Source organism: Apus apus, chromosome 2 (assembly GCF_020740795.1).
Source record: "Apus apus isolate bApuApu2 chromosome 2, bApuApu2.pri.cur, whole genome shotgun sequence".
Lineage (NCBI taxonomy): Eukaryota > Metazoa > Chordata > Aves > Apodiformes > Apodidae > Apus > Apus apus.
Window position 1 is genome coordinate 8,817,055 of NC_067283.1, and position 71,912 is coordinate 8,888,966.

Below are 71,912 nucleotides of genomic sequence, written 5' to 3' on the forward strand. Positions count from 1 at the left end.
AACTTTATTAACCATAACAGTTCTTGTCTTGTCACTCACCACAGCAGATTTCTGACAGGTGTAGTAGAATAGATCAGTGAGATGATCGATGCTTGAGGAAAACAGTTTGTTTCCTCCTTCCGTTTTCAGTGAGCCCTTCACAGTTCCTCTGTTGCCCAACCTGCAGCTCACACAGTTGTTTCCATCTTCTTGGTAGCATATACTCATGTAACATCAGTGGAAGTTCTTCTTAGATCAATTGTTCTGTCTAAAAATAAAGTCACAGACTGTATCAAAGAACCATTCTGTATTAACCTGACCCAATCAATTCGGTGCTATATATCCCATTTTCTCCTTGGCCCTTTGTCTTTGATCCTTCTTTCATCTAAAACTTGTTCTGTTTTCTTGTGCAATGCTGATGTCAAGATACTTGTCCTGCAATTGCTCAGGCTCCTTTCTCCTTACCACAGATTAGAGTTTCTAACTTCACAGTTGTCCAGTCACCTGCCAACGCAGACAATTTGATGGATGCATTTCACATCATCCTTCTCAAAGGCATCGACTCCTGTGTCGATTTCCTCCTGCTCTTGGATGGAGATCAGCATGTTCTTAAGTGTATTAAACAATGGGCTTCATTTCCATGGTGGATGCAGTCATTTTCCATAAGTACCATTGTTAGCATTCCCCATTTTCCTATTTCTCCCATTTTCAACATCAGCATCCTCCTGCAAACCATGGCAAGGTACTTTGTAGGCCATACCTCTGGTACTTTGACTCCCTCCTCTCTGCAGGGTGAAAAGTCATCCTTGCATGGCTTCATCTTTACCTTTGTCATTCAAGAACCTTTAGGTTTTTCCTATGCAATCCCAAGCTACAAAACCTGGCTTCTGGCAGTTTTCCTTGCAAACCTTCAAAAAGATCAGTTTCTTTGCTGCTGGGTGGCTTGCCAGCTTCTCTCCAGGAGTGTGATCTGCCTGCAGTTATGTTAGTGCCTGGTTCTGCTTTGTGCAAGAGGGCCCAAAAAGGGCTAGAAATTATTTCCTGGTATCACTAAACTGGCTAAGACACAGCCCTGGAAGATATGGAGCAAATGGCCAGTAGCTTCAGTACCTCCAAAGAGCTTCATGAGGTGGTTGGGCAACACATCAGGGCATTGTTGTTTCACTTAATAGGAGGTTTTGTTGGCAACATTTCATTTTTTTCCCTTTTGGCCCTAAAATGTGCTTGGCAGCTTGTGCAGCCCCACCAGAGCCAGGGAGCCTTGTGTTGTTCTTATCTGGTGACTTGCTCTCCTCTGGTAGGAGGGAAGTCAGGGGGATTGGCTCCGTTTGGAGACCTATGCCAGGACGTGCTGGGGAGGTGGGAGCAGAGGGACCCCCCAGCCCTGATGTTATCCCCTCCTCTCACTCACTCCCTCCTCCTAAATCCACTCTAGGGTGCCAGGGCAGGAAAAACTAAACTCCAAGACCATTGTGAAGGATCTTCAAGAGCATATTATGCCCTGCTGTTTTCCCCAGGCTGTTTGAGTAGTCTCCATTTTTGTGCTCCACCCCTGCCTTCATTCCCAACAAATCTGATGAGACTTTTTGTAAGGAGCTGGTTTTCAAAAATTCTTTCCTCAGGAAAACTTTCCTTCAGACAGTGGTGAGCCTTTTATAAATATGCCACACCACCATGTTTCTTCTTCAAATGTGTGTCCATGGAGGACCAGGGTGACCTCCTCCCCTGCAGACAGGCAGAGCTGGGTGGGCTGCTGTCCAGCTGGCTGCTTTAGTCTTTTCTATAGCTTCCAGCATCAAAGAATTTAATGTTCCATTGTGCTACTTTTGACTCATCTCCTGATGTCAACTTCAACTGTGCACACTTTACCATGACATAAATACAAGATCATTTTAAACTCAAATTTTGTTTTAATTTATTTTTTATTTTGATTTTTTTTCATCCCGTCTGGGTCTTCAGGATTTCAGGTTCATTTTCTTAATATCTTTGCTGCAGACAATGAAGGCTGGAAGCTAACTTGCAAAAAATCAACATAATCTGAAATTCACATGCAATCACATGGCTCTCAGAGTCAGAAATTTTAAAATGCCTCCAAGTACGAGGATATTCAAAACAAACAATAAAGAGATTTACTAAAAATACTCTAAAAAGTCCAGCTATTATGCACTGTTGTTATCTGAGAAGTTCTGTCATCAAGATGATATTACATCAGCTTTAGACAGATGAGATTTCTAAAGGGGATTTCTAATTTGTGTTTGTTTTTAATTTGGGGTTTGGATCACAGCAGCAGCAACAATTTGTTTTGCTGTGTATTTATGGCTGCACATGTTTAAAATGGTAAATCTGCACTGACCTATTAGACCACAAAAGTGAAACCAGCTTCTGTATTCTCATTCCTTAGCTAGAAAAATAAACCCACAGCATGCATGTATAAAATAAATTATATTTTTACAGCTTTCAGGTTTAAGACTCAAAGACTGTGTGAGTATTTTGTATTATTGCAGCCCTGGCTTTAAAAATAAGGAAATGGTCCTTTACCAGAAAGTGACTCAAGACAAAATGTGTTCTTCTAGTCATTGCCTTTCATTATAATCGTATCATTTATTCCAAAATTAAAATAGATTGGATAAGGATCTTAATAGAAAGTGCAAGTCACTTTCTTTGGGAAATAAATGAACCAAAATACCACTGGTTTAGTTTAACATCAATAAAGATATGTAGGTCTAAAAGATAATTCAGATGCAGCACCAGATGATCTTGCATTAAGCACCCTGCTTCTTCTTACCTACTTGTTTTTATTGAAATAATTTCTTGTGACAAATAAAAATGTTCTCCTTCAGTCTCTAAGCCTTAAAAGCAAACACAGGTCTAGTCATATTTCACTGAACTGAGAAAGGTGCATAGGACCTGTTCCTTGGCCTGCAGCTGTGACTCTGAAGAGACCTTATCCAGGCAGAGCAGAGAGCTGGGCTGGGTGTTTCTGGTAGCTGGATTCGTTATCCGACGACAAATCCACCTTCTCTGGCTAATTTCTGAGCCCTGGACTAACACGTGCATCATTTCACCCATTCAAGTTGCTTCATGCTCCAGGATGAGGGTGGGTTCGGAAGATGCTCCTTGAGCAGTGGCCAGTGAGACCATAGTTGACAATAACAGCCCAGCATTCAGGGCAACCTGGGCATTTTGGGGGCAGAGAGCAGGGGTTATAAAGAATATGGCCCAGATTTACACTGTGGACCCCCACAGAGAGGTAGCAGGGTCCCCTGACACCCCTCTCAGGGCTGGCAGTGCAGGCAGGGGATCAGGATGAGCCAGCATGTCGAGTGACACCAGTTGCAAAACATCTCATTTCTATGAGAATTCCTTTTGAAACATTTCTTAGGAATGTCCTAAAATAATACTTGGTGGGAGTGGAAGGTGCTGACAAATCCAGGCAAAAAAAAATATTTAAAAAAATGGATCTTTATTGCAAATGGGTGATGAAAGTAGCACTGACCACAACAAGGGAACACATTTCATTACAGTGGCTGTGGCAGAGCCTCCTTGAAAATTACAGGGAATGCTAAAGCAGCCCTGGAAAGGGTTCAAACAGCAATTTGCTCTCAGCATGACCATCAGGAAGAGCTGGCAACAGAGAAAGGGAGTAAGAGGGAAGCAATGGTCTTGTCCTTCTTCCTGCAGATGCCAAACCTCATCTTTAGTGAAGATGCAGAGGGAAAGAATCAAAGAGGTGATTGGAGGTGAACTTCTTTGAAACACGTATGAAACTAAAGGAGTTGGGTGACTTTTTTCTGGCAGGAGTGGTGTTCTGCTTTTCACCCAGTTCTGTTTCAGAGACTGACACATCTAACTTACAGAGGAGGTATATTTTTAAAGTATCTACGTTCTGAGTCACAACAGAGCTCAGCATCTCTTTAGAGCCCATCCCTATCTCCTGTACCAAAGGAACCGATGATTTTTGCTCCCTTCTCCAACCCTGAAATAACCCTGGAGAATATTAGACCGGGGCATGCACAGCCTCTCTGCTGACTGAGCTTCCCCCACATTGCTTCTGAATGATGACATCCCATTTCTAACCCCCTTTCTATTGATTTTCATAATAACCAGCATAATTTGGCAGATTATTTTTAGTTTCTCCCACAGCTGATGAATTGCATCATCCTCTCTCTGTGTTCTTTTTTTCTTTTTTTTTTTTTTTTTTTTCATAAAATAAAATTGATAGTTTGGGAAGAAAAACATGACCTTGTAGGGGTGAAACTCTCTCTCCTGTGGTCCAGTCAGGTTGGACCCAGCAATGGGTATGGCTCAGCCCTGCAGGAGCACTCCACGTTTGCTGCACAACTGGTAATAATTTTGCGACCAGCCTACGACTGTTCCAAAAAGTAGGAACAAACGAGTTAAATCACAATTCTAGCACACTTCCTATCCTGCCTATTCCCAAAGAACGGCACGTCAGCAGTGCCAGAAGACACATGGATGATAAGTTACTAATAAATTCATTGTGTTGCTTATTTTTAATGGGCTAATAACAACAATCCTCTTCTTTTAACAGTGCAAGACTCGCATGAAAAGAACTGGTAGAGCTTGGGGAAATGTTTTATACTTGAATTGTAGGAATGGTGGTTGTAGCAGTCATTAATTGTTATAATTTAGCTGTAATCAGGGATCGATTGCATTTATAGCAGATAAGAGAGAGCACCATACCTTTGCACCAGTTGTGCTGGGCGCTGCGGCTGCCGAGCTGCAGGGCTGACGGGGAATCACTAGAGGTCACTTTAATTCCACCTAAAGGAACAAGTCCTGGAAGGTCTGGCGTTTTGTTTCTGCTTGCTTCTTTTTCTTTTCAGTGAGATCTTTAAAATGCAAACTCTTTCTGCACATGTGCTTAGTGCTTGTTTATATAAGCTCCTTGGGCTGGATTTTATCCTGGTGTAAAGAGTGAAACTTTAAAGAAGTTTATAAAGCTGTGCCTATATTCATCAAGAGGAAATTTGGCCCTGAGTTTCATTTTTAATATGAAACAGCTTCCACTGGATTTTTTATTCTTGATAACAGATGTCATTATTCAACTCTCCACAAATACTTCTGCCTTGTTAGGATCCCTACAAACAGGACAAGAACAGCCCTGATGTATCAAACTGCAAGAAGATTTTCTAATTTTGCTCTTTATTCTGTTATACTTAAAGGTGAAATAATATTTAGTTTTGTTTTCTTCTCAGCTTTAGTTGATAACTGAAGGGCAGACATTTCCCCAGTGAGAGAAAAAAAAAAAGTCCTAAAACTGAACACCTCTTGATCAGGTGAAATGTTTTCCTGCAGCAAAGAGCAACTCCACTGGCAGCCCAAATGTGACCTCTTTTATATTTGTAAAATGACAATTTGCCTACTTGGGCACCTATAGCATGAAATGCAACTTTTCTTTCATTTTGGACACCGGGGCTCCCTTGGGTCCTACCCTGCTGGCTCCTGATGTTGTGGGGTCAAATCACCTGAGCCCCAGCTGAGGAACCTATGCCACAGCTCTCTCCAAAATGGCATTGCTGCCATCCAGCCACCTGGACCAGTCACTGCTTGGTCCCTGACAGGCAGGGGCTGCACAGAGATGTCCCCCCTGCCTCAATGAGTTGCAGCATCCTGCCCATTGCTATGAGCAGTTGGGTTATTCCTGTTTTGGGGAAAGAAGATCTCCTTTGCACCTTCAGGGCCTTATCCAGATAGGTGGAAATCCCTTGGTGGTGCCTAAGTCCTTCTTGCTGTGCATGCATCAGTTTCTGCTGCAAACTGCTGCAGCATTGGCCAGACCCCACTGTTGAGGTCCCTTTTCCTCTGCTTCTGAAATTCTTCAACACCTGCTGGAAAGCACAAGGGACCTGATAAAACAGCATGGTCCCTGTGATGGTGGGTACTGGCTGCCTCCCTCCCACAGCAGCACCACCAGCTCAGTGCCAGACTGCTTGGTGCTGACAAAAACAAGACACCAGAGCTGATTTAAAATGAAAATGCTTCATAAGGGCTTGTCCCATGTCCTGTGCTCAGTGCAGAGGATTCTTGCCCTCATGCTTGGGAACAAAACCTCACCCAGAAGTGGAAAACAGCCCTACGTGTCACAGTGTTTGTTGCATGGATTGGAGCCCTCGCCTTCCCTGAACGAGCCCTTTCACATCCACACACCACAAAGTAGAGGCCCAAGCAACTCCCTGGTGTCTCCATGAGTAAGTCAGTAAGCAGCAGGTGGGAGAGCTGTAGGCTGTTCTTATGCTGTGTCTGAGGCCTGAGACAGCTCCCATAGCGTCAGCACTGAGTCACCGAGGCCCAGTGTGCAGACCCAACTGTGTCATGCCCACACCCAGCTGCTTGGGACTTCTGTTCTTTCCATGAGTTGCCCAAAAACTGGGCTTTGGGAGACAGGAGGTTTGCATGACCCCAGAGGTCCTGAGCAGGAAGTCAAAGGTGGATGGGTGTCAGGAAAAGCCTTCATCCATGCCTCCTCCTCACCTTGAAGAGTATTGGTCTCCTGTTTTCTCTCCTGGAAGCACACCACCTCTTCCCTTTGACAGTACATGGATTAAGGGAAATCTCTTTCCAGGGACAGCTCTCCCTGTACTCCATGGGGCTCCTTCAGGCTTCCATGGCTTTTTATCCCCACAGTGCTGCATGTCCCCCTCTAGATCACATTAAGCAATGTGATGAGCACCTCTCCCATGAGCATCTATCTCTTCTTTCCTTCCCCCAGGGGAAAATTGAGTGGGAATAGTTTTAATTAACTACACTGTACGTGCACGGTGTTTATACCAAGGCAGGCAAGGCTGAACAAGCGTGTCTCGCTCCTGGAAAGAGGTGCTGAGGTTTGTGGCTGCTCTGAAGTCCTGAGCTCGTCCCACAGCAGAGGACCAGCCCCTGAGAAAGCTCTGGCTTTGGACTACACTGGGCTCACCCCAGCTGTAGACACAGAGAGGGAGTGAATTTGTCCACATCCAAAGCTACGTCACTCTGCAGAGCTATGGAAAGTCTATGGGTGCCCCACACCAGGACCACTGGATGCGTCAAGGAGAAGCTGAATGTAACTCAGCACCCCATGGGGAGCCCCTGCAGAAAATGGAGGCCTGAAGTGACATTTTGGGCATGGTTCAGCTCCAAGTTAGGACACCTACATTCAGACACATCATTGCAGGTGTCTGTGTGAGTTCTTGCTGTCTCATCTCCCTTATTAGCCCACAGAGATCTTATCCACTCAGACCCTCCAGCCAGCCAGTGGGTACCTACCTCAGGGAGAACCAAACTGCCCTCGGGGCCCCACTGACTTCACTAAGAGACACACAGAAACAAAGTCAAAATCATGTCTTAGCCTTGAGATGACTACTGCCTTGTGGGTCCTCCCTGTGACTTTTGTGTGTGGTGCAAAGCTTAACATCATATAAAAGGCCAACTGACCTCTTTTTAGAAGGGACCTAAAATCCTGCATGAGACATGCCTGTTTTACATACAAAGGTGCCTAATACTGGCAGTTGTGAGAGATTTAAAGATTGAGCACAATTTGTTGACCAATATATAAACAGATGGCTTTCAAAGAGGCTGCCACATAAAGGTTCTGCATCATCCTAGAGTTTCACCCGTTTCACACAGGAGATCCCTCAGAGTGTCACACAGGCAGTAGATGATATCTGAATCACCATGTTTATCATTATGTAGACCATGAAAAGTGATACTCAGAGGTGTTTTCTGCCCATGTCTGATGAAGGCAGAGAGACAAGCTACTTGCTCAAAATCAGAAGCAACCCCATCAAAGAGGTAAGTTCACTCAAAGCGCAGCATCATTCTGGCAACTCGTTTGTACTGAAGGTTTTTACTGCTTTCTCCTTCAGCTGGCATTCCTACAGCTATTTATAGTTTCACTTCATAACCAGTGATTAATATTTTCAAAGTAGTCTAGCATGTGGTCATCCACCCAGAAGATATGGCTGACTCTCCTGCACTGCCTAAAAAGCTTTGCACACAATATTCAGGATCTTTCTGCAAGTGACTGTGGGCAGCTGTTGGCAGAGGGTAGGGAAGATGCCCTGCTGCCTTGGGATGAAGGTCTTGCTGAGGCCACCACGCTCTGCATGAGCTGGCAAAGCTCTTCCCTTCTCCTGAAGATTTCCCTCATTGGGATCTCATGGATTATTTATTATTTTTTTCCTACTGAAAGTAGGCCCTCTTTTCAAAGTGCAGGAGCATGCTCTTAAAAACACGAGTTAAACCTTTTTGCTCTCTAGATCAAAGACAAGTATTTCATGCCTTCTCCTGCACTGTTGTGTAGTGACAAAGTTCCTGGTGACTTAAGTGGGAGGGAGGCTGTGTCCTGGGAGACAAAACTTAATTGAGTGTAATACCACAGGGCACGTAAAGTAGGACAACACAGCCTGACCTCATTTTGCCCATACATAACCCTACTGACATCAGTGGGAGCTGCACATATGCAGTCAGGAGATGACATTTGCCCGCTCTTGGCTGCTCTAGGAAATTCCTGCTTGCCTGATAAATTCTATTATTTCATCGTGCAATATGAAAACAAGGGATACACCGAGTAAAGCTGAGCAAACACAGCTCAGCTCCCTGCCTGTTTGAAGTTGTGGAAAGACTCCTTTTGACGCTGGTGGTTGTTGGATTGAGTCCACAGTACACAGTGATTCATAATCATTTTCCTCAATGAAAGCAAGCAGGTTGGTTTGTTGTTATTTGTGGGATCACATAATTCATTATTTGCGAATATTTGAATGGCAGTTGGACTTTCTGATGCCTGTGAACCCCACAGCTTCCACTGGTGTTAGCACAAAATGGTTATTCATACAAATACTGTGCCAGAACAGACTTGTTTGATACTGTACATTTATTACGCTCCTGTTTCTAGAAAAACTTTGCAGACTAGCAAGGGCATCATTTGGCAGCACCAACAAAGCTTGCACCAAACCCATGACTATTCCAAGAGAATTGTCCATGAGCAATCCTGAGACTAATACTTATTTGCATTCATCACAGTCTAATAATTAAGAACAGTGCTTACTGCTGTAGAAAGCAGGGCAGGACTGACACACAGAGCAGAGGCTATCTGGGAAAGTCATGTTTCGGCTGCCTCTGCTGGGTGCAGGATGCAGGAGCAGAGCTCAGAGGATCTCTGAATGTCCCAGTTTTTTAACCTGGGATTTCTTAAAACTAATCTTGATTTAACTCTTGGGTTTCTTTCCTCCCAGAAGAAACACAGAGAGAATATAAAGAGAGATTTTTGGTAGATGAAACCTGATGCTGCACAATATTTAGGCACAACGTTAGCTTAGTTAACAATACCAGTTACTCAGAGGGGTGGTGGCTCTCCATCCCACATGGGACCTGACAGAAGATCCTCTCAAGTATCCTGTTCTAAGCTGGACCCATATGGGCCACAGTTGAACCAAGGACCACCAGAGGCCCCTTCCAGCCTTAACTGAAAAAAGCTCATGCTCCAGCCAAAGCCTGAGCTATACCCTGCTTGTAAATTTAGCTTCCTCCATGCAGTGAAACCCTGTGACAGGTCTGTGACATAGTGCCTGCGTGTCATGATACCAAAAGCATGTTGCTGTAATTGCATACAGATTTATCATCTCTTCCCTTGCAGCAAATACCATCAAAAGACTCAAGGCTTGGAACGATGCAAAGTTCCTGAGTATATTTTTCCTGTGAGCACATCGGCTTTTCATGGCAGACAACGTGGTGCCCCAGAGAGCTGGTTCAGACAAACATTGCCCAGCAATGGGGTGAGGAAGGGGTCTCGGTGCTGTTCCCAGGGTCAAGTGAAATGGGCAGAGCTGCACAAAGCACACAGTGCTCCCACAGAATTCCTGCTCTCCTGCCCATATCCGAGCCCTCCTGCCCTTGGGCAGCAACCAGAAGCAAGTTTGGTGGCCAAGGGACCCTCCATGGTCACACCACACAGAGCATCCCTTGTCACTTCTCCCCTTTGGTAATAGGAATTGACATTTTTTTACACCAAACGGAGCAAATCTAATATTTATTTCACATTTAGGTCACAGGACATCAAAACAGATATTTTTGCCCCAAACAGATCTCCTGACCTTGTGGTTTCACTCCTTATTTGCAGCCATATTTATCCAAAGATCTGGCTTCAGTCTGGCTTAAAAATGGAAGAAAATAAGTTATATAGGGTCCTGCACTGGGTTTTGAGGTGACAGCACAACTCCCCGTGCATGTGGACAGGGAACTGGAAGAAGGGCAGGATTATTAAACTCAGATTTTTTGAATTTGCTTGCTTCTTTTCAGCCCTGAAAATGAACATTATTTAAATATGTAAGCCTTAAGACTCTAAATGCAAAGCCTTAAAAGTTATATTTACCAATCTTGACATAGTGCATGTGAGTCTCATCTTGCTCCCATCAAACTCTGAGGCAATCCCATCACTTCTAAAGATGTACTTTTTAAAGATTATATTTTCAGCCTGTGTAGGCCAAGGATGGCATTAACACCACTCCACTGAAAGCTCTGGAATGTTCAGTAAATGGAAAATTAACTGTTTGTTTGTTTGTTTGTTTATTTGTAAAGTTTGCATTAGTTTTAAGGCAGAAACTGCTGAAGAGAAAATTTCAAAAGCTTAGGAAATCTAGTGGTCCCTTATGGCTTACAGTAATGAGTAAAATAAAATGCTCTTTCTGATTTCCTTCCCCCTGTAATTGAAATATATGTTGTACTGGAGCTGTAAAACTGCTGCCCAATTATCATCCAACCAGACTGATTTACATCGCCTGCTTGACCTCAGCCTGCTGTGAAATGCTCTAGAGGGCCAACATAAACACATTTATAGCCTGGTAGGATATGCTGAGCCCTTAATATGTAGATAATAATATTATATATGTATACATGCATGTGCATATACATATATATTCAAAAATATAGCTAAGCAAACTTTCATATGTGAGGGCACAAAGAGCTGCTGGCTGTGGCACAGCATGGCTACCTGGATGTGAAAGACCTAATTTACTCCAGTGCTTGCCTTGGATTTTAATTGCATTGTGGATGTGAACCTCTTTTCCTGGTGCATCCAAGCTTCCCTGATTTACCTGGTGCCTGAGCACTGGGGCACTGTGTGAATGACTGGTTAGATAAACACAAAATAGCCCCAGTCTCATTAGGGTCATTTCTCACGTTGGCGTGGGTGGGGGAGGCTGGAGAGGCAGCTGCTGATGGGCTGACCTTCAGGGCATCTCTGTCTCAAAACCCTGCCAAATGAGTTGGCTTTGCAGAGCCTCGTGGCATTTGGCAGGTAAATGATAGACTGTCTGTATGGTACTAGGTGGGAGAAGACAGAGGTTGCCACCATCACATGAAGCAGCACGGACACAATTCCTGCTGTGTTTGAAGGGTTCCAAGCTGAATCCCACAGGACCGAGCGACAGGCTCCCCAGGACATGTTTTAGAGACACTGGGTTTAAAAACACAGAGCTGAGAGGGTGCAATAGGAATGTCATCACATAACAGACATTTCAGGAAGTCTCTGTAATTTCTTTAATTATTCAGACAACAGAGCACAAGGATAATAGCTTCAAGTACATTCTTATACATTATTTTAACAGTAATAGATATGTATTTAGTCATAAACTATTCTGTAGCCACCACTATGTGTACATTTTATACAAACTATTGCCATACTCGGACCCTGAAAACGGACGGTGACATCTCCTAGATGTTTTGCACCATGTTATGACAGTACATCCTTCATATGAGAGCTGCAGCTACAGGTTGGATGGGTCCATCTAACGAAGCACTTCTAAAAAATACCAGGGAGGGGTGATCCAGATGTGAGGGGACAAAGGGAGAGATGTCATAAATACACGGTGAGAGGGAGGCACACAGTCACTGGAAATCTGTTTGATGGAGAACACAGCACAGCATTTCTATGCCTGGGGAAACAGGTTGGTCCTAGTATAAGACAGCATCTTAACTTCTCTCACACCTCAAAGCTCTGAGCTTGTCTTGGCCTTTCAGTGAAGATTAAATGTGGCTGATATGGTCCCTACTGGGGCACATACCCTACCCTGACACAGGCGTGAGCTCTGGTCTAACAGGTCTTTTACGTCTCAGTTGTGGTTTAGACCAGAGACCCCAAGCCAACGGCTCGAAGTTTGTTCACTGACAGCCCTAAACACCTCCACTGCCTGACCTCTTGAGCAGGTAGGCTCCAGTACTGTTGTATTTTCAGTGTAAAGACCTTACAAAATGACAGCTGTTGTCCAGAGACAAAGAGAGCTCAGATGCCCAGACACTGCTGTATGAAGGCCAGACTTCACAGCAGAGACTCGTTTGTTCCAGGATCACATTTTTACATGCCCCAAACCAGCCGTGTTTGCAGCCCCTGACACACCAGCAGACCCCAAAGACACAGAGGCAGCAGAGTCCAAGCTGGATGGGCGTCAGGTCCCTGGCACCCACCAAGTGGTCCACAGTCCCCTGCGATGGCATTAGGGTGGCTCAGTTCCCATCCCAGCAGTCCACATGGGTGCTGCAGCATGCCAGCAGTTGCACTGAAGTCTCACCATCCCAGCCATGGCCAAACTTCAGAGGCTGGAGGTGGCCCTGGACTAGAAGCTGCCAGGAAGGAGAGACCACATCCATCTGTTAGGACTTGATATGGAGGTGCTCATGCCTAGGGTTTGGCCACCAGCTCCTGGCTCTTCTCCAGAATCTCTCAGGTTTTGAGTATGGAAGAGCAAGGTCTATGCTCTCCAGTGGTGGCCCCAAGAAAGGACATCCCAGGAGGCCAACTAGAGCTGCCTTCCATCCCAGCAGAGGATGTGGCTGCATCTCTGAAGCAAAAGGCTGCCCAATGGATGAACATCCTAGACTGGTGAGTAATGGGAACCAAAGAAAAGGTGAGAAGACATTCAAGGAAAGCTCCCTTCTGGCACGGTCCCACTGCAGACGCCCACACATGCACACACAATGTTTTGCAAAAATTTTTGAGGGATCCTGGAAACCCTCCAGGGAGGAGCACGCAGCACAGCAGAACCTCACTCATCGGCACCCGGTGAGGATGAGCCCCTTGGTAGGGCTTGGAGCTGGGACCAGGGAAGGGGACGCGATGCTGGCCCCACCACTTGTCTCCCAAAACACATCTCCAGTATGTTCACCCACTGATGGCTCGGGATGAACTCTGATGTATTACTGCTAAGGAACATCTCAAAAAAAAAAAAAAAAAAAAAAGAAACAAAGAAACCCCACAATTTTTTAATCACTTTTTTGGTTGGCTTTGCAAAAGGTGTTTTGTTCTTCTCTTGGTGGCCCCAAGCCCCACATTGTAACTCGGGCAAGGTGGCCAGAGAAATCCGATGGCCAGCTCGTTCTTCCAGCACCAACCACACGAATCACAGTTAATTCACCAAAGTCAGTGTTGCTCCCCTAGATTTCCATCTTCCAGGCACCCACAGTTAAAACTCCGGCACCGCCGTGAGGGGAAGGCAGCTGCTGCCTTCAGATTCACCTGCTGCAAAAGGGCAAAGTTGGTTTAACAGCCTCAGAAATCATTTTTAAGAGATGTCTGTGGTCTCTGGACCGGGGCTCCGGCAAAGGGAAGCGCGTCTCCTGGTGGCTCATGCAAATAAGTGAGGTTCTATTGTTAGTACAAGAGATTCCAGATTACGAGCGGATGTGATGGGTTCGTTTCCTAAATTAAAGTACCAAAATTAAAAATCGTAAGCAACACATCTAAATAAAGTAACGGGCACTCCTTTAGGCATCATGTTTCCTAAACCAATAAGCAAAAAGGAAAAAAAAATGGGATGCACCAGGAACTCTTAGTTATTATATACTAACCAGACTGTGCATGGCACATTTTATTTCTATAAAACTATTAAAACTATTACAAAATATTCAAAAATACATTTTAGTAAATTTACAGCAGTTATTTCTCAATTTATTAATGCAAAACATCCTTTTCTCCCCTCTGTACAAACTACTGACTCCATCATCACAGAATTGCCGCCGTGTGCGCTTTTTAAAAAATATTATTTTCTAATAAATTTCTTTTTTGAAGTTAAAAATAACAAAGTTTCTTACGGTTTTTGCAAATAAAAAGTTTGTGTAACAGTCTTGACTTCCATGAGTGTGGCCTAAATGGTGTTTTTACAAAGCAAAACATGGAAAACAATACAGGAAATGACGTTACATCTGAAACTATTTAAATTAAAATAATATATTCTCATATTTTACACTATTTCAAAAAACGAAATGTGATTCAGTTCAGCATTGATCTCTCAAAAAAATCTAATTTACAATTCTGTGTATAAAAATATAATTTACGGACCTCCATGAAGTTTGTCTTTTTTTGTGTGGTTGGTTGGTTGCTTGTTTTTTAGACTTGCTGAAATGAAGGAGCAATGTAATGGAGAGATGAGAAAGTACAGAATTTTGCTTTCTGAAAGTCAGGACACACATGACATGTAGAAAAATAGACTCTGCGCAGTTTTGCTTGGCCTCACAAAATAATTTTTTTCCCTGTGAGTACAGTTCACATGATAATAAATTATCAAAGAAACTATTTAAGGCTCTTGAAGGTCCGGTTCATATCATTTAAAACATCTATTCAAAATACCAAAGAAATAAATATCCAGGAGAGGAGGAAAAAAAACAGCAAAAAACCAAAACAAAACAAAAAAACAAAACAACAACAAAAAAAAGAACAAATAAAAATATATATATATTTATAAACTAAACAGAACAGAACTTCCTGGGGTCTTTGTTTCCCTTAAAGTCTACTTTGGACTGTCCTACTTAATTATTATTATTTTTATTATTATTATTTTTAAGTCTTAATCCGTGCTCTCTTTTAAAAATATGTATTTTTTTCCTCTTTTTTTTTTTTCTTTTAGGTTTTTCTTTTCTTTTTTTTTCTTCTTTTTTTTTTTTTTTCTTTTCTCCTTCTGTTATCCTTCCTCTCTCTCTCTCTGTCTCTCTCTCTCTCTCTCTGTGTCTGTCTCTCCCTCGGAGGCCAGCGGGTGGCCAGGATGGCTGGGGATGCTCTCAGCTGGACGGCACCACCATGCCCAGCGGGTGCAGAGAGTCACTATCCAGCACCCAGCTGCCGATGTGGTAGAGGAGGCGAGAGTACCAGTGGATGCCGGGGGCAGGGGGGGCATCCACCAGGGCCCCCCCGGCGGAGGGGCAGAGGGTGGCCAGCATCCCCTGGAGCAGGCGGAAGGGAGCGAAGGCCCAGTGTGCCCAGCTGTGCTCCTCGATGACCGCGTAGCAGGAGGCCAGCACCCGGTTGATGAGGATGGTGCCCTGGGCGGTGAGCGGGGCGTAAGCCCCCGAGGCCTCCTCCCGCAGCGCGACGCTGTGCACGGCTGCTGGCAGGAGCTGCCGCCCGCCCTCGCCCAACACGTAGACTCGTTGGCCCGGCCGAACGCGGCTGGCGAAGAGTGCCCGGCTGCTGAGGGTCCCCTCCTGCGACTGGTTGTGTTGGGGGGCCACGAAGAGGAGGTGGGCGGCCGTCAGCAACAGCCGGGCCCGGGGCTGCCGGGTCTCGATGACATAGAAGAGCTTCTGGGAACCGTCCTCCCGGTCGAGGAAAGCGAGGAAGTCACTGTAGAGCAGCCGGCCCTCCGCGTCAGCCACCAGCACCCGGTCCCCGGGGCTCAGGTCCTTCACCAGCTTGGTGCCTCCTTGCTCCAGGTGCACCGTGGCCGAGCCGGGGAAACAACCCCCTGATTTGGCAGCCACTGAGTTTTCTGTGCAAGGAGAGAGAGGCACAGTTGTGTTAGAGGGAGCACCTGCTTGCCTGGGGTATGGGGACATAGGGTTACAGGGGCAGGCACCACTTCCCCAGCCATCCCTGCCCACCCAAGAGTGCATGATGTGGCCTTGCTCCCCATCCAGATTCCTCCATCCTCATTTACCAGCTTGGCCCATTTGCTCTCAGTGGGTCTCATGAGAGTTCCCTTCCCCTTTATAAGCTGAGGAAGTTGGGATTGTTCAGCCTAGAGAAGAGGAGGCTCCATGGTGATCTTATAGCTACTTTCCAATATCTGAAGAAGGCCTACAAGAAAGCTGGGGTAGGGCTTTTTACACGGGTGTGTAGTGAGAGGACAAGGTGCAGTGGTTTGAAGCTTAAAAAGGGGAGATTCAGGTTGGACATTAGGAAAAAGTTCTTCCCTGTGACGGTGGTGAGATGCTGGAACAGGTTGCCCAGGGAGGCTGTGGAAGCCCCCTCCCTGGAAGTGTTCAAGGCCTGGCTGGATGGGGCCTTGAGCAGCCTGATCTGGTAGGAGGTGTCCCTGCCCATGCAGGGGGGTTGGAACTAGATGATCTTTGAGGTTCCTTCCAGCCCTAGCCATTCTATGATTCTATGATTCCTGCCAGACTTGAGCTGCTGCATCTCCTTTTGGGTTAGGAGTTAAAAGGACCATTTTTCTTGTTCAGGAGATGGGCCAAAATGTTTTTCCTTCAAAAAAGCTGTTCCAGAACAAATCTATTCTGGAAGAGCTTTCCACTTGGATACTGTTTGCCCTGGCCCTGACACCTGATGGTGGATAACTAGCAGGTTTTCAAAGCTGAGTGATAATGCTGGAATAAGGTTTCTCCTCCTCCAGGTGAGTGTCCATGCTCACAATGCCCACCTAGGGCAGCAAACAGCAGTGAGCAGGAAGGGACTTTGCCCCAAGGACCACACCAATTTGCACATCACCTCACTGGAAAACAACAACCCACATTTCCCAAGACCCCCTCCATCGGCCTGTGCATAACCCTGTGTTGCCCCCCAAGCCCTCACTGCCCTCCTGCTTGCCATGGTGGCTGCTGGGGCACATGTCATCCCTGATAACATCCCTGCGTGGCACCTCCACTTTTCTGGTTCACTCCTCTTTTCACAAAATAAAAAAGCAACTCCTTTGCTGGAAGAAGGTTGCTGTTCCCTGCCCCAGGACAAGTGGTCCCCAAGCAGTCCCGTGCCTGTTCCAGACCCAAATGCATCCTGTTTTCTCCTCCAGCTTTCTGGGTTACTCGGAGTTCAGCTACTAAATGCTGTTGCCACTGCTGCTGCTTTACAGTGCTCCTGAGAGAAATAATCTCAGGTTAGAGAAAGCAGAAAGAACAATGAGATTTCTGGTGTCTCCTGCAAATCTCTTTCTGGAAGCAGAGCCATGTGCAAAGCAGTGGGAAAAGACTTCTCTCCTGTTCCAGGCTGGACTCTGACTTAGCCAAGGGATTTCTAAAAGCTCTGATTTTTCTTGTACTGGGTTGTAGCCCACGGTATGTCATGCTAGCAAGTGTCCTTGCTATGTGTTGACATTCCTCGTTCCTCCCTCACCCTCGCCTGGTTTCTCCCGGTTACTCTCTACAGCAGTTTAGAGTCCTGGTGGTTTATCTGCTAAAAGTGGTCAGATTTTACATTCTGCCTCTGTGGCTGGTACTGAAGCTCTTATGATTTAAATAAGCCTTTGGAGTGTCTCCTAATGACTCTCTCAGGAAGGACAGGAAGGGTGAAAATTAGACCGTTATTGATTTGCTAACGACTTTATCACTTCTCCTTCAGAAATGAAGCAGCAAGATCTCCAAGGCCTCTTCAAGGAGGACATGGCAACAAACAAGCTATGTTCTTTATGTGGAGCCCTCTGCTAGCAAGCTACACCTTCCTACAAGCTGGTGGTAAAGGTCTGGCTTGAGCTTTGTTTGCATATTCAGGGACTTGATGAATAGATCTAGTAGTGTAGCAGCTCTACAAACACGCCAGTGAATTGGCAGAGGTGCGAAAATCTGCTTCTTTGAGCAGTGCTTGTTTGGGTTTTCTAATTAAAATCCAATAAAGGATCAGCATTGTCATTCTGATTCATGTAATAAATGCAGACACTCTTGGAAGAGAGGACACTTCCATTTTTTTCCCAGCTTCTTCCCCCCCTTTTCTCCCTCTCCCTATTTGTTCAGGTGCAGAAACCCTATGTGCCAATTCACACACATACTCTCCAAAAAACCCAGGACCTTCCAAGCACTATTTGCACAGCAGAGCCACTTTTCCAAGGCACTCAAGATCTGTATTTGAATTTTAAATGTAGAAGCTTGCTCTAAATACTTGCTGCAGCGCATTATCAATGTCCCTTTTACCACCCCTGCCTCTCCCTCCTCTGTCCTGGTTACAATAATTCAGGCCTTGGGGGAACTCTTCTTTGCATTCCAGTCTCCGGGATCATACTTTTTGCAAACAGAGATCTAGATAAAGAATCTTCCTGCCTGGCATTATGGGGTTTAATCTTCTCATAAGATGCTCTGTCATGAAACGAGGTTTGGACAGTTTGAAATCAGGCTGAGCGGATGGAATTCAAGCCTGCTCCCTTACAGCCTGCCTGGTACAGTCACACGACCCTGCCTGACACCCTCTAACTACTGCCCCACAGTTCGTGTGTGCCGAATCTCAATGAGCAGCTTGGGGTTACTCCTCTCTTATGAAATACCCGTGGGGGTGGATTAGGGGGTGCTCTTGGGCTAAGGTCATTGAGTGCCACAATCAGGCACCTTGCTCTGTAAAGCCCGTCTTGACTCTTGAAAGGGATGTTTCATATCCCCACACAGCTGACAGCTTTGCAGGGCCTCCTTTGGGCTGGAAAGGACCAGGGAGGCGAACAAAAGCAGGAGTGGGCCCTCAGGACAAACCTCACATGGACCCACCTCGGCTCAGCCCCTGGGGAGCTTGGGGCTGGGGGGGATGAGACCCTCTTGCAGACAGGCATGGCAAGGCCATCCCCTGCCCTGGGGCTGCTGGTTTTGAAGCAAACAGCTATATTTAAAGAAAGCCCATTATTTTCTTTTTGCAAGCAAGTGCTTCTTGACACTTCCAGCGGGCTGCTGGGCTAGGGGATGATGATGAACAGCACTTTAGCTGCCTTGCAGCCCGGTGGAGGAACATGGGGGGTGGAGGAATGTGGCTGGCACTTGCCAACCCTTTTGCTCCCCCAAAAAAGTGTCAAGGAAATGAACTCGACTGGTCTGGGATTTCTTGCAAGCTGTTCCCGGGTTGAGACAGCGTGTGGCGTTGTAAGCACAGGGGAGGGGAAAAAATTATCTGTATGTGTATCCCTATCTGGGAATTTCCTAGCGGCTACCGCTGCAGAAGGCACGTTTCTTATTTATTTTCCTGGCTGGCTCCCACTCCGAGATTAGCGATCGCGAGTAAGGCGTGCAGCCAGCGGGGCGGCTGGAGACGGCCACGAGTGTTTGTGTTGAACATGCTGTTTGGATGGGAAAAGCAGCAAATCCCACGGGGGGAGGAGAAGGGTGTGTGGCTGCGGCGCAGCGCTCGTGGGAAGGCTGGGCAAAAAAAAAAAAAAAAAAAAATTAAAAAAAAAATTACCCAGATAAATGTCCAAAAGTGCTGCAGCTGACCGGGAGTTCCCCGCTCCCCCTTACACCCTGCCCCTTTTTAGTTATTTTTTTTTTTTCCCTTTTCCTTTCCTTTCCTTTCCCACCCCCTGGATCACTAAGAGGGGGGCAGGCAGGCTGCGCCTTCCGCTCCGCACCCCTGGAGGAGCCCCGGCCGGGCGGGCAGGAGCGATGGGGACACTGCGCAGTGGGGTGGAGGGAGACTGGGCGGCACCGGGCAGGGCGGGAAGGCTCTGAGGGCTTGAGCAGTGGCCAGGGGATCCTCCCGACAGCGACCTGTCCCTGGCAGGCTGTCCGCCTTACCTGCTTTGACAGAGCAGTGGATGTGCGCCTTGGACTCGTAGTAGACCCAGTCGAAGCCGGCCTCGACGGCCAGGCGGGCCAGCATGCCGTACTTGCTGCGGTCCCGGTCCGAGGTGGTGATGTCCACGGCACGGCCCTCGTAGTGCAGGGACTCCTCGGAGTGGTGGCCGTCCTCGTCCCAGCCCTCGGTCACCCGCAGTTTCACCCCGGGCCACTGGTTCATCACCGAGATCGCCAGGGCGTTCAGCTTGTCCTTGCAGCGCTGCAGGGGTACGGGCACACGGGGAAGGGCGCATTGTGGGGGGGTACTGCTTCAGTCAGGAGCAGACCCCCTCCTTCACCATCTATACCCCCCACATCCCTCCCCAGGGCCGCATCCCGTCCTCCCCCCCGAGTCAAAGAGCCTGCAGTCGTGTGTGTTTCTCACTCTCCCCCGTCCCCGCAAAGCGCTCAGCATGACGAGCTGAGCCAGCGCTGAGTATCTTCTCCCCTGCTGCCAGGGAGGGACGGGGAGGCAGGTGAAGAGGAGGAGGATGAAACTTGTGGACACGGGAGGAAGAGGGGCTAAACACCACGAAGACCCACAGGGAAGGAGCTGCCCCCTCCCCCGGCACCTGCCGCAGGGGCAGGGGGACCCCTCCGGGTGCCGGAGGACTCCCCCGCCCCATCACCGGTACTGGGGATTGAGTGTGTCGGTTCAAAGCCACCTGCACGGGGCAAATTCCTGCCTCTAAGTGCCCTGTCCCCTTCCAGAGAGCGAACTTTCTGCCGAGAACAAATACTCGCCATATATCTTGGAGTCACGGTTTCCACCCCGGAATGTCTCTCCGGGTCTTTTCAGCTTAATTCTGTGTTGAAAGGGGTCTCAATACATGTTAACAGCCTTTATGGGAGGGAGGGAGGGGCGCTGTTTTTTTTTCTTTTTCTCTCCCTTCGCCCATCACTCATTAGAGCCCTCAAAGCAGCATGGGTTGGAGCATTCACTCCGCTTCAAACATACATCCGCGCTCGCCTACAAAGCCGAGCAAATCCATACAATAATATAGCTCTTAGTGGGAAGATGAAAAGCAAGGGAGGGCCAAGGAGGGAAGTTAAGCGAAGCAGGGATGCTATGCAAGCTAGGAGACCCTTTGTGTGGAGCGAAACGTTTTCTAACTCTGTGGAGAAGCACTACAGGGTTTTCCATCACTCCCCCGGAGCCCCCGGCCTTCCTCGGGGCTGAAGCGTGTCCGGCAGCACCGGGGGCCTGCGGGGCCCGAGTAGATGAGGGCGGCGGGGTGTGGGGAGGGGAGGTGCAGCGGTGGAGAGAGGTGAGCTCTGAACGAAGCCCTGAAAGTTTGAGGGGGATTCCTATTTTGGCTAAGGTGGGGAATAAACAAGCCGACGGCACGGGAAAAGGACTCGCAGCCCCCCGGAGATGGAAAATCTGCGCCGAAATCAGAGTTTGACTAAAGGTACAAAGTTAGAAACACACACGCTGACAACTTTTGCATCCCCTTTTTGAGATGAAAATAACTCATGGCTTATGCACGATGTGGCTCGCTTGATGCAAATATCGATGGGGATTAAAGCCAGGAGGGATGCAGTAAAGCTGCTCTTCCCGCACTTGTGCTGGCCTGACCGGGATGCTTGGCCTTCTGCAGGACCATTCTGCCCAGTGTGCTCCCAGCACGCCCAACAGCAGACCGCAAAGGCCCTCTCTCCACAGCTCCCAGAAAGGCAAAGACCTTATCCCATTATCCCGACGACGCTTCTTGCAGGGACGTGACAAGGTTGCTCAACAAGAAACTTCCCATGTTGTCTATCAACAGCCATAAAAAGCAATTCCAGCAATACACAGGTCCCCGAGAGATATAAAACTCAATCGTAAGCTCACGTTGGACTCTCTGGCCTACAGTTTTCTAGAAAGAGCCAATGTCTAGGTTTCGGCATAGTTCCCCTCAACAAAGCGCAGCAGCACAAGGAAGTCTGATGTTTCCCCCCCATCCCCACCCCCCGCACACCTGAGAGGATGGATACGCTCCTCCGCTGATTTACAGGGGCAAGGGGGCCAAGGATCAAACGTTTCAGCTACTGATAAGGCGGCAACACTGCGCGGCACGGCGGTGTCTTGCCCCGCGCTGACGAACGGGCAGCGGTGCGGGCAGCGGTGCGGGGCTTAAGCCGCTCCGGCCCTGCCAGCAGCAGCTCCTGGCTTCGAGCGAAATCAAGAAGAAACGACCTCCTAAAGGACTTTCCTCCCTTTTATACTGCCTGAGCTGGATTGTCAGAGTCAAAAGCCGTGAAGCCCAGACTATTTATTAATTCATTGGGTCGTGTGCCACAAATCAAGCCCAATTCTGTTCAGCCACCGTGAAGCTCAGCAGGGCTGCCCCCACTAACGCTTTGTGTGGAGGCAAAGTTGTTCAACAAGCCCTCTCCTGCCAGCTCCTAATCTCTTCACAAATGAATTGCTTGAAGGAAACACTTAACAGGTACCTGTCAGTGTAAACAACCTGGTGGGCTTCCTAAACGCCAGGCTGATCTCTAAATTCCTCACATCACGCACAGGTTGTGTGCCTGCATTACACGAGATTGCTATTTTATTTAATACAAATTCCAGCTTTATCATACTGACCTGGCCTCCTTATCTCTCCCCCGGATCCAGCCAATGGCGGGGATGGGGGGGAGGGAGAGGGAAGCGTTCAGCAAACTGCTGTTGTCACCTGCAAAGTTGAGAACCTGACTTACCTCCCTCTGTTTGCGTTTTGGGTTTTGGTTGTTTTTTTTTTTTTTCTTTTTTTTCTCCCCCCCTTCTGGAGTTAATATTAACCAGCGGCTAATGCACTCGGCAACTATTCTGCACGTTTAACGATTCTATTCAGGGAAGATCTCTCCATGGTTGAAGGGCTCGTGAAGCAGGCGTTTAGAGGCTGGGGTTTAACGAGAGGTTGCTGGCCGAGGGAGGGAGAGAAAGCAAGGCAGGGAGGCGGGCGGCAGGAGGGCACCCCGGGGCGCTGCAGCCCCGGCCGTGCCCGGGGGACAGTGGGCAAGGGCAGCAGCCTCTCCGCCTCCTCCCCAGCTCCTTTCCGCTTCCCCGCTCCCTGCCTCGCCGAGGGGTGCAGGAGCCCGGCTTGGTCCCCCCACCTCTCTCCCTTCTTTAGCCGCTGGATCAGCCGGCGTTGCGGCCCCTTCGTCCCCGCTGCCCTCAGCCCACCTCCCCCCTTTTGTGTCTAAGGCGCGGGAATAAGCACTGAAGGAGGGAAAAAAAAGGAAAAAAAAGAGAAGTATTTGTTTTCGTTTCGTTCGTCTGAGGGAAGTTGACAGAAGGTCAGGAGTTCAGATGCTGCCAGCTAATGCAGCGAGAGCGGCCAGCCGCGTAGCCGGCGCGGCGTGCCCCGGGAGAGCCGCGGGGCCGGGGTCAGCTCGCACTCCACCCCCGGCCCGCAACCCACCTCCCCCGACCTGCTCCCTGCTCCCCCGGCCCGCAGCCCACCTCTCCCGACCGGCTCCCGGCTCCCCGCCTCGCCCCGCTCCGCCGCGCACACGCACCGGCGCAGACTCGCGAGGGAGGGATGCGCAGAGCCCCGGCGGGAGCCCGTCTCCCGCGGAGCCGCCGCCGCCGGGCTGCGAAGGGAAGGGAGAAACCCGAGCCGCCGCGATCGATACGCGAGGGGAGTAAGTGGAGCTGAAAATGCGAGAGATGCGGCTGCCTCGCCGCACGCCTCGCACCGCAGGCAGCGAGAGGCGGAGGACCGCGGGTGCGCAGAAGGGGCGCGGATCGCGCCGCGCCCGAGCCGAGGACCGACAGCCCCTCCGCACCGCTCCGCACCGCTCCGCGCCCCTGCGCGGGGCAGCGGCGGGCGGGCAGAGGCGCGGCGCTCCGAGGTACGGTGCGATTTAAGGTGGTCGGGAGGAGATGGTGGCGGCCGCCGGTCCCTCGCCCCGGGAGACCCGGCAAACGTGCGGAAAATCAGGCCGAGGAACGGGGAGAGTTTGGGAAATTCCACCCCCCACCCCCTTCCTCGCGTCCACTCCCCGCCTAGTCCTTCCAGGCGAGTCCTGTTCTAGCACTGAAGGTGGGGCTTAAATGTATTAATATTAAAAAAGCGCTGTTGACCTATATTTGGAGGAAACCCATTTCCAGTGTCTAGATTGCATGTAGTTTCAGAAACTCCGGGATTGGCAGAGCAATTGACTTCATAGAGCTCTCTGTTGAGCATGAATAATAATTATGAGGTGACTCTCGGAGAGGTTCTCTCTCTCTCCCTCTCTCTCTCTCTTTTTTTTTTCTTCATAAAATGGTTCCGCAATCTGATTCCACCCGAGATCTAATATTTACCCAGTTGTAAACCTTGTGCCATCAGATTTTTCAAAACAGAAGGTGATGCAATGCCGATAAGTTGCAAGTCCCTCCCCTATGGAAGTACCAGAGCATTGGCGGCGAGCATCCTTAAAGAAATATCAATATATTTACGCTCTGATGGGCACAATTGCAAATGATGGTATTGCAATACGAGCTATATAATACGGAATCAGGAGAGGAATGGTCGATCCGGCTTCAGCTGCCTTTTGTGAGTGCACCACTGCATGCCTACTAAATTTAGAATATGCTCGAGAGGAAAATTAATAATAATAAAGACTAAAATGAAATGAAGCAAAATAATAATAATTAAGTAAAATAGATTAAAAAAATCAAGTCATTAGGCGTAGCAAGCGAGGACTGCGTTTGTAATAATGAGTGAGTGGCCTGGCGGTCACTATACACTTGGGGTCCTCTGAGCTGTATGCAATTCGTTTGATCAAAGTGCATCCTTGGGGACAAATGCAAACAGCAATCTCTAACCAAGTTACAGGGAACGCCATGGCACGGTAAGGACTGTAAGTATCACACAGATTACCCCACCAAATATCTAGATAGCTCCAGCTCCAGCCCCTGCTAACTTGTCTGGATAGATGGTATTTACATTCAATGGGGGAAACTAGCCGAGTTTGGAGGGGCGGGGGGAGGAGGGGGAGAGGGAAAGGGGGGGCTTTCAAAAATACTAAGACAGATGCGTCCTTTAGGATTGCTCAGAGAGGTTAACAAACACAAATACAGGTATCTCTGTGGCTCTACCTGAGTCATCAGTCTGTCAGCTCCCGTGTTCTCTTCATCCTTAAAAATAATGTCAGGGTTGTAATTTGGGGTTAGTTCTTTAAATCTCTCGGAGTTTCTTGTGATCTTCCCTTCATATCTTCCACTGGCCCCTAGGGTCTTCTCTGCCACATTGGGAATAAACTGCTTATAGGCTAAAGGGGTCAGCTTTTTGGGGTGTCTCCTTTTTCCAATGCCCCTGCCTGGTCCACAAGTCAGCCCAGAGGAGACTAAAAGAGCGCAGATGAAGCCCACCAAGAGAATTCTTGTCAACAGCAGCATTTCGTCCATTGAATCCAATTACTTCAAAGCTCTCTGTGCCTATCCCTGGCTGTCTCTCTAGTGCTCTCTCGCCTCCTATGTCCTTGTCTGCTTTCTGAATCGTATACTATCCACCGATCCCTAGCAAGACAGGTGCTGGAATGGCAGGCTTTAGGTCGCTGATAACGGAACACATCGGAGTTAGGTCGGGAGACAGCAATCGAGAGACAAAAAAAGGGTCTGATTTTAATGGTAGCAAAGCAAGACGCTTGTGAGAGGAGTCTGCCTTTAGTTCTATATTATAGCTGCCAGGGCCGAGAGCTGATTGGCCAAGGCGAAACAAGCTTGTCTTCTGATGTTTTAACCCTCAAAAAGGCAACAAATTCTTGAAAGATTTTTTTTTTTTTTCCTTTTACCTGAAGGGCTTGGAGCTGAGAGGGGTGGAGATCGCGCTTTCTTGGGATAACATCAATTACACGCTGTTGTTTGGGTTTTTTTTCTTTCTTTTCTTTTTTTTTTTTTCTTTCCTTTTTATTTTTTTATTTATTTTTTCTCTCTCTCTTTTTTTTCCCCCCAAAAAAAAACTTTCTTGGCAGAATGGTACATTTGTCAGCAAGAGGAACAGATGACTCTGTGAAAGAGAGAAATAAATAAATAAATAAATAAATAAATAAATAAATAAGATTATCAGGCTGCCTCAGTGCAAGTCAAGTTTCTGAGGACAGTTGCGGTTAAATAAAATGCCGAATTATCGGGGACCCGGACAAATAGAAACGTATTGGGGAAATACTGAAGCCCAGGTGGGGAATAATGAGGTTTAAGAGCGCACCCACCTAAGTGGCTTTGTAACAGGTTTCTCCCCCCTGAACAGGGAGATTGCTCACCCTCCTCAAGACATACATTTTTAAACATACTCGCCTTTTAGCTGAGAAATCACTACTTTAAAGGCAAGAAACAAGTCAGTCTGATGCTAGGCGGCAGTTGTATGAAGTTAGCGTGTCTGACCTGTGTATCACACAACTGCAGTGCGGAGAGAGCTAAATGGCACTTAAAAAAAATACATATAAAACCAGGACTATCACCCAGTTTAAAATAATACTGTATCTTCAGAAGTGCATGAAAAGTCAACTGATTAAAAATAGATGCTCTCCCGAGCACGCTGGGGCTGTATTCTTTGTTTCTTTGGTCGAAGTCGAAGAGGAACGTTTTAGACTCTTACACCTCCTTGCGGGGTGTCATTAAGTTTTTAAGAAAAGCATAGTGCTGAAAGCATCCGCAAACACAATTAACAGAGATCGATCCAAGCAAAGTGAATGGAAAGGGGATAAGTTTAATGTTAAATTAATTGTTATCTCATGCAGCGTGGCAAGTGATGTCTTTATCCCGATCACCAAAAGCTACTAATCAGACAAAGGTGTTGAGAGACGAGCAAAATTGCAGAGATGAGGCTGATAGAGCAGGTTAGACAGAAAAGCAGAGTCCCATATGAACAAACACTTATCTGACTGTAGAGAGCTCGTTTACTTTTGCTCCTAAGAAAACAGAATTTGTTCTAGAATCCAGAAACTTTCAGGAGTTTTCAGGAGTAATTAAAACGGCCAGGAGTACCCACTGAAGCAATTCAAAGCTCACTCTCTCAGAAAAAAATAATAATATAAAAATCAACTTTTTCTTTTTTAAAAAAAAAAAACCCTCCTTGGAAGGAGCAATTATAGGGGAGTTTTCCGGTCTGTGACATCGAGCTGAGTCGCAATCAACTTAAACCATGTGAAAATGGACTTCAAAATTAGCTTTTAAGTGGTAAAAAAGTTGTATATCCGTAAACTGTAACAAGCAGGACAGCAAGGACTTTCCAGGGACTAAGAGGTCTTTTTACGTAAACTTCAGAAAAAGAGCCAAAAGAAGTGATCAGAAGCTCTCACACCGACTGTAACTGGTGCTCTTCCCTCTTTTAGCCTGCACTTTTCTTCTGTTATTTATATTTCTTTGAAGAGTTTCAGTGAATCATTGATCTATCTTATTCCACTTTAAATTTAGGAGTTTTGACTTGGGAGTGGGTAAAAAGTCAGAGAATCAGCAGCTTGTCTTCTAGGTTTTTATCAACCAACTTAGCTGCAGAAACAAGTTGTATAACAGCTAAATACCTGCTTCATGCTATTAAAAAACAAACTTAAGCTTTATCTCCCTGTCTGCTTGCATGTGAGAAGACAGATACAAGGAATATATAATTTATACAAAAGAGGGTATGTTCTTTTGATGTGGTTGCTTAAACAGCATGACTTGATATAACAGTTGATTAAACAGTGCCAAGGAATAAAAGCTATTCTTAATGGTGTGGGATACTGCAAATCTTTTATCACCCCTCTTACCTTGTCCCCCTCCCCAAGGAAAGATGATCGATATCCCAGGCACTAGACGGGTGGACATCGCAATGAAGAAGTATGGAGAATACGGATAAACTCCCTCATTATCAGATTGCCATATGTACAAAGCAGTCACCCAAAGATTAACAGGGGAGGAAACGCAAAGAAGGAATTAATTAAATGCAAGTAATAAATGCGCGGGGAGGTTGGGGGGGAGGCAAAGGGAGAAATCAAGAAAAGTTGTAACTGTGGGAAGCTTGAAATCACCCTCCTATCAAATTAGATGTGAAAGAAAACAGAGCTGGGGGGTGCGGGGAGGGTCTGCTCAGTTTCAGCGCAGGCTGGAGCTGGTTGCGGCCCCGCCGGGAGCTGGGAGAGGGGCGGGGGGAGCCGGAGGGAGCCGGGGGTGGGGAGAGGCCGGAGGAATCGGGGAAGCCGGGGAAAACGGCAGAGTAGGGGGTAGCCGGGTCGGAGCTCCCGCCCGCCTGCCCTCGCCACTCTCCGGGCCTCGGGGATGCTCCTGCCTCTCTCCTACCCACGTGAAATTGTGATTTTCTTTTTCCTTTTCATGTTCTTCTTTTTTTTTTTTTTTAAATTTTATTTTTATATTTTTATTCTTTAAATGCCACAGCTTCTGGGGAAAAACAGCCCGCCAGGCTCCCCAGACACACACTCGCGGGTGAAAGGAGCGGAGCAGGTTCCCCCCGACGTGTCTCCCGTCGCTGGCACCTCAGGCTCCCACCCGCCCCAGCCCAGCGCTGCTGCGGGCAGGGAGCACCAGGGCCCGACCCGCACCCGCCCCTGCCCGCCCCACGGTTAACATCAACAACAGCAAAAACCCCAAACCAAGCAACAACAGCAGCCACCAGTCGGGCACTGATGCCTTCTTTAGAGGGATTAAGCCCTCGGTTGTGGATTATAAAAATCAATGCTGCGTTCTGTTGTCCTCCAAACCTGCAGGCCGCTCTTTTGCTCCCTGGGGAGGGAGGATGGGGCTGTCACAGTCCCCTGGGGGGATGCAGTGAGATGCTCTGCACCCCTCTCCCCACACCACCATAAACCAAAGCCACTGCTGCCCCCCCATGGGGAGCAGCCCCCAGGGTCTCTTCAGGGCTGCCCAGGGTGAGGGTGCTGCAGAGGGCTCCTGGGTGCAGACCAATTTGCTCCACCACCTCTGCCCACACAGCCAGTTCCCTCTTAGAGCTGTCACTGGGCTCCCTGCTGGGCCTCAAAGCCCTGGTGGGGCGGTGGGTCATCTGGATCCCTGGTCTCCTGGGTACAGCAAGCACCACAGTTCCAGGAGCACCTACCACTGACCCCACAGAGTTCTGTTGTCTTGCTCTGGTGCAAGCACCCATCACAGCCCCATGGCCCAGCTTTCTTCACTGATGTACCAGCTCTTTAAGAGACTCCTCCAAACTCCATGCCTGCTCCAAGGATTCCCCCATCCTTCAGGGCCATGGATGAGGCTGGGGGGTCACACTGGCCTGGGCCAACCCCACAGAGCCCAGGCTGAGAAGGGGCAGCAGTGGGTGCGCCCAGGCCAAGCTATTTGAGAATCTCAGTTATTGTTTGTCTTTTTTTTTTCTATTTTTTTTTCTTTTTTCTTAAATCTGGACTTGCTGCCAGCTGTTTGGTCTGCATAAAGACAGAGAAGGGTTTAGACTGCACAACTGAGGTTGCTCACTGGCCATTTTAGGCTCCCTGAGTTTTCTTGTGCCAGTATATTTTGGTTGATGAATCCCACAATACAAGATGTTACCCTCAGAAAACTAGAAACACAAATATTTGCATAGCCTTTAACTGGATCTTACTTAGTTAACACCCTTAGCAGCCACTGGTTTTGCTCACCCTTAAAATATAGATTTTAAATAAATCATTGATTTTTAGAATGTTAAAGTTTCATCCTTGTAACTTCTTTTCACCTGTGATGTTTCCCAATAAATTTGGGACCAAAGTGATCATTGACAGAGAAGTAAATCACAAATAACTTCAGTGAAATCAGAGCTTTTGCTAGAACAAAACTGATGTAAATGGAAGGAAACTCAGGCTGGCTTTTCATCTGAAGCTTTGTTTGTTTCTTTTATATACCCCACGCTCCTTCATGAATATGTTAAACTACTTTATTTAAAAGAACTGTTACACATCCCTTGTTGCCTATCCTGGTGGTATCTTGGAAATCAAAGTTAAAAATTTCAGTTCAGAATTACTAGTTAGCTGGCAACTGTACCTTTACAGTAACAAGCGGAACAGCTCTTATTCCTTGGAACTTCCTTCTGAAAACCAGAAGACTTGGCACTAAGAGTTTTCCACCCATTTTTGTTTGTCAGAAAAAGTCAAGGAGTCACAGAGCCAAAGCCTGGTATCTGCTTTGATTCGCCCTTAGTCAGGCAACAGTTTATAAGTATTGCTGCTACAGGAAAAAAATACTCTGTGCATATGGAGAAGCATAAAATGGTTGCTTTCCAGAGTAACTCTGTCTACATGCATTGATTTTGCAGTTTTCATATCCATCTGCTTCTGGATTAATGCTAATCATTGGATTGAATATGGTCAATAAAGCCTTCCATCATACACGCAAAAAATAACGTGGGCAGCATGATTCATTAGACATTGTTATCTATATTTGGTGTGTACATTTGCTGTTGACCCAAACTTTGTAGCAGAGCTTTCCACAATATTCCTTATATCCTCCACAGGGCAATATATAGTGTCTATGGATTTAGAGAGAAACCCTTAGATTTATCTGCCTTCTTACTTCTTGAATAACTCAACATTTTCCCATGCCAGAAACCCCAGGTAGGAATGTTTATAACTTTTTGTTTGTTTGTTTGTTTCCTGAATTGTGATCTGCATCCCTTTTTCAGCCACTTCCTTCTGGTCATGAGTAGTGGGGAAAATCCCAACCGAGGTGTTTGTATCCACGCAGGGGAGGTGGGAGGGAAGCAGCCACTAGGGGAGCTCGATGTTGGGAGTAACCTCCGAGCATCTTACTCACAGCTTACCCAGCTTTCTGCAGCCCCCAGGAGTGGAAGCTTGAAAGCAGGTGTTAAGTTTAAAAACAAAGAAAACCAAAACAAAAAAACCAGAATAAAAGAAATGGTCATGTTTTCTAACTTTATATATTTTTAATAGCAGGCAACATTACAACTAATATGTGAAAGTTATTTTCTTGTCCTTCTGTGCAATGAATTCTGATGTGTGTGTGTGAGCTTATCCAAGTGCATGGAGCTGAGAAGTAATCATGACATATATATCTCAAGCTTCTGATGACCCATAAAATTAAGAGATATTGAAATGGAGCTGCTTAAGCACAAGCCATGAATTCTAGACTATCCTGTGTTTAGTCCCAGTTGTAATGTTTACTTGCTTTCCTGGTTTTTGGCGGGTGACTTAGATCCAATGTTTGCATCACATGAACCTTGCTAAGAATAAACCCTCAAAAGATATCATATCTTTTTCTTCTTGTTGTTGTTGTTATAAAAATTCTTAAGTGGAGTACTAATGGCTAGTGTGTTAATTTGGGTTTTGGTTGTTTATCTAAGGAATTTATCTAGGCAAGTGAGTCAATGATCATTAGAGGTTGTGGGTGTATGAAGAGCCAAAATGGATTTTTCTCCCATGTAAATCAATCTGAGTAGGTTGTTACTTGGCTGTCTTGGGGTCCCACCTATTCTCAAATGTACCCCTGAGTGTGAAGAAATTATTTATTTCACCAGACTTGCTCTCATTGCTTTCAGTAACAATGATTATTGAAGCTAATAAAAGTGTTTAACATAAAAAAGAGCCTATGCTTGGTAAATACCAATACTCTCCACAAATGGTTAATGTAAGAATTACCTTTTAGCAAGAAGTACATTTTAAGGGGCTGTTTTCCCTTCAGAAAAAAAAAAAAAAAGGGAAAAAAAAAAGCAGATACATAAATAACATTGAAAAAATGCAAGTAATGCTGGCTGTCTGACTTGCACTGTTCTTGCATTTTAGGGAAAAGTGCAGAGTCATCTTTTGGAATATCAAGTAACAATACATCTCTGAGTCTGTATGATATGACAGCCAGAGAGGGGATGCTAAGAGAAACCTGAAGGCATGAGAGAAATTCAGACTTAGCTTGCTGTCTCTTGCAGTGTGAGGTTGGCTTGCCCAAAGTACACAAACCAACAGACTGGATCAAGGCTCTCTGTTTGGGCAGAGATCAGAAACAAAGCTTGCCCTCCAAAGTCCACCTCATAGCCAGATCCAGCCATGGTAACCACTGCATTCACTGGGCCATGGTAGCAGGAGAGGTATTTGCATGATTGTCTTAGTTTTTCTTGTTTCCTTACATTTGCAGACTATTTTTTAGCACCGTTTACATGTTTTCTTTCTTTTTTCCTGGCATATTTACACCCCAGCTTTTTAAAATGCTTTATTCATGCCAGTCGGGTTAGCAATGTGCTTGTTAAAACAGTTCCTAATATATTGTATATGACTGAAAATGACTTAATTGTTCTGCTTCTTTCTGACCCCAATTACAAAACTGATATTGTTTGAGTCGCTCTCAGTTGAGAAGTGCCTACATATATGTCACTGGGTGACTTGGAAACACTTCTTAGGTACATCAATTCAATTGCTCTTATTTATTTATTTAGATTTGTCATAATGACAGTAAATGGCCATCTGAATCAATCTGGGCACTTTGCAGTCATTAATACTGCAGCATCGATATCACATAACACAATTATAGTGCAATAAATTACCCATATGCCTCATCTGTTACCCAACCAAAAGAAGAGCTCCCCATATCTATCACATTGCTCATTTATGTCCTTTCCCTCTAAAACACCTTGATAGCAGAAAAAAAGGACTCTGAAATGTTCCTGAAAGCTTAACAAAACCCTGTCCTTTCCAAGAGAAGCAGCAGAGAAGAAAGCTCAGGATGTTCCATCAGCTAATACTTCCTGATGAACGGAGAAGGACCCAATCCTCTGCCCAGGCAACTAATGATGTTACTTATATTAACATCAGAAAACCTCAGAAGGACACCTTCCATCCATCACATCTGCAGCTGGATCGTGTGACAGTTCAGGAAATCTGGTAACTCATCTCAAGCCACAAGGGGCTTTCTAGACTAAGGCCAAAGTTCTGAATTTTGTGCAGAAACCTGTGCAAACCAAGGCACTGGTTACATGTGAGGCCAGAAGCAGAAGCAGAAGATGGTTACCACGGTCATTACCATCTTCAGTCTCTGGGTTGTTTTCAGGAATAACGTAATGCAATGACCAATTTAGCACACTAATCTCCAAGCATGGAAGGACTGGGGAGCAGCAGAAAGATTTGCATCTGAATCCCACCATCCTCTGACAGGTGATGATGTAAGGAACTCCTTAGTGCAGCTTCTTTCTGGGCAGGCAGTAGTAACATCGATCATTTTTACTTCAGATGGATTTCTGGAGCATCTTTCCTGGGAGGACAGAGAGAGGGAGGGTTCTTGGGTGCAAAGGCTTCTTTGTGCAACCACAAAGCTCTGTGCTCCTGTGCCTCTGTCTCATGGGCTGGAAGGAGAAAGAAGCTGGAGTTGAACCAATGATTTTGCACAAGCAGTAGCTTGAAATTTCAGTAATCCCTGGAGTCAAGAAATTTTAATCCTTTTTCCAGTTTCCCACAGGATCTCCTTAGAAAACCTATTAGGACAGTGGATTTGACCCTGGTAGGCCTTGATTCAAAGTCCTCTGGATTCAGTCAGAGCCTTTCTGTTGTTTTCAGTGGATTTTGCATCGCTTTGATGTTAAGTCCACCACATTTGTGTTGCTCAGAGCAAACTGCTCTTGGTGCTGTTAACAATTCCTCAGATTCATACATAAAAGCAGAGAGGTAACACAATGATTTTATAGCATCAAAGTAGCATGCCCTGCTCAGCTCCCCGGTGAGATTTCCTTGGGTAACTCAACAAGCAACTCTACAGGATAACAAACTGTATTAACTATTCATGCTAGATGGTTTATGTCTCCTTCACAACTGCAGCAGTATTGTCCAAATCCTCCATAACAAGACAACTCATCTATTGGTCAAATTTGTTTGTAGAATTAATCAATTTCAATCAGTAATTGCCTTTGGGCAATAGTTCAATCATGCCCTCATCTTTTGGCTGTCATAAAAACAACTAAGTTTTGAAGACTAAAATGCCTCACTACTTCAGTGCTGAAAGCCAGACAGTATAGATGTTGATACTTATTTTTTCCCTATAATAATGTGTTTTGCACATAGCTTTTCCCTGGGCATGGAATAGCAATGCAGTGACAATACTGTTGTGAACGATGTGCCCATCTATATGTAAAATAATCTTAATGACCAAAGAAGGCCAGTTTTGAAGAGCGTGATGTGCCTCTCACTTCAATGCTGCAGTTATGAGAACTTTGCATCTCTCCTGGTTTGAACACAGGCTAATGTTTTTCTTTTTTTCCCAGCTATTCTCTGTGTATGTTTTTCTGTATGGAAGAGAAATTAAATTTGCTGGAAGTGCAGAGTTTTCTTCATAAGAAAAAAACACTCTTGAAATATTCATAATAAAAAAAACAAACCAAAAACCCCCACACTCTATTACTTCACTCAGCCTTCCTTTCGGAAAGCAAAATAAATCATAATTTATGCATGGAGGCTTGAAAATCAAAATAGTCACAAAGTAGCATAAGGGCAGCCTGACAAAATAAGGCTAGAAAATAACCCACCATGTAAACAAGGTAAGTGACACAGACAATTGGGCACTGAGAGCTTAGTGATTTTTGAGACAGGGGAAAACATTTCGCTGATATAACCTAAGGGAATTTTGAAATCACTCCAAAATGCACTACCTGAAGACAGGCAATTTTTGGAATGCGTTCATATTATGTTGTTATATCTAAATATGCTGAGCAAAGAGCAGTATAATATTTCCCTTTTCTTATATGCTGTTAAAATGAATTCAATTTGAGGCAAAATTACTCAGCTTTAATAGGAATATTTTGCTATTAGTATCTAGTTGAATCCTGGGGCCAGTCAAGTAGGCTGCAGACATCAGTGCAGCTTGATCTTTTATTTTTATTCATTTATTTTTATTGTGGCAAAGCTTAGAAGCCAAGAGAGAATCAAGGACCATCTTACCAGGCTCTACCCAAACAAATCCAAGAAGGTCTCTTCTTCAAAGAACCTACCCTTTTATTTGCACTGTGTGAACTTCACATTATCTGTGTGAAGACCTATTGAAGCAAGTGGAACAGTTTACAGAATGAGGCACATTAAGACTTCCGATCTGACGTAGCAAAATGAAGCTTCATCAAAGTTCTCAGCTGTTCTTCATAGGATGTAGTGTGAGAAATGCTTCACTTGCCTTGGCTCAAGGTCTCATCCACAGTTTTTAAAGCTTTCTGGCCAACCTCCTCTTTAGATATTGCTGAGGCAATTACAATCAGTGTTTCAGAAAGGACTGGATACTTACACAATTGGAGTATCTATGCTGAGTAGACAGTTTTAAATGATGTGTGAGCTTTTTTAGAGTAAGTTCCATTAAGTATCTGGAACCAGGAGGAAACTCCCTTTAAACTCTCTGCCACGTAAATACCCATTTTGAGGGTCAGCCAACAGAAGTTACTGGGCCTGGCTGGAGCCAAGGGGTGAAAGGTTTCAAAGCCCTGGTTGGTAGCACAGGTCTTTCTTAAGGAGTGATTTCTGCATCTGCCAGCTCTGGCACAAGGTCAAATTGCAACAGCTTCACAGGTCAGTTCTTGATGACTGTCCAAGGGGGCATCCTCACTCATGGTGAATGTGTGAGAAGTGGTTCATGGGACAGCCTCATCAAGCTGATGCTGCTTGGAAGGCACAGTGAGCCAGGAGAGCATGCCTAGCTAGTTGTGGCAGTGAGTTGCAGCACGGTGACTAATTCAGCTTTGTCACCTGAGTACTTATTTAAGTCTTCAGATCTGTAAGTGGCTTAGTGGCTTTTGAAAATGTCACTTAGGTATGAAAATGTTCTTCAAATTGTTCAGTGAACTAAGAATCAGAATGTGAATGGCAAGTCTACAGAGGAAAGAAGCAGAAGAACCCCACCCCTACCTTTCTTCAGGTCATTAAAACTACATGGAGAATGGATGTCTTTAATTTTTATTAGCATTTTCCAGTCTGATGTCTTGAAGTTTGTTATGTTAAATTTTATTTTCACTAGAAATAAGGATTATTTCAAACTATGTTTATAAGATATTATCAGCCTCCAAAAAACCTCTTAAAAGACCTTGGTCTCCTGTACATGACAGCCACTCAGAGAAGCAAGATTACTTTTTTTTGTTTGCTTGTTCTTGCAGTGTACAGTTCTTATTTCTTGTTGAATACATTTATTATACATTAACATAATTACTTTAATTTATTACCTTAGTAAATGTCAGAGCCATAAGAAGATGTCAGCGGATTACGCGGATTACACTGCACTCATTCTGTTTAACAAAGAGCCTCCAACAAATGATCAAACTAAGTTTCTACTCCATGTAGGCATTTTTGAGAGAGCATTGTGCAACAAAATGTGCACTTGTAATTAAATTCCACCTTTGTTTATACCTACGTCCTTCTGCTGGGATCCATGCAGTCTGAGAATTCTAAAGCAGTGTCCGGCTGGCCGGGATGCTGGAAAGCCCTGTGCTGTTAGTTCTAACCATAGTGCTTTTAATATATTAAATTACTCTCACACCCTGAATTTAAAGACAGGTTGTTGTGAGGTGTTTTTACCTGTATTTTTCCTGGCTTTCCCCCTAAACTTAAAAAAAAATATATATTTGCTACCTCAAATTAAAACAACCTGCTAGATTCTGGTCAGTGCAATTACACGGTAGAATCAGAAACAATCTTGGTTAAGTTTATCTAGCTTGGCTTCTTGTGCCAGACCAGGACCACCTGGTGACATGTACAGATGGCTTCACTACTAAACATGCAGATTTTGGAACAAGAGGTGTTGGATGCAACGCTGGGCACGGAGCTGCAACCTTTTGCAGATTCTCCAGTTGGTACTTCACAGGTAACTGCTGACCATGCATTCTTCTTAGAAGAGGGCTGAAGTGTTATTCTATATGCCCCTCACACTCTTTGACCTTTTTTGCAAACTTTTTTTTTTTTTTTCCTAAGGAAAATACGTAACTTCCTATTGAGAATTCTATACTCACATTTTTCAGAAGAAAGCATGCTATGGCTGTGAATGTTGTTCCTTATCTATATTGGCAGAATCTTCTGGAATGACTCCACAAAAGTCATGTTTAGTTCATATACTGTCAATAATTGCAAGAGTAATGTCCTAACCTGGCATATTCACATACTATATCATTTCAAAGATTTACCTCTGATTATGTTAGTGCAGTGCACTGACAGGCTCGAGGAGGGCAGAGCTCTTCTTGACAAAGCATCTGTACTGTCTGTTTCCATAAAATATCACAATGACTTTGGAGAGGCCCACTGAAAACTGCATATTTTCTAAGGTTTATGCTAGAGTATTTAAGATACATTGTATTATTCCTACTCTTCATTTGCTATAGAATACCTACAATTAAATAAACAACTTTTAGTGGCTGAGATCGAGGGAGATAAAACCAAAACTTTCAGGGAACTTATTTCTCTCTGGGTTGGAATAAAAAAAAACAGTGTTGTCTTCATGCTGTTCACTGCACTGTGAGGAGAGCACTTTGTGGGAAGGATGTCTACTGAACTTACAGACATGTCTCTGTATCAACCTTTTGGATTAGGACTCTGTTGGACCAGATTTTCTATATGTGCACAGCCCACAGAATGCCCCCTTGAGGGTTATTGGAGCCTAATGTAGAGTATGAGAGGTCATAAATATTTCCTCTCCGATGAACCTAATTTGGTTTTGCATTTGAGAAAGAGTTGCCAGAACAAATAGGTAGTTTTTCTAATATGCAGACCTCAATGCAAGAGACCTGTTTCTAAGCAGCAAATCCATAGACATTTTTGATCCAAATTTATTTTTTTTTCTTGACATAGAAACCAAACAATCTGCCTCATTATTTCTAAAAAGAAATGTATAAAAGGTGACATTTCTTTTTATAAATTAAGTTATTAAGTTAATCTCCAATCCTTCCTCTCTCAATTTGTTATTGCAATGACTGAGATCTCCCAACCCATTGCATTTTATACAAGACAAATTTCACCTATTATGTGCCAACTTAAGGCCAAACTCCTGCAAGTGTATGGGGACTGCTACCAGTGGTCCCAGCTTTGATCAGCACTGGGTTGCCCTCCTTCACCATTGTTCTGGAACAGAGATCTGCAGAGAACAACCTTTGTTACGAGTACCTTTGTGGATGATTTGTCATGAATTCATACATGGAAATCTAGGTTTTCAACTTAATTTTTTTCTGACAACTCTGCTACGTTCTTCCTTGCTGAGAAATGGAGAGGATTTGAACTTAAAGACATTTTAAAAAACAATGTGATAAAAAATAACATGCCTGGTGTTTCCTTACAGAATGGTAAATTTTACTTCCTTTCTCGCAGTGAAAGAGTGAAAAGAAGCATTTTCCCCTGCTGTATAAGAGCAATTTCTTAATTTGTAAACCCTAAACTACCAAACTGTGAAGGACCTCAGTTGGAGCTGCATTTGGTATGAAGGTGTAGATCTTGTTTTGGATTTGGAGTATAGTAATAATATTTCTATTATTATTTTCCGCATCTACTTTTGATCAGAGATTAAACATAGAGAAGTTCAACCTTGCAAGTGTCTGTTGCATGATCTAAGGTGCCATGGAAGGATGTGGCTTGGCTCAGAAGAGGCCCCGTTCCCTCCATGGAGAGAGGACAAGGCAGAGGTGGCAGTGGCTTGTGGGATCTTTTCCCAGGTAGGTAAGCTGGACTTTCTTGGCCTGCTCACATCAGCTAAAACTTTGATTTCATCTTCACAACCTCATTTTGAGGTCAATCATGGGAAGAGAAACTGAGAATGTGTTGTGGGGTAACCTGTTTTCATGCTGTTATCTTCTTTCTGCTCTGACCTCTTGTTGCATCCAGCATCAAAGGAGGTGTGTTGGAAGATTCCTCTGTTGTTCAATTTGTGAGCTTAGTGCTATGAAGTATTGTGTCCTGGGCTTTTTTCTGCAGATTTTTGAGGGAAAAGAGAATCTCACACAAGTTACTAAAGCATCCCTTCTGCTGAATGACCACAACACTTTGGGAACCCATGCTTAGCTATGTCCTTTGAGTGCTTCAAGCACCTTCAAGTTTCGGGTGAATGCTAAGACTAATTAAAGATAGTTATCTTGGTGCTATACCTCTTGAGTGAAGTACAGTAGAATTTATCTTTGCAAGAGCTTTCTAGTAGATCTGCGTCATTAGATTGCAGTCACAAGTGGCTAGCAGCTATGGGGTTTTTGTCTAAGCAGACACTGTCAGTCACACCAGATCTTACTGGTTTTGTGATGTGGATAAGCATCCAAAAAGTAACAGGCTGAGACCAATAAACTAATTTCATTTTTAATCTATGGCAGATTTGAACATGGCTTTTATACTGAAATGCCAGGGCTCAAACCAGCTGGTTTCACCACATTCTTGGTGCTCCCCCTCCTTTAACCCACAGTAGCAGAATAACATGTAACGATTTACGAGCTTGTGTTCACCCAAGAGCTTGTGTTTCTTTGCTTACTGTACCTTTCTAGCTATAAAAAAATCAAATAAATATGCTTAAATGAGTCAGTGATTATTGAACTGGGAAGCAGATCTGAGTTTGACAATTAAATATAATATGTCCATATCGGGGTGGGGGAAGCAAAGCAAAAATAACCCAACCAAACTTAAACATTTTCACATGCCAGAAAAACTAGCTTTCATGTACTTTAAATAAAAGAAAGGTAAGGCATGTTTGGGAATAAAGCAGTAGCCATCACATTCACTCTTCAAGTATACTCTGTTACAGCAGCATGATTCCTTTTATGATTGTATCCATCATGCTGTCAAAAAATGAAATCTTATCTTCACTCATTACTAAATATACAAAGAGCTGGGATTTCCACTTGGCAAATGCTCCTGTTTACCTGAAGGCTCGATTTTACCTGCACTTTGATAAAGTTCATTTGCAGAGATAGACTAAACTTTTTAATCCTTAAACTGCTTGAGTTTGTAAACTAAGTTTTGCTCTGAAGTAAGCAGCATGTGCATGAAGTTGTTCTTTTTCTTTAGGAAAATAAAAGATTTTCTTATGGAAGGAAGCCAAAGGGCCCATCTGGATCCATCCTGTCTGAGTTGTGAATTACAACTCCTGTTTGCAGCAGCTCTGCAAAAAGAAGTCTAGGTGAGGATGCCTTCAATACTCATCTTCAACCTTGTCCTCTCCAGTTTTTTGTCTTCAGGAAAGTTCTCTCAGTCATGGAGACAATATCTTGGGATCTGTCATCCCTGGTAAATTCAAACCTTTTTAACACCCTCTCTCATCACCAAAACCTTACAACAAATATATCAGGATAACTTTGACAGTTCCAAAGACACAGAATCAGGCCCCTCATGTGCCATATGTGTACTTTCCTTTATAATGGACGTGAACAATCGTCTCTGAACGTGTTGGTACAGAGGAGCTTCCCGAGTCTAAGTATTGCTCCAAGTGCCCTTGATTGCTTCTCCTTAAGTTGCATCCTTTTAAAACTTAATGAACATCTGTTATTATTTCTATTATAATGACAACCACAAACCATCAATGAAATCATGGTCCCATTTTTTTGAGCTACATTTAGATGGGAAATCACAAACAACTCTCTACCTTGTTATTTAAAAAAAATACAACAAGGAAAGGGTGTTACTGTAACTCAAGTGCAGAAGTGATTTGCACAGTGGTAGAGGTAACAATATTCCCTTTGATTTGGGACTTTGCCATCCACTTTAGTGGTGACTGCTCTGTGTTTCAGGTTAGCAGAGCTCTGTGACCTGTATAAATCTCTGTATCTCCATACTTTCTATAGTAGATAATTTGTTCTGCCTGAAACCTGCCTCCTTTGATTTGAAGTCTTGGAGCTATGTGGATTTTTTTTTTCTCCTTATTTTTCCTTTTAATATTGTTCACTTTCCTGCAGAATTTAGTCTCTAAACTTCATTCTGGAGCCACCAACCACTGCAGCAACCTGGTCCTTCTTTATTTAATGTGGCAATGCACCAACAACTACTGCCACTAAAAATTCACCCAGACTGAAACAAAAAAAGAGTTAGACCAACACACACACAAAAAATATTCACGTTCTTCTTCTTTGTAATACTTCTTTCTTGTCTTCAATATTAGCTTATATTATATAGCCTATATCCTCTAAAGCATTTAGTCTCATTCATCCTATGTTCTTATTTCAAGAACTTAATTCCAGGTTTGGAACACCCTTTAATGACCATCTTTCAAAGCAGGTACAGTCTGGCTAATTTAATCACCTGGTTCATTGAATCTTTAAGGTCACTGGCATATCTGTATGAGCAACTGTCATCCACAGGCTAACACTTTTGAGTTTTGCCCTCTTATCCTGACCTGATTTCACATGGACCTAATCTATAGGCCAGCTCTTTATCAAAAAAGTGACTTGCCCTACAACCAATGCTTACGTATGATGTTACCTTTTTGCATGGCACTATATCCAAAAGTCATGAATTCTGATTTGCTTGCACATGATTTCTCTGTAGTTATGTTGACTGTCTTTAATTAAATGGTAGCTTCCTAGGTGCTTCACCTGCTGTGTTTCTGTTTAATGTTCCCAGTAATTTCCCAGTTTATAAACCAAAATCTGCAATCTCTTATCATTTTTATCCTACTACTGACTGAATTCCTTTTTCTGCAATAAAACAGAACTTTGCTAAATCTAGGAGGTTTTGTGAGTGCACAAACAACATAGACACACAGAGCTAAAATCTGCAACTCTATCCCAACTTCTCCCCAGCTGTTGGCAGAGAGACATCATGTACCTTTATCTTCTCAACAACCTGCAGAGAATTTGGTGAATGCTGCACAACCCAGGAAGACTCAAAATAGAAGAACAGCTATGCACAGTGTATGTTGTGTATCACTTTTATGTTTACCCACAAATATTTAGTTGATTTTCAAAGAAGGGGATTTCATACTGAAATCCATGTGGAAAGCTGTGTTTTCCCCACACCTGGCTATTTTCATATGAGACAGAAAGCTGTTAGAATGAGAATATCCAGCAAACTTCTTTTAAGAACCTTGACATGAAGGCACTTAACCCAGGCAAGGATTAGAGGGTACCTTTGTAGCACTGGCACAGAAAGTTGCATCATTCTGTGTGAGAGTCAGGGTGGTTTTTGGCAGGTGTGATGGTGCAATCCAACAGTGCTCATATTCAAAGGAGCCCCAGCATTTTCAGGTATTTCCTGGAATAGTGCACTTCTGTCCTTTCCCAACCCCATGACCCAGAGTGGGGATTGCTCACTCCTGGGCCCTGCTCCTACCTGCCCTGCTGAAGTCTTAAATGAGGAAATTGCCATTACGTAGTTGAGTTTAGAGCAGGTTTTTCTAAAAGGGATGATACTAAAAGTGGCACAATTTCCTCCCTAAATTCACTAACTTTGCTTTTCTGCTGGGTCCCCTAACAGATGCCAACCTGATTGTCTGAATGATGCGAGTCCTCAGTGGCAGAGCTGGTCTGAATTTTTCCCACTGTAATGAGAACTTCAACTCCTTTCCACATTGGGATGAAAACAAGAGCCAGGAGACTTCTCACAAAAAAAAAAAACAACAACAAAACAACCCAAAATCCCAAACTTGACAGCAGTGTTTGCCCCTGGGATGCAGAAGATCACAGGAAGGCTTTGCTTAGCCTGCTGAGGAGCAGAGACCAAGGACTGGGTTTCCCATATTTAAAGTGTGTGTTCTGACCACTGAGTTTTTGGGGACTAAATTTTCTCAGTCTTTCCTGTGAGAACTGATCATTCGTATAAATAATTCACCATCATAGGGACAGTATTCTACTTCTAATTTTTTTAATAATCCCTTATTATGTCCTAGCCATTAGGTTATTAAGACTTCTACTTTCCCTTTCTCATATACACATCCACATTTTATTTTGATCAGAACCTCTACTCTGGACGTGTGTAGTCATTAAATGAAGATGCTTTTTTTTTACAAGCACTGTTTTTACCTCACTGGAGGTTTCCAACAGAGCAATATTTTGATCAAAACCATTTCTGACTATGGGTACTTTTTTTTACAGTCAGGAAAGTGGAGTAATTTCATGTTGTATGATCTAATCAAGCAATGTCAGTCATGTTTTCAAATTAGAAAGCAAACAACAAAAGAAGTGTACCATGGAGGTATAATTGAGCATATGTATTATGTATTAATAATAACATTTGTAGATGTTTTTATTGTGTTTTTTTTATTATTTTTTTATTCATGCATTTGTATATGTTTCTGTGTTTTTTTCCTTGGGAATGAAAAACAGGTGGCTAAGCAGAACTTGCTGCCACTCTGACTGCATCATGTAGATGATGTGTCCTCCTCTCTTTGTCTGTTCTTTGGGTGAAATATTGCTCTTTGAAATTAATTGTTTTGTTTTCTTTGCCTCTCTCTTTAATGGAACCAAATATTTCACCCATATTTATTCCTGCAAGATCCTCAGGGTAAACCAAATCTTGGTACATCTGTTCCCATTGAGTAACATACTCCTTAAGCAATCCCATTGGCTTCTGTGAGACTATTTGGGACTATCCAATGGGAACAAAAGTACATGAGTCTGGCCCCAAGGTACTTACACACCCCCTCACTCAGTGGCACCTCAGTTTCGGTCAGTGCCTTTGGGTGCTGCTGCATTGCAGCCTTTAATAATCAGCTTGTTTAAATTCTCAGAAAGAAATTTTTATGAATAGTCTATTAGGTACATGTAGAAACCCAATCTGTGAAAGTGAGAAGATACTCAAGAAAATGCTTTTCCGCAGATGCTTCACAGAATAAGAAAGGATGAACTCATCCCAGCAACTATTTGCTTAGTTCTTGGAGATTTATGCTTCTATGTGAATGGTTCAAAGTTTGTCTGACTCAAACATTCTGTGTTTTCATCCAAGAGTTATTTTCCACTGGAGAGAGATGTGGGAACCCTACTGCCTGCTTTGTGATGGTGCTGGGCTCAACATTCTCAGAAGGCCTCACTGCTTCTGCTTTGTTCAATCAAATTGTTCACAATTCTGAACTGAGGCTAGGAACAAACTTTGTTAAGAACAAAATGTTTTAAGAAGAGAAGGGCCAGGTTTTGACATGCCAAACCAAATGAACAGATTTTCGAAAGAGCAGGTATGGTGAGGTCTTGAAGAATCTCTCAAGACCGGGAAGTCAGATGACAAAGGATTCATCTCACCTAAATTTATCTTCTTCACACATAGTTATCTAATCTAAATGTGCTGTGTAGGGTTCCCCTGTTGTCAGGGAAAAGAGATAGAGTGCAATGAAAGGCTTTCTGGAGGTGTTTGTGTCTCTCTGCACTAACTTTAGGTGGATCACAGGTGGACCCCAGACAACCGGTTTAGAGTAAACGTGTAACTTCTCATAGGTTTTAGCTAGAGATCAGATAAATGGATCCCACTCTTAATTTCCAAAGGTCTCATCATCTTCCATTTTAGGAAAAAACAGTTTCCCTCTCTACATGCAAGAAGTGTCTACACTAAAGGAAAGTACTGACGAGTTGTAAATCCTGGCCTAGGCTGAGGGTACCTCAGCGGGATGAAGCAGGAGCCAGTCACTGGGTTCACTAGGGGGAGCTAGGAAGAAACCTCTCAGTCTCATCCTGATAATGGGAGTTCCTGCTGCAGAATTATTCAAGAGAAGGTAATTGTGTTGGAGTCCTCCAAGGTCTCTTCCCTGCCAGCTCACAGACATAGTGCTGGATTTGTCATATCTAATTTTTCAGCTGGTTTATAACTTCTCATCTTTTTGATCTTGAGAGCTTTTTTTGATCACCTTTCCTGGATAAAAGTTGACTTGTGTACAGAAGAAAATGTGGTACAAGGTAAGCATGTATTTTTCTTCAGAGAAACAACAGCAACGACAACAACAAAACTATCTGGCTGTAAACCTACATTTCTGTCTTGGAAAGACTTTGGACACAAGATCACGAAAGTATCTCTAAGGTTGTAAGATGTATTAGTCATGTGTGTGAACCTAGAGATACACATACCCTCTATCAAGATTTATGTCTTTGAGGGTGCATCAATAAAAAAGACTCACCTGTCTCATGTCTTCTAAATTATCCAGGCAAACTCACACTTCAAATCAGATCTCCAGATCTACAGTATTTTCCACTTTAGTGGGGTGAGAAAAGACAAAAATCTTGCTGCTGAGATGACTGCTTTAGCAGGCTGTGCTCTGGGTTGCTGAACTCAGATGAGCATGAACTTTTTACAAGAGCACTCCCAGCTCTGCTGGGCCTAGCTGGTTTCCCTGAAAGTGCATGTCTGCCTGCAAAATTGATATCCCAAAGCATTCTATTTTTATGCTGCGAGTTGCTGTGTTGAGATCTAAAATGCTCAGAATTATTTTTATTGGACAAACACAAGTACTGAAATCATGAGGTTCTGGCAGGCTCCAGGCTCTGCCAGCCTAACACTTATTTCTGCTTGGCAGACCAAACAGTTGTTAATAAATTTAGTTTTCTTTAACTAGTCTCCACACAATGGAGATTATTCTTAGTGACTTTAATAAAAAAATAGGAAACATGCAAGCACTACTGTGAGACTTTTAACAGAAATCGATTGAATAAACCACTCTCTGACCAATTTCAAGATCAAAAATGCAAATTTAATTTTATACACCAACTTGTATTATTTGCTTCAGCTTGTTAGCAGCTGAGTCACCTGGTGAGCTGTCTGATGGCATAGCTGCAAGATTCTGATTTATTTCCGGTGCTGGATGGGGGATCAAAATCTGCTCTCTATTATTGAATGTAAAAGCCCAAATAATTCCATTGTTTTGAAGGAAGTTATGTTCATTTGACCTTGGACCTTCAGTCCCCTTCCTGCAAAACACAGGCTCTGCCAGGTAGGTTTAGTATTTACTTCACACACTGAGAAGGGGGAGGTAAGGAAGGAAAGGAAAACCTGGATCATCTCCAGCAGTAAAAGAGCTCCAGGTAGATCATTGCCAGGTTCTTTTCTGCAGATAAGCTTAAATAAGTGTTACACCCAATGAATGCTACCATGACCTGCAAATGCCACAGCGTGATGGAGCCCTGTAAAAGAGGTACAAATGAGAGGGGAAACAGAGAAAGATTGTGAGCTGCAAAGGACCAGTTCCTCTCTTTTCCTCATAATCCTGGTGCAAGTTTGGATTAATTCTACCAACATTGCTATAAGACTGTGACAAGACTGCTGAGCCATGACTGGGATGTAAAGACAAAGAAATACATCCTTTCAGAAGCCGCTCTTGCAAAATGTTTTTTCCTGGTGACGTGTTTCTCTGCCTCCTGATTATTATTTCTTGTCTGCGTCTGACATGGAAGGGTAGTTGCATAAAATGCAAACTGAAACCACGGCCTCATCAAGGATTCGAGCAGCTGGGTGAGCTCATCATGGCTCAGCAGTCAGGCAGAACTATAGATTGCAATTTACAGCAGAGCCCAAGCTCTGAGCAGCAGATTCAATTTTATAAGTGCCTTTCTAGTTCAGCCTAGGTAAGAGCCTCTGGAACACACATCCTCTACACGTCCTATAAATAGTGAGTGGTTAAATGTGTCATTCGGCTCCCTCAGTTCACATCATTGATTGCTATGCAGAGCACATACTTGAGAATAGGCAGCCTCACCCCCCTCATCAGGTACCAGGGTATTTATTTATTCCTTATAGTCATCACAGGCAAATAAGAGATTTGACCTAATGTAACAAAGAGGTGGAAAGCTGATTACTGTATTTCCACAGCTGTTGCACTCCACGTTTTCTAATATGTTTATAAATCATCAGCATACTGGCACATTATTGTAGCTGGAAAGTTATATCTTCAAGGAAATATATTTTTATTTACTAAAAAGGAACATGAATAACTAACTATCTTATCAGAAAGCCTGTCGTAAGTCCAAGAACAAGGTCCACCCAGATACTGATTAATATCAACAGTATTGATTTTATTACTCATACTTTCTAAATGACATTGATACTCTTGAAGACTGCAAACATTTGCTTTGTTGTGCTATTGTCTCAGCTGGAGTGTAAATCTCTCACTTTTGAAATACACACAGTGATTATTGTTCTGGTCATTGTTTCATGACTGGAGGCATTTTAATAATGATTTAAGGGGTTATATATAGTTGGACTATAAACTTCTGATCGCAATTAAAAACTAGTTAAATGAAAACTTTCAGCTTGAAGGCAATGTCTGTTTATCACAGCGAGATATAAAGGACTAAAATGTGGCATTTTTGAAAAAGAAAATCAATAAATAGTTGGGTTTATTTTTCTCTTTTCATGCTACAAGGCAACGGAATCCAGAAATCCATATTTTCTGTGGATTTTCCAGGAGTGTTTTAGAAACATGCTACCCTACCACTCTTGAACAGCTACAGATTTCTGTTTTCATTATTTATATGCCCAGTGCATGCCCAGCCCAGGGAGAGACATCTTCTTCTTATGTTTTGTCAGCAGAGCATGAACCAACAGAACAAACTGGGGTGCTCCCAAGTGCTCCTTGCTGAAGAAGTAATGTAAATCCTGCAGGTCCTCATGAAAACAACTTTATTTGGAGTTGCAATGAAAGAGTGTCCTTCCATTTTGGGGTTCTCCAAGGTAGTTTCCCCAAATATTGTATTTCTCTCAGTTAATAGCATTTCCTAGCATGGCATTAGTCTGAGATGTTACTGGCTACACATGAAAAATATTACCTCCAAAATATTGCTGGGTATGTTGTTATATGATTACATTGGCCAAGATATAAACAATTTTAGGTGGAGATTGCAAGGTGTAAGCAGTGCAAGAAGGTGCAGACAGTCCAGGAATACCATTTAAACCTGTGTGTTTGCATACAAATGTATAGGTACAAGTTAGTTATACTGTCATACCACTGTGGCTTATATGAGTGTGTATGACTCTACGGTTCAAGAATTGTTTCACCGACAGTGAAAAGAAGTTGTTCCACAATTCATCATATACTGGTGTGTTACTTGTGACATACTTAACAAATGAATTAGTTTAGAATTTTCTGGCTTTTTAGGAAAAACATCATGTTTCCATCACTTTTCTTTTTCTCTCGTCTCATGGGTACAGCACGTTGGACACCAAAGACTTTTGCCACAGTTGGGGAGGGCTAGAGGTGAGAAGGGTAGTTAGGTAAGCTGAATTTGAACTTTGCATAACATTTTGCTGGTGTACCCTAGTCAGTCCCATGTTGGTTGCCCAGCATTTTTCTGGCCTTGCCATCTACAGGGCCAAAGCTCTATCCCTGGAGATTAGAGCAGTTTGTGAAATGCTATTGCTAGGAGGGCACACAGACTTTTCTGATCTGGAAACAGACCAAAAAAAGGTACAGAGAGGCTGAGCTTTTCCATGAGGTGTCTACTGCTTAAATCTCATAATTCTCCTACATTTTCTCTTGCAATAGGGATTTCACACAGATTGGTGTAATTTGGTATATCCTTGCCAAATATTAACATCCTATCTGATGAGTGGATATGATAAAGTTGTCTGTCTCCTTCTGTTTTGTGAAGACCACTAGAAGAAGTTGTATATACCCCCCAAATACATACATACTTCTTCCACTTTATTTACTCTGTAAGGAAGTGAAAGACAAGGAACTGTGCTTTTAAAGGTCCATCCCCAATTCTAATACAGATGTTGCATTAAGTCTTTCCTGTAGGAAATGTATATTTTCCATCCTCAAAGTTCTTTTTAATCTCTAGAAGAATAGGCTAGAAAGGAAAGATTATATTAAGTTAATGTCTGTTTAGCTCCTCCGTACCTTGGCAAATTGTGCTTTTTTTTGGAGAGCTTCCAAAGAATGGAATTTGACAGTTGTTGGTGTCTCCTGTTCCCTTTGTTTGGACCATACCTGGACATGAGTACTGAATGTGAGCTTGAGAGGAAATGTCATGAGTTGATTACAAGATCTAACAAGATGTTTTTCACTACCTGGGTTGATAATATATTTGTCTATAATGAACCATATCCTACTGAGTGTGAATATTTTGAAATTAGAATAATTTTTTTACTGTGCTGCTGTTAATAATTCTGGTACCTACTTCATGTGCCTGACGTATTCAGATCAACTGGTAAGTGCTTGGATGTGTTCAAGGATATGTACGTGCTGAGGAATGTTCAAGGACTTTCAGTCATATGCAGAAATGTGCATTTTCTTGAGGACATTGCCTAAAACAGTCAATACTGGCACACAGCTGACAGCCCTACCACTTCAGCTTTATCCCAGTTGTTTTCTCCACCTTGGTAGGGCATTTTGGTGAACAAACAGATCAGCTGATTTTTATCTTTTTTTCCCCTTCTGATGATCACTGAGCCTGGCAGGATCCTTGGCTGCTTTACTCTCCTTAGGAAGAAGCTACCCAGAGCATATGTGGATTGTCTTCTTATGGCTTTCTATTCCTTATACTTTAAGGTGAAGAGCTGTTTGGCCTCATTCCCATCTGCAGAGCTGTGGGGATTTTTCTTTTCTGTTTGTCCTTCCAATATCTTTCTTTCTAAATTCCTGCAGCCTCCAGAAAATTTTGAATGACCTGCTTCATGTGGCCAGATGATCAAGGTCAGATTATGAAGAGCTCATTTACATTGCAATTCAAATAAGTTTATTGTTAAACTATCAGGTGGATTTGAAAGTAGCTAAAATCAAAGCACCTGAGGGAAAGAATACCAAGAGTTAGTCGATTATTACAGGTAGGATATAGTTAGAGAAATATAATACAAGATCTCTGTACCCCTCGTGCTCCTTTTTGGGGCTCTGTTTTTTTGCCATGATGTTATTCCCACTGTTATTACTGTTGTTACTGAAGTGAAGCTGTTTCAATTACTCAGCCGTGATGGGAGAGAGCCATCAAAATGAACTGTGGGGGCTCTGCACAGGTTTGAAATGTAAGAGCTAAAATCCTCCTAGGACATAAAGCAGCTCAGTGTTGTCAACTGTCATGATTTTTACCAAGTCTTTCGGAAAAGCTGCTGTCCCCACTGGGATCACAGTATCGAAACAGGTCAACTGCAGTGGGGTTTGATGGTATTTTAAATATCAGCTATGAGAGTCACCTAGGTAAGTACTTTGTCTTTTGCTTCCTTCATGAGGAAGAAATAAACCTTAATGATACAAAGGGAAACTAGGCTGGAATGAAGCCTACCTGTACAAGCATCAGAATACAAAGAAAAATAACTTAACCTTCTGATGTTTGCAAGCCACAGGTAGCAAACTGTTCCAGGCTTCTGTTTTCTGTAGCCTGACTGGTGGTTTTGAAATGCTCATAGCTGCTGATACAGTAGGATACCTCCAGAGAGGATAGTTATGACAATTGACAGAAATGGGCAAGCTATGAGGTGTGTGAGTATTGGGCAGCCCTCTTAAGATGTTGCAGTGACCCCAAAGTGCACATGGGGCAGTTACACCCTCAGACCCAGTGGCAATCAGGTACATGAACAGTTTCCAGGGGCCAAGGTTTCCCTTTGTGTTAACTGTTAACCAGGACTGGGACCATATGTATTATATTCTTGATCTGCAGTGGGATGAATCTGTGGTGTTCCAAGACTGCATCTGTACTGCAGTTTCTTCTGGAGAATTGTACAGACTTGGGCTGCTTTGTAACTGGCATTTTTAGGAAAGCTTGAGAAATAGGTTCCAACGTTTATTTGTAATCTGTTTGTAAAACTCAGGCCATTTGCAAAATGCAATTTGTCTAGTGCTCTTCCTCCTTCACCCCAGCATAAATGCAATAGATCCTTCTGACTCCATGGCAGTGAATCTCTCTGCTTCATCTGCTCTGTTTTAGAGTGTCTTGGTTTAATTAATTGCCACCGTCTTATGGATTTTTAATAACAAATACTGTTAACTGACACACTAAATGAAGAACTAGGTGAAACCTGCTGTACAGGAATGAAAAGCAGAAATTTCCTCTTTACTGGGCCTATAAATTCACATCAATTTTTCTTAAATAATTGCTATATGTTGCTATTTTGTGATTAGTCATAGGCTCCTTTATAAGCTAGCACAAATGAAGCCAAAGTAGCTAATGACTTAGGCAATAAATACCTACAAAAGAATAGTCTTCATGAAAATGCTAAAAGAGCAGTATTGTAAAGAAAGCCTCTGTCTACACAAATCAAATAGGAAATAATCTTAGAAAAATCTGAAAATGAGTACAAGCACTACTGACTCTTACTCAGAGGAAAGAATTATTGATCCTTGCCTGCTTCTATTGATTTTATGTCACTTCTGTGATTTAATCATGTTTTCCTTGTTATCTCTTTGCAGTCTTTCTTCTATTGTCTGGTATGAAATCTCAGCCAAGGCCTTTCAGGCTGTGGTGGTGGATCAAAATAACTTTGCCTTCCATTTGCATTGTTTTAAAGAAATGATTAAACAATCAAGCTTAGGTGATCCTTGGACAGGATTACACAGTTTAAATGCATCTCTGAAAAATGAAAATTCCTCCTCCTTTTCCTAGTCAGGGACTAAGAAAGGTTGTGAAATGCTTCTGCAGGAGCCAGAATGCAAACCTACGCCAAAGTGTCCAAGTGCTTCACTTGTGCATTAATCCATCTATTTGTTGCTTTTTAAAATACTCAAATTGTGTTAGAGTTTCTGGCCACTGAAGTCTACAGGAACAAATTGCATGTGGCAGAGACAAAACTTGCACTTTATTAACGCAGTATGGCTACTGTCATGCAAACTTCTCTCCAAGATAGCACTGTGTTTTTTCTACAAAGTGCTCAAGTTTCACTTACAGGAAAATGGCTGCAGTGAAGATCAGGATTTGGCCTAATTCTTGACTTATGTTTAGATAGATGTATTTACATTTTCATTATTGGTTCTGAAGGAAAAAAATTATGGATAAGACAATTTATTTGAAAAAAAAAAGGAGATGTATATTAATAAGTATATACAGTGAGATATACATGAATAGGGCAGCATTTAGATATCTACTAGTCTATAACTCCTTGTTTTCAGAATATATTTCTTTTTCTATATATTTGTTTTGTTTTGTTTTGATTAGAATAAGTTTTTTGCACCTAGTTGCACTAAACTGGCAAAATACTATGGTTCCCTCACATGCCTTGAAATTGTTCATGTTAGATGTTTCTTGCTTTCTGGGTCTATTTCCATAATGGAGTACCTTTTTCACTCTTTGTATTAAGATTCCATTTAGGAAAGGTTCAGAGAGGTTTAATATAGAGTCAGGAGATTTATGAGTGTTACATACATAATTATTATAGATGGTTATAAACACATCAGAAGGAAATGTAATAGATGTTTGTGAGCTCTGGTTACACGAAACCTGTTGGACTCTAAAAACTGAATCACCATTTATTAAATGTACCTTAATAATTGATCGCAGACTTATTATAGCATTTAACATAGTGCTCAATTATTTATTTTTCCATTTGAATCTGACTTTTTAACCTAAAATGCATAGGCTGTAGTAAAATCCACACCAGGAGAGGGCTGCATTGCCAATGCATGGGAATTACAGAATGCTATGCAGGTTTACACCCCCCAAAGGTCTAGTCTGTGGGATACAGACACACACAAGCTCCTCACGTTCTTGTTCAAACCTCAGAATGGGATTGTGTTACACTGTAAGTTGCATGAAGAGCAGAAGCACACTTCACCAGGTTTGTTCTTCGTAGGCCATAATGTTGCACAAATCCATGGGACCTTTTAGCATAAAATGGGCTACGCAAACTTCTCAGCTCTCCTCCTGACATCTTGGAGCTGTAGTAGAAAGATCCAGAGAAATGTCTTGGAGGCCACTAAACTTCTGCCCATCAAAATGGGTAGGGGCCGGTCTTCTGCAACGTGGCGACCCAGTTGGCTTTCCAGTGGGCGTCTGTGGCAGACAAAAGGTCAAATTGGAGGCGGAAATCAGAGTGGGCGGGGGAAAAAGCAACACATAAAAATGCCACTGTGCTACTTGTTGCCCTATGACAAAGACAGTGTGGGAGGATGGCCTGAAAATGCAAGTGAGACCTTCCCTGGCCATCCACAAGTCGTTCCTTGCAGCAGCCCAGGGTAACTTTTGTGTTCTAGTTAACAGCATGTGCTCTAAGCCCTCAAATATAAATAGTTACTGGTGACTCATTCAATGTAATTCTTCAGCTATGTCAGTGGGATGCAAGAGTGGCCTTATGGGTAAAGGCATGGCTTTCAGGCAGGAAGTGCACATTTTATTCTTGCCACTTGCCACAAGATAAGTCATAAGGAATTTTTCTTTAATCTTTCCATTTGTAATTTTGTGAAAAAGAGAGAAAATATGTTACTCCCTTCAGAGCAGTATTGTGAATTCATCTGGGATCAGCAAAGCATCCATTTGTCTGCGTCAGGACTGCCAAGGACTGCCAGGGCCCCACTGCCCACTTCGTTTATGGCACAGTGTTGCAGAGCTAGACTGGCTGCTGCTGCTGCTGGTGGGACTGGGGCTTGGGTTACAGCAGCTTTATTTCTGGGAAAAGGAGAGTTCCCTCTCAGGAAACAGCAGGCACAACTTGCCCAACTCCCTCCACCACTGCAGTTCAACAAGGCCAGATCTCCTCCCATTCCTGTTAAATCCACCAACTGTCTGCCATTATTTCCCATGCAAAAGCATCTCTTCCTCTCACATGCTCCTGCCCCTCATCCTTGGTCCAGCAATATTTGATTTTACAGGTGGTGCTGAGAAGTCTTGGGCTGGTTCTGGTCAAAATCTTTTGCATATGTGACCTCTTGAGACCTTAGACTTGCTTGGGGTACTTCAGGGATTGCTGCATTCCAGAAAAGCAAAGGCTGTATGAAGCTATTGAGTGCAGATAAGTGTTATGGAGTATATATATCTCATTTTCAAGCATATCTGGAAGAGCAGAATTCAAGCAGCACTGCAGAACTGTTCATCCTTGGGTAGGAAAAGATGCTCCTTTTGTTAGGATTTTACAGCTTCTCATTCTATATGCCTATGATTGCTTAATATTTTATAGACCACAGGACAGTATTTGCTTTTAAACCTCAATCTCCTTTTCAGAAGGAGAACAGGGTCTCTCAGGTATTGAAGTTAGAAGGGTTTGCACTCAGTCCTTACTGTTCTTTGTATTTCAAGCTGCATAACTTGGCCCTGGGTGAGTAGAGAGCTTATTCTCTGCAAGATGATTACACAGTAAAACCTGAAACAAAGTTTTGAAATGAAATGGTCAACTGTATCTTTGTCTGTTTGCTCAGGAGAAAGCAGGATTTAACATTTAAGAATCTGAAGCTGACAAAAAAAGGCAGTATCCAGAGCATTTGAGACATGGTCAGGTTTTGGTCAAATGTAGAGAATAATGCCAGTTGATTTAATTTGCACTTTATTTGAGCTGAGATTTCTTTATTACTTAAATTTGCTTTCATTTGGGTATGTGTCTTGTGTGTCCCCTGCCTGTCTCTGCTCACTGTGCCTCACTACTCCTGAATGGTATAATTCTGAACTGGGAGTCACACAGGCAGAAAACCATGAACTAGAGAGCTATGCTTGATGGAAAGCCTTGCCCTGCTCCAAAGCAGGGTTCAACCTCCCTCTCGTTTCTCACATGTTTGATATCAGAGTTTTCAGATGGAGCATTTCAATAGCAACACACAGCTTACTCCCATATATTCAACAAGGAGGTTATTGACAGTGTTAAACTGCGGCAACAGATTTAAAAAGGGCAAATATTTTCACAGTGCAATAGAGAGTGCAGCTCTATTGTAAAGTTGAACTCCTCTCATGCAGAGGGAAGACTTGATATATAGTGAGAAAGCCTCACAGAGCATGTATCCAGCTGCCTTCCCTAAAAGGCTCGTAACTTGATGTAATGTCTATATAGTTGCCATTCTTTGTAAGTTCACTTCAACAGCTACATCCTGGTATTGAGTTTTGTTATATTATACAGCCCTGCTACCGCTTACACGTTTGTTCTTGCTGATGAACATCTCCTAATATTGAGTTATGTATCAGGTTATTGCAGGAAATCTGAGTGAAGATGTAATATTTCACATGCTTACTTTAAGAGGAAAGAACTGCTAATATCATGAATAATTTCTCACAATAGAGATCCAAGCTGTCAGCTCCAACTATAATATCTGGGCCCCAAGGGAACCCAGGTTTTCATCTGGAGGAGTACAGATCCAAAGGAAAATTTGGCAGTGTTATCTTGACAGTGGTGGAGAGTTGTACTTCCTTACTCCAGAGTTCCGTTAAATACATCAATAGATACACCATATTATGAATTTTTAAGCACCTCTCCAGAGACAATACTTAATAGAGAATATCTGAGGACTCGGCCACTGCAGGGTTTGTTCAGTGCCTTAGAAATGCTTCTGCTGGGTAAATTTCTGTGGGAGACGAGTTCGGCCCTTTATTTTAATCTGTCTTCTTTCAAGATCAATGTGTTTGTTCTTAAGGTCCAGGTGACATTGGCAGATTCTTTTAGCATCTCCAGACAGCATGGCTGGAAGGTACTATAAATTTGTTTTAAAGTGTTAGATTTTTTAGCGTTGTTCTACTCTTCAATGTTCTTACTGTTTTCCTTAAAAAAAAAATCAAATTTACTCAAGGAAATTATTTACCCTTTTGAGGTGAAATGAGACTGTGTGTTCTTAAAGAGAACATGAGCACAGAACAAGATCCTGGGACACTTGGGACACACATTCAAGTATGTGAAATACTGTCTGCCACTGTTGCAGACTGGATTTCTCTGAAATTACAGGTGTGAACGCAAAAGTGACTTTTGCTCCACTTTTCAGGAAGAGATAGGAACCACATTCAGCATTTCCTGCAAGAAATGCACTTTGTTGCATGGTGGGGTGTACAGCTGAACATAATGGTTGCTTCAAACCCTACAGAAGACAAGATGGCTCCACAGAAACTTGTGCTTAGAGATTTGGTGGCAACCTCAGAAAGTTTCAGAGACAGGGTGGGAGAGGCCAGTAGTGGTCATTTGCAAGACCATGTGATATTGCAACCATTCCTACCCTGTGTACCAACAACTACACGGAATGTTGTCATTTAAAGAGATTGAAATAATTAATAACATAGAATTTGCTTCACTTGCCCCAACAAAGGTCTTGCTCTGCAACCTCAACTTCAACGTATTCTGGCATGTCAGTAGGGGAAGTGATTTTTTTTAAATGCATGACTTCATAGTATATAAAGTCAGCTCCACCATTAAGCTTAATATATGGCATTAATTATGTCGGAACTCTTTAAAGCAACAAAATTCTTCCCACTGCTATGGTTCAATTAGAAGAGGTAGCTTTTAAAGCTGGGTAAAAAGACCATTTCATAAAACAGTATCTTATTTTGGTATTGGACATTTCTTTGTCTTCAGACTCTGGGCCTGCTGCTCAGCTGGTGTAAATGGGGTACATTTTTTCACTTGCTTGTGCCAACTTATTCTGAAACTAGCTGCTGTGTTTAAAACCAAAATAAAGCACTGATGACTGTATTTTTGGTGCATGTACAGAAAGCATGTGAGAATAAGCAAAGAAAATGAACTCGCAGCTAAATTTAAAGAAACTAAAACGCACACGGGGCAGTAAGCAGGAACACGCACCACTTCTGCCAGGAAAAAGCTTTGCACTCTGATGTAAAGATCAGCCAAGGAGAAAATGGTTAAAGAGGCAGTGAGAACCCTCGGAGAGGCCGGTGACCTGACGGCAGGCGCTCGGGGGCAGCTCACGTATCCTCACCACGTTTCTTGAGCTAGAAAACGTGGTGAGGGCAAAACCACATTTGCAATTCACAGGTAAAGAAAGGCTGTATTTAAGCTAATTTTTTACTAAGGTAATTCTGTATGTCAGTATAAGCTTTCAAGGCAGGCTTAAAAGTCAAGACCAGATACTGCTGGCAGTGCTGGTGTGTTAGAACAGAAATGGTGGTGCAAACCCTGGTCTCTTACACCAGGCTCCCTGCTTGAGACACTGAAGTCCTCTTGTCAGCTGTATAAAAAGATGTTTATAGGCTCAGCGAGATCGATTTGGGCATCTTAAATATCTCTGCATAATCATGGCTGGTGGCTATTTTCAGTCTGCGCATACTTGGTGTGAAGTGGCAGCATGAACCTGTATCCAAATTTGCATGTGATAATATCAGACATATCTATATCAAACCACTTCCTTGAATATGCCACCACTGTCCTCAGGATGTTTGACCAAGCAGATGTGCTTGAACTGTACATTCTAGCTCTTCTTGCCAATCTGGAAATGCACATCTTTGAAAGATTCAGGGTTTTTTTGCTTGGTCTGTCAAAATGTGTTTGATATGATAGTGCTGGCTCTTTAGAGTTGCTTACATGTGATAACTGTGTGCATTTGCTTTCAAATTAAAGCTTGTTTCAGAAGATTTGTAACAGTTGTGATGTTTTTTCTTTCACAACATAAGGAGACTGCTTATGTGTTGGAATAAGAAAGATGTCCAATGCAAATAGTAGCTCCCTTATGTAAGGAAGAGCTTGCACTTAGAAAGGAGAACAGAAGTGTTTGAAAGAGGAAGTATCTACCTCTCATTCATAAAACATGGAAGGTGTCCTAAAATGTAAGGTCTGGATTCACGTTGGGGGTTAGGCTCCTAAGCACTATTGATTTAACAGGAAAGATGAATTGGCACCTAGATAGATTCAGCATGATGGCTTAAATTAAGCAAAACATGCCTAACTGAAAGCAAGTGCCTTATCCCATTGCAGTCAGTGGGATGTAAGTATATGCCAGTGTTAGACACGGAGGAAGAGACTGCTGAATTGGTGCCTGAGTGAGGGACAAAACTGGTTTATTTATAAGCACTCTATTTATAGCTTTTGCTGTGTTGGAATACACTAATTCATTTTAAGTGCCCTATCTCTGAGAATGAGCTCATAGCTCTAGAGAAGGTGTAGTTCTCTGGCTGTGCTGCCTTTTCTAATGTGGTCCTGATCTCTTTGAACAGGTCAGCTCCTTGCCATGGAAAATAACACCTGGGAGGGAAAGAAAAAAATAGATGTCTCATAATAACATGTTATATCAGGCATCTACACTGCAAGGGCAATAGTGTGCTTTGCCATGGGAGGGTTGGGCCAGCAGAGCAGAAGTAGCACTGGGGAAGGGCTTAGCTGAAGAAAGCTTGACCCAAAAGGAGCAATGTATGATGTGGGACTTGTCTGTGGAACTGTGTTGGGGGGCTGCAGGGCTGGAGCCCAGGCACACAACACAGGGCATGTCCCTGAGATCTGGGTTGTCACCTTGCCCTTTCCTGTTTGCCAGCATTTGGGCAAAGGCAGCACGGGCCATTCCCTCCCCCTGGGCAAGCAGCTGCTGGGGAACAGCACAGGGGAGGATGTTGCCCTGCCAGCCCCAAGGTCACCCCAAAAACCTTCACACAAGCCTGTTTATTATAGGTTTTCCATGCATTTGAAGATCTGGAGCGCAGATAGCAGAGTGAGGAGTATACACAGCGTGGTTCTTACTGAGCACCACCTGCCTGTTGAATTAGCTTAGAGTAGGCTCTGTACTGGGAGTAAAGGAAAGCCTTGGTGTGATAAGCTTCTGGAGAGACAACATGGCTGGGCAGAGCCCTCCACCTCCATGGTGCAGAAAGTGTAAAAGCAGCAGAAGCTGAGGCTGGAGGACATGCAGGGGATTTCTTTTCTTCCCCTTTAAACAGAAGCTGGGTGTGAAGCCATTGTCCACATCCCTGGCAACATATGCACGAATTTCAAGGCGTACTTCAAAGGACGCACCCCTGGAAGCAGGAGGACATGTGTTGTGGGACTCACTTGCATCTCCTTCAGAGAGCTCTGAGTCATTATTTGATCCTGGTGAGTGTGGCAAAGGTGCTTCTGAGCTGCCCCCACATTTTGGGCTCAACCCCTGTCCTCTCCTAACAGCATCTTGAATTTCCAGTTTGGCCCTCCTCTAAATTTGGAACTGGACCAACCAGTCAAATCCCATCTCCAAGACTGACAATCCCTAAGAGAATCCCACAGTCCTACTTTATTAATGCATATGTTTTTGGGGGACTCCTTGTCGAGTTGCCATCTGAAGTTACAGGAGAGGACGAGCCAACAGCAGCAGGTGACAGAATCATACTCAAATTGCATGACATAACCACAGTCTCATGTTTACAAACCTCATAGCCTCACCTTTGATGGCTTTCTCTAGAGCTCCGAGCACTAAGAAGTGAAGAAATAAGACACAGCAAAACGTGTATTCCCCCCATGCTTGTTCTTTTCCAGAAATAATGAGAAAACTAAGGTTAAAAATGGAAGAGACAAAGAAAAGGAAGGAAAAGGAAGGAAGGAAGGAAGGAAGGAAGGAAGGAAGGAAGGAAGGAAGGAAGGAAGGAAGGAAGGAAGGAAGGAAGGAAGGAAGGAAGGAAGGAAGGAAGGAAAAGAAAGAAAGAGAAAGAAAGAAAGAGAAAGAAAGAAAGAAAGAAAGAAAGAAAGAAAGAAAGAAAGAAAGAAAGAAAGAAAGAAAGAAAGAAAGAAAGAAAGAAAGAAAGAAAGAAAGAAAGAAAGAAAGAAAGAAAGAAAGAAAGAAAGAAAGAAAGAAAGAAAGAAAGAAAGAAAGAAAGAAAGAAAGAAAGAAAGAAAGAAGAAAGAAAGGAGAAAGGTTTGTTACTTATTTTTTTTAAATAGTAATACCAGTTTGGCTAAAGTGGGCTTCTCTTCTGTTTCTCTCTCAAACACAAAAGAAACATTTTGCAGAGAGGAGAGGATTTTTTCAATGTGGCCTGCTCTTGGCTTTATCTTTATTTTCTATCAAGTAACTGAAAACGAAACAAAGATCTCAGACATAGGTACATCTTTAAGAGAATTTGCTCACTCTTAACTTTGTTTGAATGGGTAAACCTCCTCACTGTTTGCCCTTAAAGCTATTCTAACAGAGAGCTGTTTTATCAACACTGGCTGCTCAGTAAGGAGAGGCATTTTCTTCCACCTTCAGTGCAGTTTTCTATACCACTGTTGGGGGGTGGGAAGTTGACCTTATGTGGACCCTCAAGACAAAACCAGAGGCTTTAAGCAAGTGAAGAATAGGCAAACACTAGCCAGCAGTTGCCATATACAGAGTACACTGCTCAAAAATCCCAGAAATCTCACTGATAGAGTGTTTCACTGTGACTGGATAGGGCTTCTCCCCTCGTAATTTATACGTGTCAATAGGAGATTACGCCTGTAAGTACAGACTTGGCAAACTCACTTCTAGTGTTTATTGGGGAATTTTTTTGGGAGAACAGTAAAAGAAGTACTGCAGGTATTTTCCCCAGTCACAGTGCCTTGGAATGATGAAACTGTCTTTGGAGCTGTTTTCTAAAAGCTCTTAATGAGTTTAAACAATTTTTATTTTTTTTTAATAAACAGTTTTCTGGGCTCTGAGGAGAGTGGTTGTGGGCAAGAGCTTAATGTTAAAATTCACAGAGAAGCAGATCTGCAACAATCGGCCTGCTTGCAATTATTAATTGAACAAAAGTCCCTAAATCTGAGTATCTCTGAATTCTGCAAAGTGTGAGAAACAGATCTGAATTTGTCTGACCCATGTCTCAGCTATGAAAAATAATCAACAGTTAAAACAGTGGGCTTAAAACCAAAATATATACTTGCATTGCACAGAAGTTTTGATTTATCTCAAGCCTATCGAGAACAGATTCAAGATAAACTGAAGTAAGGTACTAAAATTGCAGTAAGAATGTCCATAGAGCTTTTGCAGTGATTTCATAGAATAAAATGGGGGAAAAAAATATGGTAAGCTTCCTGGTCCTTTCCCAGGGATGGGTTGGTGGCTGAGGCACTGGAATGGGTTTTAGGAAATCTTGATTTTATTTCTGGCTCTACCAAGATATTTATCCCCTCTGTGCTTCTATTCTTCACCTTGCAAATAGCCATAATTAATATATCTCTGCCAGGCATGTAGCAAGAGTGAATTTGGATTTGCTCAAAGACTAAATGACATGTACTAGCGGAAAAATGCAACCATGTACATGTGAAGTTTTTCAACATACTAGCTGTTACCATTCAAAAAAATTTCAAATCCTGGAAATCTTACACACTCTGTCAGAAACTGAAGTTTCTAACTGCATTGATATGTTTAGTTCTGCTAGAAGACAACACAAGGTGTTCTGTTGCAGTTTGCAAATGTTGCCCCACAGCTCCAGGAAGAGCTGTGGCAGTTTGATGTCCAGATGCCAGAAATCAGGGATATACACACACTTTCACATAAAAAAAGTTCCAGATCTCTGTATTTGAAGCTTTCTCTTGGACATGAGCATTCTTCAGGAGATTCCAATGGATTGTCACTGTGCTTGCTTCAGGGGCTCAATTATTAGTCCTAACCCAAAATTGGATATAAAAATAACTACTTCAACATTCCAAAACCCAAAATTATTTTAAAGTCCTGATGCTGAAGTACAGCTTCATCTTCATTCTGCAAGCTTTATTTTTAAAATCCCAGGACCAACATAGCTGTTTCCATTACTTCTGCTTTTTTTCATCACTGAATTTCAACATATGTAATGCAAACATCACAATGGTGTGATCTAGAAAGTGCAACTTGCTCTTCATTCAGCTGAGATGACACAACGTGCTGCTCAGCCTTGCAGTTGCATTACAAAAATATTAATAATGACAAAATGTGGGCTGGGTGTTAAAGTTTTATATTACAGTAATCCAAAGCATTATCAGTGATGAGGTTTACTGGACGTTATCTAGAATATGGGAGATGAGTCTCTCATCAGGAAAACTATTTCTCAGGAGACAGGAACACGCATTGCTAGTTCCTGCTTTGCTTGATCTGGTTGTGAAAAGTATGGAGAGACATGACCTGGTTATGGAGAGAGATGACTTGGAGTGTGGAATCCAGTCATCTTCTTTGTGGATGGGAGTGTGCCTTACTGCAAGATATCTCAATATAACAATGGATAAAGTTTTGTGGGTTTTTTTCAGAGTTTGCATAGTATTAGGGACAGCCATGCAAACACAGGCTCTACTGTAATCCAAAATTAATCAAGGGCCTAATAAAACCTTTGCATGAAGTCAGTGGAGTTTAGGAAGCAATTCATCTCAGCCTGAGCTAGACATTTAAAATAACTCAGATGAACCCGTCCCTTTGCTTCTGGAAGCAGACAGACAACAGGTAAGCTATGCATTGTGTCTGAACTGGTTTGGTGGGAATTTTTAGCTTTCAGGTCTTCTACATGAACTCTTGCTCCTACAGAAATTGCTTTATGGTCTTTGTTGACTATAGAGAGGAAATGGGATCTTAGATCTAAAGGGCTCCTTTGAAAGGCATGTATATGCACATGCTCAAATATTCACACATCACACACACACAGGCAATAGAATCCAGAGCTTGAAAACACACTTGCAGAGCCTTTGCTACAACAGTATCACTAAAAAGATGCTGTCAACTCCAGTACTGCAAACCTTCAGTATTTCAGCTCTCTGGATTTTCAAAATGGGAATAATGTCAAAAAGACATAAATTTTCTGCTGGCTTTTATTATTTTGTTTTGTTGGTACAATGATGAATGGTAGAATCCTCTGTCTTTTTGTTCACAACCTTTTTCACAGTCACTGTGCAGCTGGTTTCAGACTGCACTGGGTGGAGTTCATTCAGACCGACTGTTTCAGTGGGATTTTTTTTTATATGTCAAATCACATCTATTGATTTAGGCATTTGCCACAGTGGGTTGCTGTTGTTTTTATTAATATAAATTAAATTGATAATGTCCCCTTAAGCGCTCAGGAGCAAAAAACCATCATTGTTTTGAAAGTGAGCTCCATCAAAACACAAATCCCACTATGAATAGAGGACCAAATGATTACAACAGCCATATGTTTATAAATGAGTAATAACCTTTACATCAGCAGAGTCCTTCACCAGGAACATCACAGATGGCGATATTTACAGTAGTTGTCTCTGAAGGGCTGACACCTAGGGTGGGTGAGCCTCTGTTAGCACAAGCAATCTTAAAATGGCAATTTTTGACCTTCCAGGCTGGACAATGGAGGAGTTTCATTTTCCAGAGATTTTTTGTCTTCCTTCTGTCATCAGTTTTGCCACGTTGCTTAGTGACCTTCCGGCACTTGACCAGTCGGCGATTTTCAGAATGCAGGAAAATGTTCATCGAGAACAATGCAAATCCAAGTGCCAGCTTTCCTCAATACCCTGCTTTTGTATCTGTACAATTCAAAACCTGTAGGAGTTGGAGAGATATAATACTGCAGCAAGTAGGCCTCTAAACCAGCTATTGAAAATTCACATGTTTTGATGAGATAGCACATAAAACAGTGACTGGCACCAGGCCCCAGTCTCGTTGCAAATGTTCATAATTTGTTGGCAAAAATGAGTCTTCTGTGACCTCCCAAGGTCACCTCTCCAGATTTCTCTCTCTGATTCATCAGTAGCAGTTTTGTCAGTGTGTGCAAGTACACAACTATGAGCTCTTCTCTTTCTCCTCTGCTGGCTGAGTGCCACTTCTGAGCAATAAACTTTCCGGGATGCCTTTTGAACATTGCCTGGGACATTTACCCAGCTCCAGCTCCCGCTGCTCTCAGAGAGATGGCAAGAGAGCAAGCAAAAGCTCACCCACGTGCAACATCAGAAAGTCAGCTGGCTGCTGGAATGCCACTTAGTCTATAAAAATGCTATGAATTTCAGGCATTCTAAGGTCAAGAAACTCTGTTCCAGGAGGAACAGTGTCTTTGAAACAGGGAAGGGGATTTGGTTGTCTGAGGTACACAGAGGTGCCTGGGTTTCTGGAAGATGAATGAGGTTTCTGCTATTTTGGTTCTGCCAAGGTCTTGTTTCAGCACCCATCAGGGCTGTCTGTGTTCTCAGTGAGAGGAGGCCAGGAGGGTTTCTGAAGAAGACACCTCAGCTCCCCAGCCTGCACTTTAGTTGTCTTCATGGGCAGGCGTATCTTTCCATACACTCCTTGGACTATACTTTACAGTGCTGATTAGCTTGCGATGAGGTGTTTTTTTCAGGACCAATGAATGCAAATGACAGGGTGGTTCCTGGTTCTCCAGGATGAAGACCCTGCCTGAACACTAACCACTTCCTGTATTGGTTTCCCTTGCTGCCCTGTTGGGTTGTCCAGCCTGCACTATCCACTTCACTACTGGAGCTGACCTTTCATGAATCAAAATCCTGGCACTGCCCTTTTCCTCAGGCACTGGAGCATTTTATCCTCAGGTCTTCTCTGTTTTCACTCTGTTTTTGAGTTAATTGGATCCTATTTACACCTTCCCTTGTCAGTGAGGCACCATTCATTTCCCCTTCACTGTGAAAAAGGGCTTAGGAAACCGATCTTATGACTCAAGCTGCACATTTTCATAGCCATTTTGTCCTGTAAATCCAGCTCTGAGTTCCTTACTCCCCTCTGTGCCTCAAGGTAAAGCACTGGCCCTTCCAGTGAAATCAGCTAAGTAGAAACACCATAACTGCCACAGGTCCCCTGGTGGTACCTTTGACTCCTCCTGCCGGGTTTTGGATTTAATGACTTGGAATGGGTAGCAGATACTAATGGTTTGCACATCTGTTACACTGCAGCTGGAAAGCGTGTTCCTGTGTGAGAGGCTTGTTTTCATGTACTGAAAGTAGATGGACAAAAATAAAGGCTCATTAAATATTGAAAAGTAAGGCATTTTTTTTAAGAATATTGACATCTCTTCTAAAAATCAAAATTTATAAAAAAAGTCTCATGTCTTCCTTCTGGCATGAAATTATTCTCTTTAGCAAAGGAATAAGTCTATATTTCTTGGGGTCATCTCTATTTTGACTTCAGACTCTCATCAAACTACTCATTGCTACTTTTTCTTCTCTCCTTTCCCCCTCCTTATTTTGCCTAAAAAAAAACCCCAGCAAAGCTACTTGAATTCCTTGTGTGTTGGAGGAAGTAAAAATACATCCACAGAAGACAAAGACGAAATCTTGGGAAATTTCCTTCACAATTTTCCCTGTCACCTCAATACAGAGAATGTATATGACCTTCCTCTATCTTCTTGTTCTGTAAGATAATCTGGGGGACTCAGTCCCCTCACTGGCAGGGAATTCAAACATGCACTGCCCTTTCCAGCTATTCCTGTTGCTCCAATAAAAAATTATGCCTATCCCTTAAAACGTTGCACATCTAGAATGTACCAAACAACAAAACATTTTTAAAAATATCTCAAATTCTGCCCAGCAGAAGAGTGCTTTACTTTCTGTGCTCCTCTAATGAAAAGTGAAATCTGGGGTTTGCTTTGTATTTTGAGACCTTGCAGCGTTATCTTCTTTGAACCTTCGGCGCTCTTTGTTCTTCGCCGTCGAAGTGACACTGCAAGGACGGCTGTCCTCACTAGAGCTCTCATTTTCCTAATATTACATTGTTTTGTGCATAAAGAGCACCTAAATGTATTCAAGCAAGTGGCCTTTCTTATACAGGGTATGAAAAAGAAAGAATGAAAATGAAGTCACATCCTTGAGAATCTGCACTGGAGTAAACAAACGCAACAAAAATATTACCGTTACAATCAACGACTGCTGACTGAACTCAGTGGGAGCTATCCACATCCATCTGAGCACAGGCTTTGACTCGCCTCAGCAGTAAAGTTTAGACGTGAACCTGACCTTGAAAGTTCAAGGGTGTTCTGATTTAAAGTTCTAGTTTGATCTCATCTGCACTCGCAACAGCAGGACAACAACTTCTGTTTTCCCCTCTTTGTTAAAGAGGTCATAACTTGCCTTGGTTTTCAAAAGTTTGTTCTTTTCTTGGAAGAAAATGCAAGAAGAAAAGACGTTTGCTTTGAGTTTTTTGTGTTTTGTTGTGGTTTGGTTTTTTTTTACAAGTAGATAAAAAAAGGAGAAAAGAGAACTGCAAATGATAGAAAATAAATGTTTTATCTGACAAAAAATAATGCTCTGTTACAATAACCAGTTTTATTGCACAGACCTTGTTTCTTTCCTTCTCTTTGTACAGCGGACAGAAGGCTAACTGTGAACATGAATATAAAGGTATGCATGGATGTAGGACTTTATGAACTGCATGGGGTAGGAGCCTTGATTAGTGTTGCTGAGTAACAGATTAATTCCTTTAGCACTTTCCCATAAACATGCCTGTGTATACAGTCAGAGGATTTAAACTGAACCCATAGCTTGAATTCTGCCTCGCTCATCCATGTGAGCTGACATCATCTGTTTCTTCAGCCCATTTCTGATTTCTCTACTTTTGCCTGCCCCTTCCCTCAGTGTGGATTTGCTCTCCAGGGCTAGCGTACAGAGGCTGTGTGATCAGGGCAGAGCTTTGCCTGCATTTGCATTCTCCCAGAAATCTGGGTGCAGGATCAGGATCGGTGCTGTGGAGCCAGATGCTGAGCAGCCACTCAGGGTTCCAGTACTGAAAGGGTTAGGGCTGCCTCCACTTCTGCCAACTGGAATCCTCCCATTGATTTTTCACTAGGAGCAAGTTCAGGCCCTTCTTCAGTAAGTTACTGACACAAGTATCACTGTTGATAATAGTGGCACTGCAGCAGATGGAGAGCTTCAATTATCCTGGGCCTGTGATGAATGAGTGCTATTGACAGCTGCTGCAAAATCCATAGCAGACTGAGTCCTGCACAGACAATTATGATATCGCTGGTAAACATATGGCAGGATTGGATCTCTTAAAAACCTACAAACTCAGGCTCTGCTGGCCTTGGGTTTGGTCCATAGCCAAGTTTGAGGCTGAACTGTGGTCACACGCCACTGGAAAATCCCATAGGGGTGGCAAACTGGAGTCTTAGGGCTTTGGTATTTGGAGCCCATTCTGCCTTTGTTGAGTATTGTCTTTGAGTGTCAGTGGTGTTTATCTGGTGTGAGAAAAGAGAAAGTTTGTTTTCCAAGAATACTGCTAAAGATGTATGTGTGAATTTCCTTCAGCCTATTCTAATTAATTTTAATACTTACAGTACTACCTACAGAAGACTTTTTGAGCAGGTTGTTCAGAAGGAGAATGTATTCTTCTAATGACCAAGCCAGTAATATCTGTTTATTTTACCTGCAGTTAGTACACTGGTCAGGGAAGCAGGAAAACAGAGTTGGTTTCACTTGCTGTTCTCTTGCTGATGTCCGTATCTCTTTTCACTACAAAAATCTGGTGGATTTGGGAGTACCCAGGCAGGGTCACAGCCCCAGGAATGGAGCAGAAGATCAATCAGGTGGCTCCTGGCCCCTCCACGTGGTGATCCCTGCCTTGACCTAGAGGTGAAGGGAGAAAGGCAGGAGTCCTCTTGTCCGAGCCACTATCACATCTGCATCACAGCCTTTGGGATGGAGGCACAGCCAGGAAGAGGCAGCTTGGGGACCATGACCACTGGTATTTCTTCACCACTCTGACTGATATAAAAGTTGTCATCCAAGTTCTTCCCTGAATTACACATGAGCACCGAGGAGAGATGCAGGCAGGGATCATGAGTGCCATCTGTGTGACCACACAGGAGCTTTCCCTCCCCACACTGGGGCTGTTCCTGTTCCACCAGCTGCTGCAAAGGGCTCCTTGCATGCAAACCACTCAGGTGTCCTCTGTGGTCTCCTACAAACCATCTCTTATTTGCTTCTTCTGTGGCTGCTTAGTATTTCCAAAAGGAATGCTGAGATAGTTACACATCCACCTTCAAACCTTAGGGTCATTTTGGGCACAACTGGGACTGGTTCACCAGAGTCTGGAGGGCTCAAGAACCCCAACTCTTCTCCAGGCTCGGTGGCTCACAGAGCTCTACCTCATGGTCCTTCCCAAACTCTGAAATGATATCTTATTGACCTGGTGAGTTTTCATTTTGCTCAATCCAGAAAATAGATGTAAAATGAAAGTTCTTATTTTCAGTCTTTTTCTTTTGTGTGAAGATAGGTTTTCAGTTGCTTTGTTATATATCTTCTGTCCTCCTTTGACAGTGTTAACTCTATGATGTGATTAACAAATAGCAAGAGCTGTGCATAATAAATGTCCCATCAACTCAAAGATTTAAAAAAAAAAAAAAAAAAGGTTGAAGAACTGCTTTTTCCTTTATTCTCTGAATTAACATTTTAAACTGGTCCTCCTGCAACAGCCATATTCAGAACTCTGCATGTACATTAGACAACCGAGAGCAAAATTTACCCTTCATATACACTTTGCTTCTCTGGTCACGTCACATCTCAGTGCCTTCCTAGAAAATGTACTGATTTTTATTCCTGCTGTATTGTCCTTAACACTTATTATCTTATTGTCAGCTGGCAAAGTTATGAGATCAAAGGCTTAAGCATAACAGGCAACCAGTATTCTAAAATATTAGAAACATAGCCAGAGTGATCTTATCCAATTCTCTACTGTTTTGCAATTTGGGAGGGACTTTTGGATCTTATTGTCTGCACTGTCATTTGAGTCTTTTTAATGCCAACCTGTTTCTTAAACATTATAAATTACGATACCAGGTGTGAGCATTTCTCAGCACAGACCACTCTCTGAAATACATCTTTAATTGTATCAGATTATGGGTTTATTTTGTTTTTAATAAATAAAAATATGTGAACACACCTGTATGTTTTTATGGATGTATGAGTTTGTTTGCTTACTTTGAAATCTACTTACACATAGAGAGTTCAAAAGCTTGACTCAGACATCATGCTGTGCTTGGGGGAGGCTGAATAGAGGGGTGATGAGGGGTCAAAGAGGGAAAAAGATCCAACCAAAATGGGTACTGTAGATGACCACAATTAATGTGAGGGTGTGTGTTTGCACTGGGCTCATCAGAGATATCTCTCTCTGTCTGAACTGAGCATTTGGTGTTGTTTAAATACTGGTACCTTATCTTGGCTACTAATATGTGGCATCTCTTTCCCCTGTGTTCGTGGCATAAGTCTTTCCTTTGGTTGAAAACAGTAAAGGGATTACTGACAGGACAATGTTTAAAGACCAGAGCAAAAGGTTTGCAAATCCAGCCAGTATTTGAAAGAAGTGCCTTGCCAGTTCAGTCCATTAGCTCTGTTACTTGTTAAGCCCAAGCCACAAACCCTTTCCTTTTGCCCACAAAAACAGAGGAACCTTTTACCTGTGCAACTGCCCAGTCAGGCTTGTTCTCCTCTCTGTGCATGGCTTGTCCTCTCCAATCTCAGGCTCTCCTTGATCACCTCTTCCAAACAACAGAGGTGGGGTTTTTTTAAGGGTTATGGGGGAGGAAAAGGGAATAGCATACCTTTTGGGCCCGAATCCTGTCACAGTGAAGTTGAAGGTACACAGTATGGTTTTAAAATGTAATCAATACATCTGTAAAGAAAATGAAACATTTTTAAAAAATCAATTTAAATCCCCCTGCCAACACACACAAGAAAGAAATATATTACTTCCTTATACCAACTCAGAAAAAAATAGAAGAACTGGGGACAGAAGTGGGAATAGAGATGCTCAGAAGACCATGGCACTGCTTCCCTGCAGGGCAATGCCAGCCCACAGTTGGCATTGTGCAGCATTTCCAGGGTGGATCTTTCTCTTAGAAATCATTTAGGAGTTCAGCATAAATAATTGTGGGGCTTGAGATACTTACCAAAGTCATATTAGTAAAAACACCAACCTGATGTAAAAATATGTTCTGTTCCATCTGGGGTCAGATTGCTTTTGTTATAATTTAAATTTAAAATGAGGCTAGAGAAGATATAAAACCCAGATATTCTAGGAACTGACACAGCCCCAGGTCTGACTTTGAACAATTTATCGCAGAGACCAGAGTTGTCAAGGGATCAGTCATAGCCTGTAGCTGAAAGTCATAGACGGTGAGCAGGAGAAATCCAAATATGCAGGAAGAAAAAGGAAAAAAGAAACCCTGTTATATTCCATTTCTCTGTAAACATAAGATTCTTGTCCTCATAGAATTTTTTGCATTTCATCAAAACTAACAAGGAAAAACCCATACAGTGTCCCCAGGTAGTAAGCTGGGACCAGCAATGCATTTTTCCTGACTTGTGAATTTTTGTGCCAGGGTGCTGGTAGTTAAGATTAACACTGTAACCACTTGACACTTAACATGCATTTTCATGATGAAGGCTGTTTTTGCCACTGGTTTTAACAGTCTTATCATTAAATGGTCACAAACAGGTTTAAGCTTATGCCTATTAAGATGTATGGAAGAAGTTCAAATCTCTACTGGATTTATTTTTTTTCTCAGCCTATCTGGCTATAGATTTGACCAGATTCAAGTGCATTGATGTGCAGAGCACAGGCAATCTGGATAATCAGAAATCACAGGCACTTCAGGACATATTTTTCTGTTCAAATCCATAACATTTAGGAAGATTTACTGTGTGGGTAACTGAAAAGGAATAAGAGACTTGTGAACTTAAAAAGAAGTTACCTCATTGCTGAAACAGTTAATGAGATGCTTTAAAACCCAGGAGCTAAGTGAATGCTTTCAGTTTGGGTTGACTGCAGCAGGAAGAAGCAGAGAGCTGAAGCACACCTTGGTCAGCCCCAGGACATGGGGTGAGGAATGCGCAGAGGCCAGGACATCTGCTCAACCTGCCACTGTGGTCCCCACACAGCTGAGGATGCACTGGAACTTTCAGCAGGACCCAGGCTCCTCTGAGATACATGGGATCTGCTGCAATGCCTCGGTGGATGTGAGTTGCCAGAATGAACTTGCTATTTAACATGAGGAGATACAACACAGCAGTCTGTATCCACTATATTAATGTTTTTCTGCATCATAATACTTTTCTTTGGGACATGTTCTGAAAACTCCGCTATGAACCATGCTCAGAGGGGGCTGGATACAGCTGGTCTCTTACCAGTCTCTGCCACCCCCCCGTGGGTGCAATCCCCAGTGCAAAAGCAATTCATCATGCAGTTGGTGTGCTTGGCTCGGAGGAACCCAGCTGGGTGCTGCTGGCTGGACTTCTCCCCATCCGCATGTCTGGACATGGGTGGAGATTCATTAACTCAGTGCTTCTGTTGGAATTCCTCTGCTGTGCCAATCTCCTGCTATCTGATCATTTCCAGCAAATTTATGTGGCTAGTCACGTAAAATTACGGAAAACTCTGACAAAGTAGGGCAAACCATTTATTAAACTCCCGAATGAAACAATTCACCCCTTCTATCGTCATTTAAATACAAATGGCTTTTCATGGATGCCAGTGAAAAACAAGGTAAGCTTAAAGAACTATAAAAGTGACATTCATAACTCCACAGATTTGTTTGATGTCTTTCACTAAATAGTGTCTTAGAAAGCATTTCTATGTGGACTTCATTTGTTAACATGGTTTATGGCTCCATAAGCCATAGAAACCACTTAGCCAATAGCCTCCTCTCTATCCAACAGTTGAAGACTTAAACCCATTCATTTCATGTTGATCAGCCCATATGCTAAAACAGATATTCTCTTCTATTGCTTTTCATGCTACAGCAATCTCTTTTCACTTTGCAACTGTCAAATCCTCACTGACTCATTTTTTATTTTTTTTTTTTAGCAGTCACAAATGCTGCAGCACCTACAGGGCTTCAGTTCCTCCTTTTATTTTGTTTCCTTAACTACTTCTTCTAACAGTGCTGCAAAAATCCTTCCTCAGTTCAGCATTGTGTTTTTGACAATGGCCTGTAGCAGGTATTTAGGAGAAGAGTGTAAAAGCAGAGCAACCATACAGTGATACTTTATTCTGGCACTCCCTCCCAGCAGTCTGTGCCTCAGGGGCATCATGAGCCAGAGATGGTATCTGCATCTTTACGTTTTGTAACGCTCGATGAATTTTTCAGCCAGGAATTTGTCTAATTGCTTTTTGAGCCCGTGTCTACTTTTGGCCTCTACAACATCCTGTGGCAATGAGTTCCACAGTTTAATTATGCGTCATGTGAAAGAAAAAAATAATTAAAAAATCCTTTTTTTTCTTTGTTTTAAATCTGCTGGTTGATTATTTTATGCAATACCCTTCCTGGATACGTCCTTTCTTAAGTGGTAATAACCACTTTAGAACATACCATCCTTTTCTTATATTTAGGATACTTTCTCTTCATATGTTCCATCCTACTTTTAATAATAGTAAATTTAACTGAACAGTTTTTGTCAGCTGGACACTAATTAGTATGAAATCCTTCAGCATTGTGTTACAATTATATTTTGCTTTTAATTTTGCCTTTTTTGCTTTACATTAATTGATTTTATTGATTAATTTTGTAATACAAACAAAAAATGTCATCTTACTGCTCATCACCTTTTCCAGTTTGTTTATGAGTAGTTTGAATAGCACAGGTCCCAGGACAGATCTCTGTGAAACTCCATTGATAACCCTCACCATGGTAAAATGTGACCAACCATTCCTACTCTCGTATTCCTGTATTTTATCTAGTTACTAGTCCACACAAGCACATAGCACTTTACCTATAAGTGCTCAGTTTTTCTAAAGA

The 71,912-nt window shown here is 43.1% G+C and overlaps 1 protein-coding gene and 1 long non-coding RNA gene across 2 annotated transcripts; one reads left to right on the forward strand and one right to left on the reverse strand.

Annotated features, from left to right (window-relative positions):
* Positions 1–14,921: 14,921 nt before the first annotated feature.
* On the reverse strand, positions 14,922–25,293 carry SHH (sonic hedgehog signaling molecule). The gene is made up of 3 exons (XM_051611974.1): positions 24,770–25,293; positions 19,672–19,933; positions 14,922–15,728 (listed from the first exon to the last, which is right to left on the reverse strand). Exons 1-3 carry the CDS (start codon positions 25,076–25,078, stop codon positions 15,022–15,024), a joined length of 1,278 nt encoding a protein of 425 aa, XP_051467934.1. The 5' UTR covers positions 25,079–25,293; the 3' UTR covers positions 14,922–15,021.
* Positions 25,294–37,799: 12,506 nt separating this feature from the next.
* Positions 37,800–42,124, forward strand: LOC127381165 (uncharacterized). Its single transcript, XR_007888658.1, has 4 exons — positions 37,800–38,255; positions 39,589–39,700; positions 41,316–41,426; positions 41,989–42,124. It is a non-coding gene; the product is annotated as an uncharacterized LOC127381165 (long non-coding RNA).
* Positions 42,125–71,912: the final 29,788 nt, after the last annotated feature.

Bases quoted from the DNA above. Each gene is read 5' to 3' on its own strand.
- SHH (XM_051611974.1), bottom strand. From the start codon at position 25,078: ATGGACGAAATGCTGCTGTTGACAAGAATTCTCTTGGTGGGCTTCATC. The intron at 19,934-24,769 runs GTAGAGCCACAG...GTACCCCTGCAG, and splicing joins CTGACAGACTGATGACTCAG to CGCTGCAAGGACAAGCTGAA. The intron at 15,729-19,671 runs GTAAGGCGGACA...CTCCTTGCACAG, and splicing joins CCACTGCTCTGTCAAAGCAG to AAAACTCAGTGGCTGCCAAA.